Source organism: Anas platyrhynchos, chromosome 16, assembly GCF_047663525.1.
Source record: "Anas platyrhynchos isolate ZD024472 breed Pekin duck chromosome 16, IASCAAS_PekinDuck_T2T, whole genome shotgun sequence".
In the NCBI taxonomy this organism is placed as follows: Eukaryota; Metazoa; Chordata; class Aves; order Anseriformes; family Anatidae; genus Anas; species Anas platyrhynchos.
The window spans coordinates 15,931,392-16,000,681 of record NC_092602.1 but is presented as its reverse complement, the minus strand read 5'-3'; positions in this window follow the sequence as shown (position 1 = coordinate 16,000,681).

Sequence of the window (69,290 nt, the reverse complement as noted above, 5' to 3'; positions counted from 1 at the left end):
ATGGTACAAGGGGAATCGCAATGCGTTTTCTGAGGCCCGCTTTTTCAGTCTTCTCCAATTGCGCCGAGGGCTATATTTAGGCTTGCGGTGAAAGAGTGAACCTGGAGGGTCCAGTTGCATGTGGGGCTGCATAAAGGCTCCCCTGGGGAGTTCACTTGTACCCAAAGCCTTCCTTTGGGGGCACTTCTGGATGGGTGAATGGGGCTTGAAACGCTTTTTCTGTGCCCGGAGTTTTCAGTTTTCTGCCATGCTGGCTAGGGGTATATTTAGGGTTGCTTGTAAACAGCGAACACGGGCGGTCCAGTTGCGTATGGGCCTGCATAAAGGCTCCCCTGGGGAGTTCACTTGTACCCAAAGCCTTCCTCTGGGGGCACTTTTGGAAGGTCGAATGAGGCTTGTAGCACGTTTTCTGTAGCCCGAGTTTTCAGTCTTCTGCCATGCTGGCTAGGGGTATATTTAGGGTTGCTGTAAAGAGCGAACACGGAGGGTCCAGTTGCATGTGGGGCTGCGTAAAGGCTCCCCTGGGGAGTTCAGATGTACCCAAAGCCTTCCTTTGGGGGCACTTTTGGATGGGTGAATGGGGCTTGAAACGCATTTTCTGGAGCCCGAGTTTTCAGTCTTCTGCCATGGTGGCTAGGGGTATATTTAATGTTGCTCTTAAACAGTGAACAAGGAGGGTCCAGTTGCATGTGGGGCTGCATAAAGGCTCCCCTGGGGAGTTCAGTTGTACCCAAAGCCTTCCTTTGGGGGCACTTCTGGATGGGTGAATGGGGCTTGAAACGCATTTTCTGGAGCCCGAGTTTTCAGTCTTCTGCCATGGTGGCTAGGGGTATATTTAGGGTTGCTCGTAAACAGTGAACAAGGAGGGTCCAGTTGCATGTGGGGCTGCATAAAGGCTCCCCTGGGGAGTTCAGTTGTACCCAAAGCCTTCCTTTGGGAGCACTTCTGGATGGGTGAATGGGGCTTGAAACGCATTTTATGGAGCCCGAGTTTTCAGTCTTCTGCCATGGTTGCTAGGGCTATATTCAGGGTTGCTCGTAAACAGTGAACAAGGAGGGTCCAGTTGCATGTGGGGCTGCGTAAAGGCTCCCCTGGGGAGTTCACTTGTACCCAAAGCCTTCCTCTGGGGGCACTTTTGGATGGGCGAATTAGGCTTTTAATGCATTTTCTGGGGCCCGAGTTTTCAGTCGACTGCCAGGCGGGCCAGGGCTATATTTAGGGTTGCTGTGAAAGAGCGAATACGGAGGGTCCAGTTGCATGTGGGGCTGCGTTAAGGCTCCCCTGGGGAGTCCAGTTGTACCCAAAGCCTTCCTTTGGGGGCACTTTTGCATGGTCCAAGGGGAATCGCAATGCGTTTTCTGAGGCCCGCTTTTTCAGTCTTCTCCAATTGCGCCGAGGGCTATATTTAGGCTTGCGGTGAAAGACTGAACCCGGAGGGTCCAGTTGCATGTGGGGCTGCATAAAGGCTCCCCTGGGGAGTTCACTTGTACCCAAAGCCTTCCTCTGGGGGCACCTTTGGATGGTCGAATGGGGCTTGTAGCACGTTTTCTGGGGCCCGATTTTTCAGTCGTCTGCCATGCGGGCCAGGGTTATATTTAGGGTTGCTGTAAAAGAGCGAATACGGAGGGTCCAGTTGCATGTGGGGCTGCATAAAGGCTCCCCTGGGGAGTTCACTTGTACCCAAAGCCTTCCTTTGGGGGCACTTCTGGATGGGCGAAAGGGGCTTGAAACACTTTTTCCGTGGCCCGAGTTTTCAGTCTTCTGCCATGCTGGATAGGGTTATATTTGAGGTTGCTGTAAAGAGGGAACACGGCGGGTCCAGTTGCATGTGGGGCTGCGTAAAGGCTCCCCTGGGGAGTTCACTTGTACCCAAAGCCTTCCTCTGGGGGCACTTTTGGATGGGCGAATTAGGCTTTTAATGCATTTTCTGGGGCCCGAGTTTTCAGTCGACTGCCAGGCGGGCCAGGGCTATATTTAGGGTTGCTGTGAAAGAGCGAATATGGAGGGTCAATTTGCATGTGGGGCTGCGTTAAGGCTCCCCTGGGGAGTCCAGTTGTACCCAAAGCCTTCCTTTGGGGGCACTTTTGCATGGTCCAAGGGGAATCGCAATGCGTTTTCTGAGGCCCGCTTTTTCAGTCTTCTCCCATTGTGCCGAGGGCTATATTTAGGCTTGCGGTGAAAGAGTGAACCCGGAGGGTCCAGTTGCATGTGGGGCTGCATAAAGGCTCCCCTGGGGAGTTCAGTTGTACCCAAAGCCTTCCTTTGGGGGCACTTCTGGATGGGTGAATGGGGCTTGAAACGCATTTTCTGGGGCCCGAGTTTTCAGTCTTCTGCCATGGTGGCTAGGGGTATATTTAGGGTTGCTCGTAAACAGTGAACAAGGAGGGTCCAGTTGCATGTGGGGCTGCGTAAAGGCTCCCCTGGGGAGTTCACTTGTACCCAAAGCCTTCCTCTGGGGGCTCTTTTGGATGGGCGAATTAGGCTTTTAACGCATTTTCTGTGGCCCGAGTTTTCAGTCGACTGCCAGGCGGGCCAGGGCTATATTTAGGGTTGCTGTGAAAGAGCAAATACGGAGGGTCCAGTTGCATGTGGGGCAGCGTTAAGGCTCCCCTGGGGAGTTCAGTTGTACCCAAAGCCTTCCTCTGGGGGCACTTTTGGATAGGCGAATTAGGCTTTTAACGCATTTTCTGGGGCCCGAGTTTTCATTCGACTGCCAGGCGGGCCAGGGCTATATTTAGGGTTGCTGTGAAAGAGTGAACCCGGAGGGTCCAGTTGCATGTGGGGCTGCATAAAGGGTCCCCTGGGGAGTTCAGATGTACCCAAAGCCTTCCTTTGGGGGCACCTCTGGATGGGTGAAAGGGGCTTGAAACGCTTTTTCTGTGGCCCGAGTTTTCAGTTTTCTGCCATGCTGGCTAGTGTTATATTTAGGGTTGCTTGTAAACAGCGAACACGGGGGGTCCAGTTGCGTATGGGCCTGCATAAAGGCTCCCCTGGGGAGTTCACTTGTACCCAAAGCCTTCCTTTGGGGGCACTTTTGGATGGTCGAATGGAGCTTGTAGCACGTTTTCTGGGGCCCCATTTTTCAGTCGACTTCCAGGCGGGCCAGGGCTATATTTAGGGTTGCTGTGAAAGAGTGAACCCGGAGAGTCCAGTTGCATGTGGGGCTGCATAAAGGCTCCCCTGGGGAGTTCACTTGTACCCAAAGCCTTCCTCTGGGGGCACTTTTGGATGGGCGAATTAGGCTTTTAACGCATTTTCTGGGGCCTGAGTTTTCATTCGACTGCCAGGCGGGCCAGGGCTATATTTAGGGTTGCTGTGAAAGAGTGAACCCGGAGGGTCCAGTTGCATGTGGGGCTGCATAAAGGCTCCCCTGGGGAGTTCACTTGTACCCAAAGCCTTCCTTTGGGGGCACTTCTGGATGGGTGAAAGGGGCTTGAAACGCTTTTTCTGTGGCCCGAGTTTTCAGTTTTCTGCCCTGCTGGCTAGTGTTATATTTAGGGTTGCTTGAAAACAACGAACACGGGGGGTCCAGTTGCGTATGGGCCTGCATAAAGGCTCCCCTGGGGAGTTCAGTTCTACGCAAAGCCTTCCTTTGGGGGCACTTCTGGATGGGCGAAAGGGGCTTGAAACGCATTTTCTGTGGCCCGAGTTTTCAGTCTTCTGCCATGCTGGCTAGGGTTATATTTAAGGTTGCTGTAAAGAGCGAACACGGAGGGTCCAGTTGCATGTGGGGCTGCGTTAAGGCTCCCTTGGGGAGTCCAGTTGTACCCAAAGCCTTCCTTTGGGGGCACTTTTGCATGGTCCAAGGGGAATCGCAATGCGTTTTCTGAGGCCCGCTTTTTCAGTCTTCTCCCATTGTGCCGAGGGCTATATTTAGGCTTGCGGTGAAAGAGTGAACCCGGAGGGTCCAGTTGCATGTGGGGCTGCATAAAGGCTCCCCTGGGGAGTTCACTTGTACCCAAAGCCTTCCTTTGGGGGCACTTCTGGATGGGTGAATGGGGCTTGAAACGCATTTTATGGAGCCCGAGTTTTCAGTCTTCTGCCATGGTGGCTAGGGGTATATTTAGGGTTGCTCGTAAACAGTGAACAAGGAGGGTCCAGTTGCATGTGGGGCTGCGTAAAGGCTCCCCTGGGGAGTTCACTTGTACCCAAAGCCTTCCTCTGGGGGCTCTTTTGGATGGGCGAATTAGGATTTTAACGCATTTTCTGGGGCCCGAGTTTTCAGTCGACTGCCAGGCGGGCCAGGGCTATATTTAGGGTTGCTGTGAAAGAGCAAATACGGAGGGTCCAGTTGCATGTGGGGCTGCGTTAAGGCTCCCCTGGGGAGTTCACTTGTACCCAAAGCCTTCCTTTGGGGGCACCTCTGGATGGGTGAAAGGGGCTTGAAACGCTTTTTCTGGAGCCCGAGTTTTCAGTTTTCTGCCATGCTGGCTAGTGTTATATTTAGGGTTGCTTGTAAACAGCGAACACGGGGGGTCCAGTTGCGTATGGGCCTGCATAAAGGCTCCCCTGGGGAGTTCAGTTCTACGCAAAGCCTTCCTTTGGGGGCACTTCTGGATGGGTGAAAGGGGCTTGAAACACTTTTTCTGTGGCCCGAGTTTTCAGTCTTCTGCCATGCTGGCTAGGGTTATATTTAGGGTTCCTGTAAAGAGCGAACACGGAGGGTCCAGTTGCATGTGGGGCTGCATAAAGGCTCCCCTGGGGAGTTCACTTGTACCCAAAGCCTTCCTTTGGGGGCACTTTTGAATGGTCGAATGGAGCTTGTAGCACGTTTTCTGGGGCCCGATTTTTCAGTCGTCTGCCATGCGGGCCAGGGTTATATTAAGGGTTTCTGTGAAAGAGCGAATACGGAGGGTCCAGTTGCATGTGGGGCTGCATAAAGGCTCCCCTGGGGAGTTCACTTGTACCCAAAGCCTTCCTTTGGGGGCACTTCTGGATGGGTGAAAGGGGCTTGAAACTCTTTTTCTGTGGCCCGAGTTTTCAGTCTTCTGCCATGCTGGATAGGGTTATATTTAAGGTTGCTGTAAAGAGGGAACCCGGAGGGTCCAGTTGCATGTGGGGCTGCGTAAAGGCTCCCCTGGGGAGTTCACTTGTACCCAAAGCCTTCCTCTGGGGGCACTTTTGGATGGGCGAATGGAGCTTGTAACACGTTTTCTGGGGCCCGATTTTTCAGTCGTCTGCCATGCGGGCCAGTGTTATATTAAGGGTTGCTGTGAAAGAGCGAATACGGAGGGTCCAGTTGCATGTGGGGCTGCATAAAGGCTCCCCTGGGGAGTTCACTTGTACCCAAAGCCTTCCTTTTGGGGCACTTCTGGATGGGTGAAAGGGGCTTGAAACTCTTTTTCTGTGGCCCGAGTTTTCAGTCTTCTGCCATGCTGGATAGGGTTATATTTAAGGTTGCTGTAAAGAGGGAACACGGAGGGTCCAGTTGCATGTGGGGCTGCGTAAAGGCTCCCCTGGGGAGTTCACTTGTACCCAAAGCCTTCCTCTGGGAGCACTTTTGGATGGGCGAATTAGGCTTTTAATGCATTTTCTGTGGCCCGAGTTTTCAGTCGACTGCCAGGCGGGCCAGGGCTATATTTAGGGTTGCTGTGAAAGAGCGAATATGGAGGGTCAATTTGCATGTGGGGCTGCGTTAAGGATCCCCTGGGGAGTCCAGTTGTACCCAAAGCCTTCCTTTGGGGGCACTTTTGCATGGTCCAAGGGGAATCGCAATGCGTTTTCTGAGGCCCGTTTTTCAGTCTTCTCCCATTGTGCCGAGGGCTATATTTAGGCTTGCGGTGAAAGAGTGAACCCGGAGGGTCCAGTTGCATGTGGGGCTGCATAAAGGCTCCCCTGGGGAGTTCAGTTGTACCCAAAGCCTTCCTCTGGGGGCACTTCTGGATGGGTGAATGGGGCTTGAAACGCATTTTCAGGAGCCCGAGTTTTCAGTCTTCTGCCATGGTGGCTAGGGGTATATTTAGGGTTGCTCGTAAACACTGAACAAGGAGGGTCCAGTTGCATGTGGGGCAGCGTTAAGGCTCCCCTGGGGAGTTCAGTTGTACCCAAAGCCTTCCTCTGGGGGCAATTTTGGATGGGCGAATTAGGCTTTTAACGCATTTTCTGGGGCCCGAGTTTTCAGTCGACTGCCAGGCGGGCGAGGGTTATATTTAGGGTTGCTGTGAAAGAGTGAACCCGGAGGGTCCAGTTGCATGTGGGGCTGCATAAAGGCTCCCCTGGGGAGTTCAGTTGTACCCAAAGCCTTCCTTTGGGGGCACATCTGGATGGGCGAAAGGGGCTTGAAACACTTTTTCTGTGGCCCGAGTTTTCAGTCGACTGCCATGCTGGCTAGGGTTATATTTAGGGTTGCTGTAAAGAGCGAACACGGAGGGTCCAGTTGCATGTGGGGCTGCATAAAGGCTCCCCTGGGGAGTTCACTTGTACCCAAAGCCTTCCTTTGGGAGCACTTCTGGATGGGCGAAAGGGGCTTGAAACGCTTTTTCTGTGGCCCGAGTTTTCAGTCTTCTGCCATGCTGGCTAGGGTTATATTTAAGGTTGCTGTAAAGAGCGAACACGGAGGGTCCAGTTGCATGTGGGGCTGCGTAAAGGCTCCCCTGGGGAGTTCACTTGTACCCAAAGCCTTCCTCTGGGGGCACTTTTGGATGGGCGAATTAGGCTTTTAATGCATTTTCTGGGGCCCGAGTTTTCAGTCGACTGCCAGGCGGGCCAGGGCTATATTTAGGGTTGCTGTGAAAGAGCGAATATGGAGGGTCAATTTGCATGTGGGGCTGCGTTAAGGCTCCCCTTGGGAGTCCAGTTGTACCCAAAGCCTTCCTTTGGGGGCACTTTTGCATGGTCCAAGGGGAATCGCAATGCGTTTTCTGACGCCCGCATTTTCAGTCTTCTCCCATTGTGCCGAGGCCTATAATTAGGCTTGCGGTGAAAGAGTGAACCCGGAGGGTCCAGTTGCATGTGGGGCTGCATAAAGGCTCCCCTGGGGAGTTCACTTGTACCCAAAGCCTTCCTTTGGGGGCACTTCTGGATGGGTGAATGGGGCTTGAAACGCATTTTATGGAGCCCGAGTTTTCAGTCTTCTGCCATGGTGGCTAGGGGTATATTTAGGGTTGCTCGTAAACAGTGAACAAGGAGGGTCCAGTTGCATGTGGGGCTGCATAAAGGCTCCCCTGGGGAGTTCAGTTGTACCCAAAGCCTTCCTCTGGGGGCACTTTTGGATGGGCGAATCACGCTTTTACCTTATTTTCTGGGGCCCGAGTTTTCAGTCGACTGCCAGGCGGTCCAGGGCTATATTTAGGGTTGCTGTGAAAGAGCAAATACGGAGGGTCCAGTTGCATGTGGGGCTGCGTTAAGGCTCCCCTGGGGAGTTCACTTGTACCCAAAGCCTTCCTCTGGGGGCACTTTTGGATGGGCGAATTAGGCTTTTAACGCATTTTCTGGGGCCCGAGTTTTCATTCGACTGCCAGGCGGGCCAGGGCTATATTTAGGGTTGCTGTGAAAGAGTGAATACGGAGGGTCCAGTTGCATGTGGGGCTGCATAAAGGCTCCCCTGGGGAGTTCACTTGTACCCAAAGCCTTCCTTTGGGGGCACTTCTGGATGGGCGAAAGGGGCTTGAAACGCTTTTTCTGTGGCCCGAGTTTTCAGTCTTCTGCCATGCAGGCTAGGGTTATATTTAGGGTTGCTGTAAAGAGCGAACACGGAGGGTCCAGTTGCATGTGGGGCTGCGTAAAGGCTCCCCTGGGGAGTTCACTTGTACCCAAAGCCTTCCTCTGGGGGCACTTTTGGATGGGCGAATTAGGCTTTTAATGCATTTTCTGGGGCCCGAGTTTTCAGTCGACTGCCAGGCGGGCCAGGGCTATATATAGGGTTGCTGAGAAAGAGCGAATACGGAGGGTCCAGTTGCATGTGGGGCTGCGTTAAGGCTCCCCTGGGGAGTCCAGTTGTACCCAAAGCCTTCCTTTGGGGTCACTTTTGCATGGTCCAAGGGGAATCGCAATGCGTTTTCTGAGGCCCGAGGTTTCAGTCGACTGCCAGGCGTGCTAGGGTTATATTTAGGCTTGCGGTGAAAGAGTGAACCCGGAGGGTCCAGTTGCATGTGGGGCTGCATAAAGGCTCCCCTGGGGAGTTCAGTTGTACCCATAGCCTTCCTTTGGGGGCACTTCTGGATGGGTGAATGGGGCTTGAAACGCATTTTCTGGAGCCCGAGTTTTCAGTCTTCTGCCATGGTGGCTAGGGGTATATTTAGGGTTGCTCGTAAACAGTGAACAAGGAGGGTCCAGTTGCATGTGGGGCTGCGTAAAGGCTCCCCTGGGGAGTTCACTTGTACCCAAAGCCTTCCTCTGGGGGCTCTTTTGGATGGGCGAATTAGGATTTTAACGCATTTTCTGTGGCCCGAGTTTTCAGTCGACTGCGAGGCGGGCCAGGGCTATATTTAGGGTTGCTGTGAAAGAGCAAATACGGAGGGTCCAGTTGCATGTGGGGCTGCGTTAAGGCTCCCCTGGGGAGTTCAGTTGTACCCAAAGCCTTCCTCTGGGGGCACTTTTGGATGGGCGAATTAGGCTTTTAACGCATTTTCTGGGGCCCGAGTTTTCAGTCGACTGCCAGGCGGGCCAGGGTTATATTTAGGGTTGCTGTGAAAGAGTGAACCCGGAGGGTCCAGTTGCATGTGGGGCTGCATAAAGGCTCCCCTGGGGAGTTCACTTGTACCCAAAGCCTTCCTTTGGGGGCACCTCTGGATGGGTGAAAGGGCTTTAAACGCTTTTTCTGTGGCCCGAGTTTTCAGTTTTCTGCCATGCTGGCTAGTGTTATATTTAGGGTTGCTTGTAAACAGCGAACACGGGGGGTCCAGTTGCGTATGGGCCTGCATAAAGGCTCCCCTGGGGAGTTCACTTGTACCCAAAGCCTTCCTTTGGGGGCACTTTTGAATGGTCGAATGGAGCTTGTAGCACGTTTTCTGGGGCCCGATTTTTCAGTCGTCTGCCATGCGGGCCAGGGTTATATTTAGGGTTGCTGTGAAAGAGTGAATACGGAGGGTCCAGTTGCATGTGGGGCTGCATAAAGGCTCCCCTGGGGAGTTCACTTGTACCCAAAGCCTTCCTTTGGGGGCACTTCTGGATGGGCGAAAGGGGCTTGAAACGCTTTTTCTGTGGCCCGAATTTTCAGTCTTCTGCCATGCAGGCTAGGGTTATATTTAGGGTTGCTGTAAAGAGCGAACACGGAGGGTCCAGTTGCATGTGGGGCTGCGTAAAGGCTCCCCTGGGGAGTTCACTTGTACCCAAAGCCTTCCTCTGGGGGCACTTTTGGATGGGCGAATTAGGCTTTTAATGCATTTTCTGGGGCCCGAGTTTTCAGTCGACTGCCAGGCGGGCCAGGGCTATATATAGGGTTGCTGAGAAAGAGCGAATACGGAGGGTCCAGTTGCATGTGGGGCTGCGTTAAGGCTCCCCTGGGGAGTCCAGTTGTACCCAAAGCCTTCCTTTGGGGTCACTTTTGCATGGTCCAAGGGGAATCGCAATGCGTTTTCTGAGGCCCGAGGTTTCAGTCGACTGCCAGGCGTGCTAGGGTTATATTTAGGCTTGCGGTGAAAGAGTGAACCCGGAGGGTCCAGTTGCATGTGGGGCTGCATAAAGGCTCCCCTGGGGAGTTCAGTTGTACCCATAGCCTTCCTTTGGGGGCACTTCTGGATGGGTGAATGGGGCTTGAAACGCATTTTCTGGAGCCCGAGTTTTCAGTCTTCTGCCATGGTGGCTAGGGATATATTTAGGGTTGCTCGTCAACAGTGAACAAGGAGGGTCCAGTTGCATGTGGGGCTGCGTAAAGGCTCCCCTGGGGAGTTCAGTTGTACCCAAAGCCTTCCTCTGGGGGCACTTTTGGATGGTCGAATTAGGCTTTTAATGCCTTTTTTTGGTGCCTGAGTTTTCAGTAGACTGCCAGGCGGGCCAGGGCTATATTTAGGGTTGCAGTGAAAGAGCGAATACGGAGGGTCCAGTTGCATGTGGGGCTGCGTTAAGGCTCCCCTGGGGAGTCCAGTTGTACCCAAAGCCTTCCTTTGGGGTCACTTTTGCATGGTCCAAGGGGAATCGCAATGCGTTTTCTGAGGCCCGAGGTTTCAGTCGACTGCCAGGCGTGCTAGGGTTATATTTAGGCTTGCGGTGAAAGAGTGAACCCGGAGGGTCCAGTTGCATGTGGGGCTGCATAAAGGCTCCCCTGGGGAGTTCAGTTGTACCCATAGCCTTCCTTTGGGGGCACTTCTGGATGGGTGAATGGGGCTTGAAACGCATTTTCTGGAGCCCGAGTTTTCAGTCTTCTGCCATGGTGGCTAGGGGTATATTTAGGGTTGCTCGTAAACAGTGAACAAGGAGGGTCCAGTTGCATGTGGGGCTGCGTAAAGGCTCCCCTGGGGAGTTCACTTGTACCCAAAGCCTTCCTCTGGGGGCTCTTTTGGATGGGCGAATTAGGATTTTAACGCATTTTCTGTGGCCCGAGTTTTCAGTCGACTGCGAGGCGGGCCAGGGCTATATTTAGGGTTGCTGTGAAAGAGCAAATACGGAGGGTCCAGTTGCATGTGGGGCTGCGTTAAGGCTCCCCTGGGGAGTTCAGTTGTACCCAAAGCCTTCCTCTGGGGGCACTTTTGGATGGGCGAATTAGGCTTTTAACGCATTTTCTGGGGCCCGAGTTTTCAGTCGACTGCCAGGCGGGCCAGGGTTATATTTAGGGTTGCTGTGAAAGGGTGAACCCGGAGGGTCCAGTTGCATGTGGGGCTGCATAAAGGCTCCCCTGGGGAGTTCACTTGTACCCAAAGCCTTCCTTTGGGGGCACCTCTGGATGGGTGAAAGGAGCTTGAAACGCTTTTTCTGTGGCCCGAGTTTTCAGTTTTCTGCCATGCTGGCTAGTGTTATATTTAGGGTTGCTTGTAAACAGCGAACACGGGGGGTCCAGTTGCGTATGGGCCTGCATAAAGGCTCCCCTGGGGAGTTCAGTTGTACCCAAAGCCTTCCTTTGGGGGCACATCTGGATGGGCGAAAGGGGCTTGAAACACTTTTTCTGTGGCCCGAGTTTTCAGTCTTCTGCCATGCTGGCTAGGGTTATATTTAGGGTTGCTGTAAAGAGCGAACACGGAGGGTCCAGTTGCATGTGGGGCTGCATAAAGGCTCCCCTGGGGAGTTCAGTTGTACCCAAAGCCTTCCTTTGGGAGCACTTCTGGATGGGCGAAAGGGGCTTGAAACGCTTTTTCTGTGGCCCGAGTTTTCAGTCTTCTGCCATGGTGGCTAGGGGTATATTTAAGGTTGCTGTAAAGAGCGAACACGGAGGGTCCAGTTGCATGTGGGGCTGCGTAAAGGCTCCCCTGGGGAGTTCACTTGTACCCATAGCCTTCCTCTGGGGGCACTTTTGGATGGGCGAATTAGGCTTTTAATGCATTTTCTGGGGCCCGAGTTTTCAGTCGACTGCCAGGCGGGCCAGGGCTATATTTAGGGTTGCTGTGAAAGAGCGAATATGGAGTGTCAATTTGCATGTGGGGCTGCGTTAAGGCTCCCCTGGGGAGTCCAGTTGTACCCAAAGCCTTCCTTTGGGGTCACTTTTGCATGGTCCAAGGGGAATCGCAATGCGTTTTCTGACGCCCGCTTTTTCAGTCTTCTCCCATTGTGCCGAGGCCTATAATTAGGCTTGCGGTGAAAGAGTGAACCCGGAGGGTCCAGTTGCATGTGGGGCTGCATAAAGGCTCCCCTGGGGAGTTCACTTGTACCCAAAGCCTTCCTTTGGGGGCACTTCTGGATGGGTGAATGGGGCTTGAAACGCATTTTATGGAGCCCGAGTTTTCAGTCTTCTGCCATGGTGGCTAGGGGTATATTTAGGGTTGCTCGTAAACAGTGAACAAGGAGGGTCCAGTTGCATGTGGGGCTGCGTAAAGGCTCCCCTGGGGAGTTCAGTTGTACCCAAAGCCTTCCTCTAGGGGCACTTTTGGATGGGCGAATCACGCTTTTACCTTATTTTCTGGGGCCCGAGTTTTCAGTCGACTGCCAGGCGGTCCAGGGCTATATTTAGGGTTGCTGTGAAAGAGCAAATACGGAGGGTCCAGTTGCATGTGGGGCTGCGTTAAGGCTCCCCTGGGGAGTTCACTTGTACCCAAAGCCTTCCTCTGGGGGCACTTTTGGATGGGCGAATTAGGCTTTTAACGCATTTTCTGGGGCCCGAGTTTTCATTCGACTGCCAGGCGGGCCAGGGCTATATTTAGGGTTGCTGTGAAAGAGTGAATACGGAGGGTCCAGTTGCATGTGGGGCTGCATAAAGGCTCCCCTGGGGAGTTCACTTGTACCCAAAGCCTTCCTTTGGGGGCACTTCTGGATGGGCGAAAGGGGCTTGAAACGCTTTTTCTGTGGCCCGAGTTTTCAGTCTTCTGCCATGCAGGCTAGGGTTATATTTAGGGTTGCTGTAAAGAGCGAACACGGAGGGTCCAGTTGCATGTGGGGCTGCGTAAAGGCTCCCCTGGGGAGTTCACTTGTACCCAAAGCCTTCCTCTGGGGGCACTTTTGGATGGGCGAATTAGGCTTTTAATGCATTTTCTGGGGCCCGAGTTTTCAGTCGACTGCCAGGCGGGCCAGGGCTATATATAGGGTTGCTGAGAAAGAGCGAATACGGAGGGTCCAGTTGCATGTGGGGCTGCGTTAAGGCTCCCCTGGGGAGTCCAGTTGTACCCAAAGCCTTCCTTTGGGGTCACTTTTGCATGGTCCAAGGGGAATCGCAATGCGTTTTCTGAGGCCCGAGGTTTCAGTCGACTGCCAGGCGTGCTAGGGTTATATTTAGGCTTGCGGTGAAAGAGTGAACCCGGAGGGTCCAGTTGCATGTGGGGCTGCATAAAGGCTCCCCTGGGGAGTTCAGTTGTACCCATAGCCTTCCTTTGGGGGCACTTCTGGATGGGTGAATGGGGCTTGAAACGCATTTTCTGGAGCCCGAGTTTTCAGTCTTCTGCCATGGTGGCTAGGGGTATATTTAGGGTTGCTCGTAAACAGTGAACAAGGAGGGTCCAGTTGCATGTGGGGCTGCGTAAAGGCTCCCCTGGGGAGTTCACTTGTACCCAAAGCCTTCCTCTGGGGGCTCTTTTGGATGGGCGAATTAGGATTTTAACGCATTTTCTGTGGCCCGAGTTTTCAGTCGACTGCGAGGCGGGCCAGGGCTATATTTAGGGTTGCTGTGAAAGAGCAAATACGGAGGGTCCAGTTGCATGTGGGGCTGCGTTAAGGCTCCCCTGGGGAGTTCAGTTGTACCCAAAGCCTTCCTCTGGGGGCACTTTTGGATGGGCGAATTAGGCTTTTAACGCATTTTCTGGGGCCCGAGTTTTCAGTCGACTGCCAGGCGGGCCAGGGTTATATTTAGGGTTGCTGTGAAAGAGTGAACCCGGAGGGTCCAGTTGCATGTGGGGCTGCATAAAGGCTCCCCTGGGGAGTTCACTTGTACCCAAAGCCTTCCTTTGGGGGCACCTCTGGATGGGTGAAAGGGCTTTAAACGCTTTTTCTGTGGCCCGAGTTTTCAGTTTTCTGCCATGCTGGCTAGTGTTATATTTAGGGTTGCTTGTAAACAGCGAACACGGGGGGTCCAGTTGCGTATGGGCCTGCATAAAGGCTCCCCTGGGGAGTTCACTTGTACCCAAAGCCTTCCTTTGGGGGCACTTTTGAATGGTCGAATGGAGCTTGTAGCACGTTTTCTGGGGCCCGATTTTTCAGTCGTCTGCCATTCGGGCCAGGGTTATATTTAGGGTTGCTGTGAAAGAGTGAATACGGAGGGTCCAGTTGCATGTGGGGCTGCATAAAGGCTCCTCTGGGGAGTTCACTTGTACCCAAAGCCTTCCTTTGGGGGCACTTCTGGATGGGCGAAAGGGGCTTGAAACGCTTTTTCTGTGGCCCGAATTTTCAGTCTTCTGCCATGCAGGCTAGGGTTATATTTAGGGTTGCTGTAAAGAGCGAACACGGAGGGTCCAGTTGCATGTGGGGCTGCGTAAAGGCTCCCCTGGGGAGTTCGCTTGTACCCAAAGCCTTCCTCTGGGGGCACTTTTGGATGGGCGAATTAGGCTTTTAATGCTTTTTCTGGGGCCCGAGTTTTCAGTCGACTGCCAGGCGGGCCAGGGCTATATATAGGGTTGCTGAGAAAGAGCGAATACGGAGGGTCCAGTTGCATGTGGGGCTGCGTTAAGGCTCCCCTGGGGAGTCCAGTTGTACCCAAAGCCTTCCTTTGGGGTCACTTTTCAATGGTCCAAGGGGAATCGCAATGCGTTTTCTGAGGCCCGAGGTTTCAGACGACTGCCAGGCGTGCTAGGGTTATATTTAGGCTTGCGGTGAAAGAGTGAACCCGGAGGGTCCAGTTGCATGTGGGGCTGCATAAAGGCTCCCCTGGGGAGTTCAGTTGTACCCATAGCCTTCCTTTGGGGGCACTTCTGGATGGGTGAATGGGGCTTGAAACGCATTTTCTGGAGCCCGAGTTTTCAGTCTTCTGCCATGGTGGCTAGGGATATATTTAGGGTTGCTCGTCAACAGTGAACAAGGAGGGTCCAGTTGCATGTGGGGCTGCGTAAAGGCTCCCCTGGGGAGTTCAGTTGTACCCAAAGCCTTCCTCTGGGGGCACTTTTGGATGGTCGAATTAGGCTTTTAATGCCTTTTTTTGGTGCCTGAGTTTTCAGTAGACTGCCAGGCGGGCCAGGGCTATATTTAGGGTTGCAGTGAAAGAGCGAATACGGAGGGTCCAGTTGCATGTGGGGCTGCGTTAAGGCTCCCCTGGGGAGTCCAGTTGTACCCAAAGCCTTCCTTTGGGGGCACTTGTGTTCTGTCTTGGGCGAATCGGGGAAGGAGATCCAAAGACACAGTGCTCCGGCCACGAGCTGCATGCTTAGCAACCGTGTCGTGAAACAAGAGGCTGTCATCCTCTGGCTCGGGGGATGGTTGTCCCCGAGACCAAAGCTTCTGTCCTGTCCGGAGCGGCGGCCGTCCTTCCCGAACAGCCACGCTCCGGTCCCGGGCGATGTGTGTGCTAGCCGCACTAGGACCCGGTCGAACCTCTGTCGGCTCCGCTATTTCGATCGCAGGAAACGTGTATCCCTCAACGGGCTGCGTGGGTCCGGCTTCCCGAACCCCTAGGCTCCGGTCCTGCGCGACGTGTGTTCTAGCCGCGCCGGGGTCCGGGTCCCGCCTTGGGCGGCTCGACGAAAGTGATCGCAAGACACGGGTGACCGGCCACAAGCGCTCTGGCTGCCAGCCGTGTCGACAAGAGGAGGCTGTCGTTCAGCGGCTCGGAGTTACGCAGTGCCGGGGACCGGGGATTCAGACAGTCCAGAGCAGCAGGCGTCCGGATGTGGTCCCTGGGCTTCGGTCCTGGGTGACGTGTGTGCTAGCCGCACCGGGGTCCGCGTCCCGCCTTGGGCGGCTGGAAGAAAGTGAACGCAAGACACGGTTGTCCGGCCACAAGCGCTCTGGCTGCCAGCCTTGCCGCGAAGCAGGAGGCTGTCCTCCGCCGGCTCGGGGGCTGGCAGTCGCGGGGACATGGGGATCTCTCCGCTCCGGAGCAGCAGCCTCCGTCCCGAACACCCACGCTCCTATCCTGGGCGACGTGTGTGCTAGCCGCACTGGGGTCCGGGTGGGACCTCGGTCGGCTCCGCTATTTTGATCGCAGGACACCAGTGTCCCTCCACGGGCTGCGTGGGTCCGGCTTCCCGAGCCCTTTGGCTCCATCCTGGGTGTCGTGTTTCCTCGCCGCACCGGGGTCCGGATCCCATTTCGGGCGCCTCGGGGAAGGAGATCCTACGACACGGTTGTCCGGCCACAAGCGCGGTGGCTGCCAGCCGTGTCGACAAGAGGAGGCTGTCGTTCAGCGGCTCGGAGTTACGCAGTGCCGGGGACCGGGGATTCAGACAGTCCAGAGCGGCAGGCGTCCGGATGTGGACCCTGGGCTCCGGTCCTGGGCGACGTGTGTGCTAGCTGCACGGGGGTCCGGCTTCTGTCTTGGGCGGCTCGGGGAACGAGATCCCACGACACAGAGGTCCGGCCACGAGCTGCATGCGTAGCAGCCGTGTCTTGAAACAGGAGGCTGTCATCCGCTGGCTCGGGGGCTGGCTGTCCCCGAGAAGAAAGCTTCTGTCCTGTCCGGAGCGGCGGCCGTCCTTCCCGAACAGCCACGCTCCGGTCCTGGGCGACGTGTGTGCTAGCCGCACCGGGGTCCGGGTCCCGCCTTGGGCGGCTGGACGAAAGTGATCCCAAGACACGGGTGACCGGCCACAAGCGGTGTGGGTGCCAGCCCTGCCGCGAAGCAGGAGGCTTTCCTCCGCCAGCTCGGGGGCTGGCAGTCGCGGGGATATGGGGTTCTCTCCTCTCCTGAGCAGCCATCCGTCCCGAACACCCACGCTCCGGTCCTGGGCGATGTGTGTGCTAGCCGCACTAGGACCCGGTCGAACCTCTGTCGGCTACGCTATTTCGATCGCAGGAATCGTGTGTCCCTCTACGGGCTGCGTGGGTCCGGCTTCCAGAGCCCCTAGGCTCCGGTACTGCGCGACGTGTGTGCTAGCCGCACTGGGATCCGGGTGGGACCTCGGTCGGCTCCGCTATTTTGATCGCAGGACACCAGTGTCCCTCCACGGGCAGCGTGGGTCCGGCTTCCCGAGCCCTTTGGCTCCATCCTGGGTGTCGTGTTTCCTCGCCGCACCGGGGTCCGGATCCCGTTTCGGGCGCCTGGGGGAAGGAGATCCTACGACACGGTTGTCCGGCCACTAGCGCTGTGGCTGCCAGCCGTGTCGACAAGTGGAGGCTGTCGTTCAGCGGCTCGGAGTTACGCAGTGCCGGGGACCGGGGATTCAGACAGTACAGAGCAGCAGGCGTCCGGATGTGGACCCTGGGTTTCGGTCCTGGGCGACGTGTGTGCTAGCTGCCCGGGGGTCCGGGTCCCGCCTTGGGCAGCTCGACGAAAGTGATCGCAAGACACGGGTGACCGGCCACAAGCGGTAGGGGGGCCAGCCCTGCCGCGAAGCAGGAGGCTTTCCTCCGCCGGCTCGGTGGCTGGCAATCACGGGGATATGGGGTTCTCTCCTCTCCGGAGCAGCAGCCGTCCGTCCCGAACACCCACGTTCCTATCCTGGGCGACCTGTGTGCTAGCCGCACTGGGGTCCGGGTGGGACCTCGGTCGGCTCCGCTATTTTGATCGCAGGACACCAGTGTCCCTCCACGGGCTGCGTGGGTCCGGCTTCCCGAGCCCTTTGGCTCCATCCTGGGTGTCGTGTTTCCTCGCCGCACCGGGGTCCGGATCCCATTTCGGGCGCCTCGGGGAAGGAGATCCTACGACACGGTTGTCCGGCCACAAGCGCGGTGGCTGCCAGCCGTGTCGACAAGAGGAGGCTGTCGTTCAGCGGCTCGGAGTTACGCAGTGCCGGGGACCGGGGTTTCAGACAGTCCAGAGCGGCAGCGTCCGGATGTGGTCCCTGGGGTACGGTCCTGGGCGACGTGTGTGCTAGCTGCACGGGGGTCCGGCTTCTGTCTTGGGCGGCTCAGGAACGAGATCCCACGACACAGAGGTCCGGCCACGAGCTGCATGCGTAGCAGCCGTGTCGTGAAACAGGAGGCTGTCATCCGCTGGCTCGGGGGCTGGCTGTCCCTGAGAAGAAAGCTTCTGTCCTGTCCGGAGCGGCGGCCGTCCTTCCCGAACAGCCACGCTCCGGTCCTGGGCGATGTGTGTGCTAGCCGCACTAGGACCCGGTCGAACCTCTGTCGGCTCCGCTATTTCGATCGCAGGAAACGTGTGTCCCTCTACGGGCTGCGTGGGTCCGGCTTCCCGAGCCCCTAGGCTCCGGACCTGCGCGACGTGTGTGCTAGCCGCACCGGGGTCCGGGTCCCGCCTTGGGCAGCTCGACGAAAGTGAACGCAAGACACGGTTGTCCGGCCACAAGCGCTCTGGCTGCCAGCCGTGTCGACAAGAGCAGGCTGTCGTTCAGCGGCTCGGAGTTACGCCGTCCCGGGGACCGGGGATTCAGACAGTCCAGAGCGGCAGGCGTCCGGATGTGGTCCCTGGGCTCCGATCCTGGGTGACGTGTGTGCTAGCCGCGCCGGGGTCCGCGTCCCGCCTTGGGCGGCTGGACGAAAGAGATCGCAAGACACGGTTGTCCGGCCACAAACGGTCTGTCTGCCAGCCTTGCCGCGAAGCAGGAGGCTTTCCTCCGCCGGCTCGGGGGCTGGCAATCACGGGGATATGGGGTTCTCTCCTCTCCTGAGCAGCAGCCGTCCGTCCCGAACACCCACGCTCCGGTTCTGGGCGATGTGTGTGCTAGCCGCACCGGGGTCCGGGTCCCGCCTTGGGCGGCTGGACGAAAGAGATCGCAAGACACGGGTGACCGGCCACAAGCGGTGTGGGTGCCAGCCCTGCCGCGAAGCAGGAGGCTGTCCTCCGCCGGCTCGGGGGCTGACAGTCGCGGGGACATGGGGTTCTCTCCTCTCCTGAGCAGCAGCCATCCGTCCCGAACAGCCACGCTCCGGTCCTGGGCGACGTGTGTGCTAGCCGCACTAGGACCCGGTCGAACCTCTGTCGGCTCCGCTATTTCGATCGCAGGAAACGTGTGTCCCTCTACGTGCTGCGTGGGTCCGGCTTCCCGAGCCCCTAGGCTCCGGACCTGCGCGACGTGTGAGCTAGCCGCACTGGGGTCCGGGTGGGACCTCGGTCGGCTCCGCTATTTTGATCGCAGGACACCAGTGTCCCTCCACGGGCTGCGTGGGTCCGGCTTCCCGAGCCCTTTGGCTCCATCCTGGGTGTCGTGTTTCCTCGCCGCACCGGGGTCCGGATCCCATTTCGGGCGCCTCGGGGAAGGAGATCCTACGACACGGTTGTCCGGCCACAAGCGCTGTGGCTGCCAGCCGTGTCGACAAGAGGAGGCTGTCGTTCAGCGGCTCGGAGTTACGCAGTGCCGGGGACCGGGGATTCAGACAGTCCAGAGCGGCAGGCGTCCGGATGTGGTCCCTGGGCTCCGGTCCTGGGTGACGTGTGTGCTAGCTGCACGGGGGTCCGGCTTCTGTCTTGGGTGGCACGGGGAACGAGATCCCACGACACAGAGGTCCGGCCACGAGCTGCATGCGTAGCAGCCGTGTCGTGAAACAGAAGGCTGTCATCCGCTGGTTCGGGGGCTGGCTGTCCCCGAGAAGAAGGCTTCTGTCCTGTCCGGAGCGGCGGCCGTCCTTCCCGAACAGCCACGCTCCGGTCCTGGGCGATGTGTGTTCTAGCCGCACCGGGGTCCGGGTCCCGCCTTGGGCGGCTGGACGAAAGAGATCGCAAGACACGGGTGACCGGCCACAAGCGGTGTGGGTGCCAGCCCTGCCGCGAAGCAGGAGGCTGTCCTCCGCCGGCTCGGGGGATTGCAGTCGCGGGGACATGGGGATCGCTCCTCTCCTGAGCAGCAGCCGTCCGTCCCGAACACCCACGCTCCGGTCCTGGGCGACGTGTGTGCTAGCCGCACTAGGACCCGGTCGAACCTCTGTCGGCTCCGCTATTTCGATCGCAGGAAACGTGTGTCCCTCTACGGGCTGCGTGGGTCCGGCTTCCCGAGCCCCTAGGCTCCGGACCTGCGCGACGTGTGTGCTAGCCGCACCGGGGTCCGGGTCCCGCCTTGGGCAGCTCGACGAAAGTGAACGCAAGACACGGTTGTCCGGCCACAAGCGCTGTGGCTGCCAGCCTTGCCGCGAAGCAGGAGGCTGTCCTCCGCCGGCTCGGGGGCTGGCAGTCGCGGGGACATGGGGTTCTCTCCTCTCCGGAGCAGCAGCCGTCCGTCCCGAACACCCACGCTCCTATCCTGGGCGACCTGTGTGCTAGCCGCACTGGGGTCCGGGTGGGACCTCTGTCGGCTCCGCTATTTTGATCGCAGGACACCAGTGTCCCACCACGGGCTGCGTGGGTCCGGCTTCCCGAGCCCTTTGGCTCCATCCTGGGTGTCGTGTTTCCTCGCCGCACCGGGGTCCGGATCCCATTTCGGGCGCCTCGGGGAAGGAGATCCTACGACACGGTTGTCCGGCCACAAGCGCGGTGGCTGCCAGCCGTGTCGACAAGTGGAGGCTGTCGTTCAGCGGCTCGGAGTTACGCAGTGCCGGGGACCGGGGATTCAGAAGTCCAGAGCGGCAGGCGTCCGGATGTGGTCCCTGGGCTCCGGTCCTGGGCGACGTGTGTGCTAGCTGCACGGGGGTCCGGCTTCTGTCTTGGGCGGCTCGGGGAACGAGATCCCACGACACAGAGGTCCGGCCACGAGCTGCATGCGTAGCAGCCGTGTCGTGAAACAGGAGGCTGTCATCCGCTGGCTCGGGGGCTGGCTCTCCCTGAGAAGAAAGCTTCTGACCTGTCCGGAGCGGCGGCCGTCCTTCCCGAACAGCCACGCTCCGGTCCTGGGCGATGTGTGTGCTAGCCGCACCGGGGTCCGGGTCCCGCCTTGGGCGGCTGGACGAAAGAGATCGCAAGACACGGGTGACCGGCCACAAGCGGTGTGGGTGCCAGCCCTGCCGCGAAGCAGGAGGCTGTCCTCCGCCGGCTCGGGGGATTACAGTCGCGGGAACATGGGGAACGCTCCTCTCCTGAGCAGCAGCCGTCCGTCCCGAACAGCCACGCTCCGGTCCTGGGCGACGTGTGTGCTAGCCGCACTAGGACCCGGTCGAACCTCTGTCGGCTCCGCTATTTCGATCGCAGGAAACGTGTGTCCCTCTACGGGCTGCGTGGGTCCGGCTTCCCGAGCCCCTAGGCTCCGGACCTGCGCGACGTGTGTGCTAGCCGCACCGGGCTCCGGGTCCCGCCTTGGGCAGCTCGACGAAAGTGAACGCAAGACACGGTTGTCCGGCCACAAGCGCTGTGGCTGCCAGCCTTGCCGCGAAGCAGGAGGCTGTCCTCCGCCGGCTCGGGGGCTGGCAGTCGCGGGGACATGGGGTTCTCTCCTCTCCGGAGCAGCAGCCGTCCGTCCCGAACACCCACGCTCCTATCCTGGGCGACCTGTGTGCTAGCCGCACTGGGGTCCGGGTGGGACCTCGGTCGGCTCCGCTATTTTGATCGCAGGACACCAGTGTCCCTCCACGGGCTGCGTGGGTCCGGCTTCCCGAGCCCTTTGGCTCCATCCTGGGTGTCGTGTTTCCTCGCCGCACCGGGGTCCGGATCCCATTTCGGGCGCCTCGGGGAAGGAGATCCTACGACACGGTTGTCCGGCCACAAGCGCTGTGGCTGCCAGCCGTGTCGACAAGAGGAGGCTGTCGTTCAGCGGCTCGGAGTTACGCAGTGCCGGGGACCGGGGATTCAGACAGTCCAGAGCGGCAGGCGTCCGGATGTGGTCCCTGGGCTCCGGTCCTGGGTGACGTGTGTGCTAGCCGCGCCGGGGTCCGCGTCCCGCCTTGGGCGGCTGGACGAAAGTGAACGCAAGACACGGTTGTCCGGCCACAAGCGCGGTGGCTGCCAGCCGTGTCGACAAGAGCAGGCTGTCGTTCAGCGGCTCGGAGTTACGCCGTCCCGGGGACCGGGGATTCAGACAGTCCAGAGCGGCAGGCGTCCGGATGTGGTCCCTGGGCTCCGATCCTGGGTGACGTGTGTGCTAGCCGCGCCGGGGTCCGCGTCCCGCCTTGGGCGGCTGGACGAAAGAGATCGCAAGACACGGTTGTCCGGCCACAAACGGTCTGTCTGCCAGCCTTGCCGCGAAGCAGGAGGCTTTCCTCCGCCGGCTCGGGGGCTGGCAATCACGGGGATTTGGGGTTCTCTCCTCTCCTGAGCAGCAGCCGTCCGTCCCGAACACCCACGCTCCGGTTCTGGGCGATGTGTGTGCTAGCCGCACCGGGGTCCGGGTCCCGCCTTGGGCGGCTGGACGAAAGAGATCGCAAGACACGGGTGACCGGCCACAAGCGGTGGGGGGGCCAGCCCTGCCGCGAAGCAGGAGGCTTTCCTCCGCAGGCTCGGGGGCTGGCAATCACGGGGATATGGGGTTCTCTCCTCTCCTGAGCAGCAGCCGTCCGTCCCGAACAGCCACGCTCCGGTCCTGGGCGATGTGTGTGCTAGCCGCACTAGGACCCGGTCGAACCTCTGTCGGCTCCGCTATTTCGATCGCAGGAAACGTGTGTCCCTCTACGGGCTGCGTGGGTCCGGCTTCCCGAGCCCCTAGGCTCCGGACCTGCGCGACGTGTGTGCTAGCCGCACCGGGGTCCGGGTCCCGCCTTGGGCAGCTCGACGAAAGTGAACGCAAGACACGGTTGTCCGGCCACAAGCGCTGTGGCTGCCAGCCTTGCCGCGAAGCAGGAGGCTGTCCTCCGCCGGCTCGGGGGCTGGCAGTCGCGGGGACATGGGGTTCTCTCCTCTCCGGAGCAGCAGCCGTCCGTCCCGAACACCCACGCTCCTATCCTGGGCGATCTGTGTGCTAGCCGCACTGGGGTCCGGGTGGGACCTCGGTCGGCTCCGCTATTTTGATCGCAGGACACCAGTGTCCCACCACGGGCTGCGTGGGTCCGGCTTCCCGAGCCCTTTGGCTCCATCCTGGGTGTCGTGTTTCCTCGCCGCACCGGGGTCCGGATCCCATTTCGGGCGCCTCGGGGAAGGAGATCCTACGACACGGTTGTCCGGCCACAAGCGCTGTGGCTGCCAGCCGTGTCGAGAAGTGGAGGCTGTCGTTCAGCGGCTCGGAGTTACGCAGTGCCGGGGACCGGGGATTCAGAAGTCCAGAGCGGCAGGCGTCCGGATGTGGTCCCTGGGCTCCGGTCCTGGGCGACGTGTGTGCTAGCTGCACGGGGGTCCGGCTTCTGTCTTGGGCGGCTCGGGGAACGAGATCCCACGACACAGAGGTCCGGCCACGAGCTGCATGCGTAGCAGCCGTGTCGTGAAACAGGAGGCTGTCATCCGCTGGCTCGGGGGCAGGCTGTCCCCGAGAAGAAAGCTTCTGTCCTGTCCGGAGCGGCGGCCGTCCTTCCCGAACAGCCACGCTCCGGTCCTGGGCGATGTGTGTGCTAGCCGCACCGGGGTCCGGGTCCCGCCTTGGGCGGCTGGACGAAAGAGATCGCAAGACACGGGTGACCGGCCACAAGCGGTAGGGGGGCCAGCACTGCCGCGAAGCAGGAGGCTTTCCTCCGCCGGCTCGGTGGCTGGCAATCATGGGGATATGGGGTTCTCTCCTCTCCTGAGCAGCAGCCGTCCGTCCCGAACACCCACGCTCCGGTCCTGGGCGACGTGTGTGCTAGCCGCACTAGGACCCGGTCGAACCTCTGTCGGCTCCGCTATTTCGATCGCAGGAAACGTGTGTCCCTCTACGGGCTGCGTGGGTCCGGCTTCCCGAGCCCATAGGCTCCGGACCTGCGCGACGTGTGTGCTAGCCGCACCGGGGTCCGGGTCCCGCCTTGGGCAGCTCGACGAAAGTGAACGCAAGACACGGTTGTCCGGCCACAAGCGCTGTGGCTGCCAGCCTTGCCGCGAAGCAGGAGGCTGTCCTCCGCCGGCTCGGGGGCTGGCAGTCGCGGGGACATGGGGTTCTCTCCTCTCCGGAGCAGCAGCCGTCCGTCCCGAACACCCACGCTCCTATCCTGGGCGATCTGTGTGCTAGCCGCACTGGGGTCCGGGTGGGACCTCGGTCGGCTTCGCTATTTCGATCGCAGGAAACGTGTGTCCCTCTACGGGCTGCGTGGGTCCGGCTTCCCGAGCCCTTTGGCTCCATCCTGGGTGTCGTGTTTCCTCGCCGCACCGGGGTCCGGATCCCATTTCGGGCGCCTCGGGGAAGGAGATCCTACGACACGGTTGTCCGGCCACAAGCGCTGTGGCTGCCAGCCGTGTCGACAAGAGGAGGCTGTCGTTCAGCGGCTCGGAGTTACGCAGTGCCGGGGACCGGGGATTCAGAAGTCCAGAGCGGCAGGCGTCCGGATGTGGTCCCTGGGCTCCGGTCCTGGGCGACGTGTGTGCTAGCTGCACGGGGTCCGGCTTCTGTCTTGGGCGGCTCGGGGAACGAGATCCCACGACACAGAGGTCCGGCCACGAGCTGCATGCGTAGCAGCCGTGTCGTGAAACAGGAGGCTGTCATCCGCTGGCTCGGGGGCTGGCTGTCCCCGAGAAGAAAGCTTCTGTCCTGTCCGGAGCGGCGGCCGTCCTTCCCGAACAGCCACGCTCCGGTCCTGGGCGATGTGTGTGCTAGCCGCACTAGGACCCGGTCGAACCTCTGTCGGCTCCGCTATTTCGATCGCAGGAAACGTGTGTCCCTCTACGGGCTGCGTGGGTCCAGCTTCCCGAGCCCCTAGGCTTCGGACCTGCTCGACGTGTGTGCTAGCCGCACCGGGGTCCGGGTCCCGCCTTGGGCAGCTCGACGAAAGTGAACGCAAGACACGGTTGTCCGGCCACAAGCGCTGTGGCTGCCAGCCTTGCCGCGAAGCAGGAGGCTGTCCTCCGCCGGCTCGGGGGCTGGCAGTCGCAGGGCCATGGGGTTCTCTCCTCTCCGGAGCAGCAGCCGTCCGTCCCGAACACCCACGCTCCTATCCTGGGCGACGTGTGTGCTAGCCGCACTGGGGTCCGGGTGGGACCTCGGTCGGCTCCGCTATTTTGATCGCAGGACACCAGTGTCCCACCACGGGCTGCGTGGGTCCGGCTTCCCGAGCCCTTTGGCTCCATCCTGGGTGTCGTGTTTCCTCGCCGCACCGGGGTCCGGATCCCATTTCGGGCGCCTCGGGGAAGGAGATCCTACGACACGGTTGTCCGGCCACAAGCGCTGTGGCTGCCAGCCGTGTCGAGAAGTGGAGGCTGTCGTTCAGCGGCTCGGAGTTACGCAGTGCCGGGGACCGGGGATTCAGACAGTCCAGAGCGGCAGGCGTCCGGATGTGGTCCCTGGGCTCCGGTCCTGGGCGACGTGTGTGCTAGCTGCACGGGGGTCCGGCTTCTGTCTTGGGCGGCTCGGGGAACGAGATCCCACGACACAGAGGTCCGGCCACGAGCTGCATGCGTAGCAGCCGTGTCGTGAAACAGGAGGCTGTCATCCGCTGGCTCGGGGGCTGGCTGTCCCCGAGAAGAAAGCTTCTGTCCTGTCCGGAGCGGCGGCCGTCCTTCCCGAACAGCCACGCTCCGGTCCTGGGCGATGTGTGTGCTAGCCGCACTAGGACCCGGTCGAACCTCTGTCGGCTCCGCTATTTCGATCGCAGGAAACGTGTGTCCCTCTACGGGCTGCGTGGGTCCAGCTTCCCGAGCCCCTAGGCTTCGGACCTGCTCGACGTGTGTGCTAGCCGCACCGGGGTCCGGGTCCCGCCTTGGGCAGCTCGACGAAAGTGAACGCAAGACACGGTTGTCCGGCCACAAGCGCTGTGGCTGCCAGCCTTGCCGCGAAGCAGGAGGCTGTCCTCCGCCGGCTCGGGGGCTGGCAGTCGCAGGGCCATGGGGTTCTCTCCTCTCCGGAGCAGCAGCCGTCCGTCCCGAACACCCACGCTCCTATCCTGGGCGACGTGTGTGCTAGCCGCACTGGGGTCCGGGTGGGACCTCGGTCGGCTCCGCTATTTTGATCGCAGGACACCAGTGTCCCACCACGGGCTGCGTGGGTCCGGCTTCCCGAGCCCTTTGGCTCCATCCTGGGTGTCGTGTTTCCTCGCCGCACCGGGGTCCGGATCCCATTTCGGGCGCCTCGGGGAAGGAGATCCTACGACACGGTTGTCCGGCCACAAGCGCTGTGGCTGCCAGCCGTGTCGAGAAGTGGAGGCTGTCGTTCAGCGGCTCGGAGTTACGCAGTGCCGGGGACCGGGGATTCAGACAGTCCAGAGCGGCAGGCGTCCGGATGTGGTCCCTGGGCTCCGGTCCTGGGCGACGTGTGTGCTAGCTGCACGGGGGTCCGGCTTCTGTCTTGGGCGGCTCGGGGAACGAGATCCCACGACACAGAGGTCCGGCCACGAGCTGCATGCGTAGCAGCCGTGTCGTGAAACAGGAGGCTGTCATCCGCTGGCTCGGGGGCAGGCTGTCCCCGAGAAGAAAGCTTCTGTCCTGTCCGGAGCGGCGGCCGTCCTTCCCGAACAGCCACGCTCCGGTCCTGGGCGATGTGTGTGCTAGCCGCACCGGGGTCCGGGTCCCGCCTTGGGCGGCTGGACGAAAGAGATCGCAAGACACGGGTGACCGGCCACAAGCGGTAGGGGGGCCAGCACTGCCGCGAAGCAGGAGGCTTTCCTCCGCCGGCTCGGTGGCTGGCAATCATGGGGATATGGGGTTCTCTCCTCTCCTGAGCAGCAGCCGTCCGTCCCGAACACCCACGCTCCGGTCCTGGGCGACGTGTGTGCTAGCCGCACTAGGACCCGGTCGAACCTCTGTCGGCTCCGCTATTTCGATCGCAGGAAACGTGTGTCCCTCTACGGGCTGCGTGGGTCCGGCTTCCCGAGCCCATAGGCTCCGGACCTGCGCGACGTGTGTGCTAGCCGCACCGGGGTCCGGGTCCCGCCTTGGGCAGCTCGACGAAAGTGAACGCAAGACACGGTTGTCCGGCCACAAGCGCTGTGGCTGCCAGCCTTGCCGCGAAGCAGGAGGCTGTCCTCCGCCGGCTCGGGGGCTGGCAGTCGCGGGGACATGGGGTTCTCTCCTATCCTGAGCAGCAGCCGTCCGTCCCGAACAGCCACCCTCCGGTCCTGGGCGACGTGTGTGCTAGCCGCACTAGGACCCGGTCGAACCTCTGTCGGCTCCGCTATTTCGATCGCAGGAAACGTGTGTCCCTCTACGGGCTGCGTGGGTCCGGCTTCCCGAGCCCCTAGGCTTCGGACCTGCACGACGTGTGTGCTAGCCGCACCGGGGTCCGGGTCCCGCCTTGGGCAGCTCGACGAAAGTGAACGCAAGACACGGTTGTCCGGCCACAAGCGCAGTGGCTCCCAGCCGTGTCGACAAGAGCAGGCTGTCGTTCAGCGGCTCGGAGTTACGCCGTCCCGGGGACCGGGGATTCAGACAGTCCAGAGCGGCAGGCGTCCGAATGTGGTCCCTGGGCTCCGGTCCTGGGTGACGTGTGTGCTAGCCGCACCGGGGTCCGGCTTCTGTCTTGGGCGGCTCGGGGAACGAGATCCCACGACACAGAGGTCCGGCCACGAGCTGCATGCGTAGCAGCCGTGTCGTGAAACAGGAGGCTGTCATCCGCTGGCTCGGGGGCTGGCTGTCCCCGAGAAGAAAGCTTCTGTGCTGTCCGGAGCGGCGGCCGTCCTTCCCGAACAGCCACGCTCCGGTCCTGGGCGATGTGTGTGCTAGCCGCACTAGGACCCGGTCGAACCTCTGTCGGCTCCGCTATTTCGATCGCAGGAAACGTGTGTCCCTCTACGGGCTGCGTGGGTCCGGCTTCCCGAGCCCCTAGGCTTCGGACCTGCTCGACGTGTGTGCTAGCCGCACCGGGGTCCGGGTCCCGCCTTGGGCAGCTCGACGAAAGTGAACGCAAGACACGGTTGTCCGGCCACAAGCGCGGTGGCTGCCAGCCGTGTCGACAAGAGCAGGCTGTCGTTCAGCGGCTCGGAGTTACGCCGTCCCGGGGACCGGGGATTCAGACAGTCCAGAGCGGCAGGCGTCCGGATGTGGTCCCTGGGCTCCGATCCTGGGTGACGTGTGTGCTAGCCGCGCCGGGGTCCGCGTCCCGCCTTGGGCGGCTGGACGAAAGAGATCGCAAGACACGGGTGACCGGCCACAAACGGTCTGTCTGCCAGCCTTGCCGCGAAGCAGGAGGCTTTCCTCCGCCGGCTCGGGGGCTGGCAATCACGGGGATTTGGGGTTCTCTCCTCTCCTGAGCAGCAGCCGTCCGTCCCGAACACCCACGCTCCGGTTCTGGGCGATGTGTGTGCTAGCCGCACCGGGGTCCGGGTCCCGCCTTGGGCGGCTGGACGAAAGAGATCGCAAGACACGGGTGACCGGCCACAAGCGGTGTGGGTGCCAGCCCTGCCGCGAAGCAGGAGGCTGTCCTCCGCCGGCTCGGGGGATTGCAGTCGCGGGGACATGGGGATCGCTCCTCTCCTGAGCAGCAGCCGTCCGTCCCGAACACCCACGCTCCGGTCCTGGGCGACGTGTGTGCTAGCCGCACTAGGACCCGGTCGAACCTCTGTCGGCTCCGCTATTTCGATCGCAGGAAACGTGTGTCCCTCTACGGGCTGCGTGGGTCCGGCTTCCCGAGCCCCTAGGCTCCGGACCTGCGCGACGTGTGTGCTAGCCGCACCGGGGTCCGGGTCCCGCCTTGGGCAGCTCGACGAAAGTGAACGCAAGACACGGTTGTCCGGCCACAAGCGCTGTGGCTGCCAGCCTTGCCGCGAAGCAGGAGGCTGTCCTCCGCCGGCTCGGGGGCTGGCAGTCGCAGGGCCATGGGGTTCTCTCCTCTCCGGAGCAGCAGCCGTCCGTCCCGAACACCCACGCTCCTATCCTGGGCGACGTGTGTGCTAGCCGCACTGGGGTCCGGGTGGGACCTCGGTCGGCTCCGCTATTTTGATCGCAGGACACCAGTGTCCCACCACGGGCTGCGTGGGTCCGGCTTCCCGAGCCCTTTGGCTCCATCCTGGGTGTCGTGTTTCCTCGCCGCACCGGGGTCCGGATCCCATTTCGGGCGCCTCGGGGAAGGAGATCCTACGACACGGTTGTCCGGCCACAAGCGCTGTGGCTGCCAGCCGTGTCGAGAAGTGGAGGCTGTCGTTCAGCGGCTCGGAGTTACGCAGTGCCGGGGACCGGGGATTCAGACAGTCCAGAGCGGCAGGCGTCCGGATGTGGTCCCTGGGCTCCGGTCCTGGGCGACGTGTGTGCTAGCTGCACGGGGGTCCGGCTTCTGTCTTGGGCGGCTCGGGGAACGAGATCCCACGACACAGAGGTCCGGCCACGAGCTGCATGCGTAGCAGCCGTGTCGTGAAACAGGAGGCTGTCATCCGCTGGCTCGGGGGCTGGCTGTCCCCGAGAAGAAAGCTTCTGTCCTGTCCGGAGCGGCGGCCGTCCTTCCCGAACAGCCACGCTCCGGTCCTGGGCGATGTGTGTGCTAGCCGCACTAGGACCCGGTCGAACCTCTGTCGGCTCCGCTATTTCGATCGCAGGAAACGTGTGTCCCTCTACGGGCTGCGTGGGTCCAGCTTCCCGAGCCCCTAGGCTTCGGACCTGCTCGACGTGTGTGCTAGCCGCACCGGGGTCCGGGTCCCGCCTTGGGCAGCTCGACGAAAGTGAACGCAAGACACGGTTGTCCGGCCACAAGCGCTGTGGCTGCCAGCCTTGCCGCGAAGCAGGAGGCTGTCCTCCGCCGGCTCGGGGGCTGGCAGTCGCAGGGCCATGGGGTTCTCTCCTCTCCGGAGCAGCAGCCGTCCGTCCCGAACACCCACGCTCCTATCCTGGGCGACGTGTGTGCTAGCCGCACTGGGGTCCGGGTGGGACCTCGGTCGGCTCCGCTATTTTGATCGCAGGACACCAGTGTCCCACCACGGGCTGCGTGGGTCCGGCTTCCCGAGCCCTTTGGCTCCATCCTGGGTGTCGTGTTTCCTCGCCGCACCGGGGTCCGGATCCCATTTCGGGCGCCTCGGGGAAGGAGATCCTACGACACGGTTGTCCGGCCACAAGCGCTGTGGCTGCCAGCCGTGTCGAGAAGTGGAGGCTGTCGTTCAGCGGCTCGGAGTTACGCAGTGCCGGGGACCGGGGATTCAGACAGTCCAGAGCGGCAGGCGTCCGGATGTGGTCCCTGGGCTCCGGTCCTGGGCGACGTGTGTGCTAGCTGCACGGGGGTCCGGCTTCTGTCTTGGGCGGCTCGGGGAACGAGATCCCACGACACAGAGGTCCGGCCACGAGCTGCATGCGTAGCAGCCGTGTCGTGAAACAGGAGGCTGTCATCCGCTGGCTCGGGGGCAGGCTGTCCCCGAGAAGAAAGCTTCTGTCCTGTCCGGAGCGGCGGCCGTCCTTCCCGAACAGCCACGCTCCGGTCCTGGGCGATGTGTGTGCTAGCCGCACCGGGGTCCGGGTCCCGCCTTGGGCGGCTGGACGAAAGAGATCGCAAGACACGGGTGACCGGCCACAAGCGGTAGGGGGGCCAGCACTGCCGCGAAGCAGGAGGCTTTCCTCCGCCGGCTCGGTGGCTGGCAATCATGGGGATATGGGGTTCTCTCCTCTCCTGAGCAGCAGCCGTCCGTCCCGAACACCCACGCTCCGGTCCTGGGCGACGTGTGTGCTAGCCGCACTAGGACCCGGTCGAACCTCTGTCGGCTCCGCTATTTCGATCGCAGGAAACGTGTGTCCCTCTACGGGCTGCGTGGGTCCGGCTTCCCGAGCCCATAGGCTCCGGACCTGCGCGACGTGTGTGCTAGCCGCACCGGGGTCCGGGTCCCGCCTTGGGCAGCTCGACGAAAGTGAACGCAAGACACGGTTGTCCGGCCACAAGCGCTGTGGCTGCCAGCCTTGCCGCGAAGCAGGAGGCTGTCCTCCGCCGGCTCGGGGGCTGGCAGTCGCGGGGACATGGGGTTCTCTCCTATCCTGAGCAGCAGCCGTCCGTCCCGAACAGCCACCCTCCGGTCCTGGGCGACGTGTGTGCTAGCCGCACTAGGACCCGGTCGAACCTCTGTCGGCTCCGCTATTTCGATCGCAGGAAACGTGTGTCCCTCTACGGGCTGCGTGGGTCCGGCTTCCCGAGCCCCTAGGCTTCGGACCTGCACGACGTGTGTGCTAGCCGCACCGGGGTCCGGGTCCCGCCTTGGGCAGCTCGACGAAAGTGAACGCAAGACACGGTTGTCCGGCCACAAGCGCAGTGGCTCCCAGCCGTGTCGACAAGAGCAGGCTGTCGTTCAGCGGCTCGGAGTTACGCCGTCCCGGGGACCGGGGATTCAGACAGTCCAGAGCGGCAGGCGTCCGAATGTGGTCCCTGGGCTCCGGTCCTGGGTGACGTGTGTGCTAGCCGCACCGGGGTCCGGCTTCTGTCTTGGGCGGCTCGGGGAACGAGATCCCACGACACAGAGGTCCGGCCACGAGCTGCATGCGTAGCAGCCGTGTCGTGAAACAGGAGGCTGTCATCCGCTGGCTCGGGGGCTGGCTGTCCCCGAGAAGAAAGCTTCTGTGCTGTCCGGAGCGGCGGCCGTCCTTCCCGAACAGCCACGCTCCGGTCCTGGGCGATGTGTGTGCTAGCCGCACTAGGACCCGGTCGAACCTCTGTCGGCTCCGCTATTTCGATCGCAGGAAACGTGTGTCCCTCTACGGGCTGCGTGGGTCCGGCTTCCCGAGCCCCTAGGCTTCGGACCTGCTCGACGTGTGTGCTAGCCGCACCGGGGTCCGGGTCCCGCCTTGGGCAGCTCGACGAAAGTGAACGCAAGACACGGTTGTCCGGCCACAAGCGCGGTGGCTGCCAGCCGTGTCGACAAGAGCAGGCTGTCGTTCAGCGGCTCGGAGTTACGCCGTCCCGGGGACCGGGGATTCAGACAGTCCAGAGCGGCAGGCGTCCGGATGTGGTCCCTGGGCTCCGATCCTGGGTGACGTGTGTGCTAGCCGCGCCGGGGTCCGCGTCCCGCCTTGGGCGGCTGGACGAAAGAGATCGCAAGACACGGGTGACCGGCCACAAACGGTCTGTCTGCCAGCCTTGCCGCGAAGCAGGAGGCTTTCCTCCGCCGGCTCGGGGGCTGGCAATCACGGGGATTTGGGGTTCTCTCCTCTCCTGAGCAGCAGCCGTCCGTCCCGAACACCCACGCTCCGGTTCTGGGCGATGTGTGTGCTAGCCGCACCGGGGTCCGGGTCCCGCCTTGGGCGGCTGGACGAAAGAGATCGCAAGACACGGGTGACCGGCCACAAGCGGTGTGGGTGCCAGCCCTGCCGCGAAGCAGGAGGCTGTCCTCCGCCGGCTCGGGGGATTGCAGTCGCGGGGACATGGGGATCGCTCCTCTCCTGAGCAGCAGCCGTCCGTCCCGAACACCCACGCTCCGGTCCTGGGCGACGTGTGTGCTAGCCGCACTAGGACCCGGTCGAACCTCTGTCGGCTCCGCTATTTCGATCGCAGGAAACGTGTGTCCCTCTACGGGCTGCGTGGGTCCGGCTTCCCGAGCCCCTAGGCTCCGGACCTGCGCGACGTGTGTGCTAGCCGCACCGGGGTCCGGGTCCCGCCTTGGGCAGCTCGACGAAAGTGAACGCAAGACACGGTTGTCCGGCCACAAGCGCTGTGGCTGCCAGCCTTGCCGCGAAGCAGGAGGCTGTCCTCCGCCGGCTCGGGGGCTGGCAGTCGCGGGGACATGGGGTTCTCTCCTCTCCGGAGCAGCAGCCGTCCGTCCCGAACACCCACGCTCCTATCCTGGGCGACCTGTGTGCTAGCCGCACTGGGGTCCGGGTGGGACCTCTGTCGGCTCCGCTATTTTGATCGCAGGACACCAGTGTCCCACCACGGGCTGCGTGGGTCCGGCTTCCCGAGCCCTTTGGCTCCATCCTGGGTGTCGTGTTTCCTCGCCGCACCGGGGTCCGGATCCCATTTCGGGCGCCTCGGGGAAGGAGATCCTACGACACGGTTGTCCGGCCACAAGCGCTGTGGCTGCCAGCCGTGTCGACAAGTGGAGGCTGTCGTTCAGCGGCTCGGAGTTACGCAGTGCCGGGGACCGGGGATTCAGAAGTCCAGAGCGGCAGGCGTCCGGATGTGGTCCCTGGGCTCCGGTCCTGGGCGACGTGTGTGCTAGCTGCACGGGGGTCCGGCTTCTGTCTTGGGCGGCTCGGGGAACGAGATCCCACGACACAGAGGTCCGGCCACGAGCTGCATGCGTAGCAGCCGTGTCGTGAAACAGGAGGCTGTCATCCGCTGGCTCGGGGGCTGGCTCTCCCTGAGAAGAAAGCTTCTGACCTGTCCGGAGCGGCGGCCGTCCTTCCCGAACAGCCACGCTCCGGTCCTGGGCGATGTGTGTGCTAGCCGCACCGGGGTCCGGGTCCCGCCTTGGGCGGCTGGACGAAAGAGATCGCAAGACACGGGTGACCGGCCACAAGCGGTGTGGGTGCCAGCCCTGCCGCGAAGCAGGAGGCTGTCCTCCGCCGGCTCGGGGGATTACAGTCGCGGGAACATGGGGAACGCTCCTCTCCTGAGCAGCAGCCGTCCGTCCCGAACAGCCACGCTCCGGTCCTGGGCGACGTGTGTGCTAGCCGCACTAGGACCCGGTCGAACCTCTGTCGGCTCCGCTATTTCGATCGCAGGAAACGTGTGTCCCTCTACGGGCTGCGTGGGTCCGGCTTCCCGAGCCCCTAGGCTCCGGACCTGCGCGACGTGTGTGCTAGCCGCACCGGGCTCCGGGTCCCGCCTTGGGCAGCTCGACGAAAGTGAACGCAAGACACGGTTGTCCGGCCACAAGCGCTGTGGCTGCCAGCCTTGCCGCGAAGCAGGAGGCTGTCCTCCGCCGGCTCGGGGGCTGGCAGTCGCGGGGACATGGGGTTCTCTCCTCTCCGGAGCAGCAGCCGTCCGTCCCGAACACCCACGCTCCTATCCTGGGCGACCTGTGTGCTAGCCGCACTGGGGTCCGGGTGGGACCTCGGTCGGCTCCGCTATTTTGATCGCAGGACACCAGTGTCCCTCCACGGGCTGCGTGGGTCCGGCTTCCCGAGCCCTTTGGCTCCATCCTGGGTGTCGTGTTTCCTCGCCGCACCGGGGTCCGGATCCCATTTCGGGCGCCTCGGGGAAGGAGATCCTACGACACGGTTGTCCGGCCACAAGCGCTGTGGCTGCCAGCCGTGTCGACAAGAGGAGGCTGTCGTTCAGCGGCTCGGAGTTACGCAGTGCCGGGGACCGGGGATTCAGACAGTCCAGAGCGGCAGGCGTCCGGATGTGGTCCCTGGGCTCCGGTCCTGGGTGACGTGTGTGCTAGCTGCACGGGGGTCCGGCTTCTGTCTTGGGCGGCTCGGGGAACGAGATCCCACGACACAGAGGTCCGGCCACGAGCTGCATGCGTAGCAGCCGTGTCGTGAAACAGGAGGCTGTCATCCGCTGGCTCGGGGGCTGGCTGTCCCCGAGACGAAAGCTTCTGTCCTGTCCGGAGCGGCGGCCGTCCTTCCCGAACAGCCACGCTCCGGTCCTGGGCGATGTGTGTGCTAGCCGCACCGGGGTCCGGGTCCCGCCTTGGGCGGCTGGACGAAAGAGATCGCAAGACACGGGTGACCGGCCACAAGCGGTGTGGGTGCCAGCCCTGCCGCGAAGCAGGAGGCTGTCCTCCGCCGGCTCGGGGGCTGACAGTCGCGGGGACATGGGGATCGCTCCTCTCCTGAGCAGCAGCCGTCCGTCCCGAACACCCACGCTCCGGTCCTGGGCGACGTGTGTGCTAGCCGCACTAGGACCCGGTCGAACCTCTGTCGGCTCCGCTATTTCGATCGCAGGAAACGTGTGTCCCTCTACGGGCTGCGTGGCTCCGGCTTCCCGAGCCCTTTGGCTCCATCCTGGGCGTCGTGTTTCCTCGCCGCACCGGGGTCCGGATCCCATTTCGGGCGCCTCGGGGCAGGAGATCGTACGACACGGTTGTCCGGCCACAAGCGCGGTGGCTGCCAGACGTGTCGACAAGAGGAGGCTGTCGTTCAGCGGCTCGGAGTTACGCAGTGCCGGGGACCGGGGATTCAGGCAGTCCAGAGCGGCAGGCGTCCGGATGTGGTCCCTGGGCTCCGGTCCTGGGCGACGTGTGTGCTAGCTGCACGGGTGTCCGGCTTCTGTCTTGGGCGGCTCGGGGAACGAGATCCCACGACACAGAGGTCCGGCCACGAGCTGCATGCGTAGCAGCCGTGTCGTGAAACAGAAGGCTGTCATCCGCTGGCTCGGGGGCTGGCTGTCCCCGAGAAGAAAGCTTCTGTGCTGTCCGGAGCGGCGGCCGTCCTTCCCGAACAGCCGCGCTCCGGTCCTGGGCGATGTGTGTGCTAGCCGCACCGGGGTCCGGGTCCCGCCTTGGGCAGCTCGACGAAAGTGAACGCAAGACACGGTTGTCCGGCCACAAGCGCGGTGGCTGCCAGCCGTGTCGACAAGAGCAGGCTGTCGTTCAGCGGCTCGGAGTTACGCCGTCCCGGGGACCGGGGATTCAGACAGTCCAGAGCGGCAGGCGTCCGGATGTGGTCCCTGGGCTCCGATCCTGGGTGACGTGTGTGCTAGCCGCGCCGGGGTCCGGGTCCCGCCTTGGGCGGCTGGACGAAAGAGATCGCAAGACACGGTTGTCCGGCCACAAACGGTCTGTCTGCCAGCCTTGCCGCGAAGCAGGAGGCTTTCCTCCGCCGGCTCGGGGGCTGGCAATCACGGGGATATGGGGTTCTCTCCTCTCCTGAGCAGCAGCCGTCCGTCCCGAACACCCACGCTCCGGTTCTGGGCGATGTGTGTGCTAGCCGCACCGGGGTCCGGGTCCCGCCTTGGGCGGCTGGACGAAAGAGATCGCAAGACACGGGTGACCGGCCACAAGCGGTGGGGGGGCCAGCCCTGCCGCGAAGCAGGAGGCTTTCCTCCGCAGGCTCGGGGGCTGGCAATCACGGGGATATGGGGTTCTCTCCTCTCCTGAGCAGCAGCCGTCCGTCCCGAACAGCCACGCTCCGGTCCTGGGCGATGTGTGTGCTAGCCGCACTAGGACCCGGTCGAACCTCTGTCGGCTCCGCTATTTCGATCGCAGGAAACGTGTGTCCCTCTATGGGCTGCGTGGGTCCGGCTTCCCGAGCCCCTAGGCTCCGGACCTGCGCGACGTGTGTGCTAGCCGCACCGGGGTCCGGGTCCCGCCTTGGGCAGCTCGACGAAAGTGAACGCAAGACACGGTTGTCCGGCCACAAGCGCTGTGGCTGCCAGCCTTGCCGCGAAGCAGGAGGCTGTCCTCCGCCGGCTCGGGGGCTGGCAGTCGCGGGGACATGGGGTTCTCTCCTCTCCGGAGCAGCAGCCGTCCGTCCCGAACACCCACGCTCCTATCCTGGGCGATCTGTGTGCTAGCCGCACTGGGGTCCGGGTGGGACCTCGGTCGGCTCCGCTATTTTGATCGCAGGACACCAGTGTCCCACCACGGGCTGCGTGAGTCCGGCTTCCCGAGCCCTTTGGCTCCATCCTGGGTGTCGTGTTTCCTCGCCGCACCGGGGTCCGGATCCCATTTCGGGCGCCTCGGGGAAGGAGATCCTACGACACGGTTGTCCGGCCACAAGCGCTGTGGCTGCCAGCCGTGTCGAGAAGTGGAGGCTGTCGTTCAGCGGCTCGGAGTTACGCAGTGCCGGGGACCGGGGATTCAGAAGTCCAGAGCGGCAGGCGTCCGGATGTGGTCCCTGGGCTCCGGTCCTGGGCGACGTGTGTGCTAGCTGCACGGGGGTCCGGCTTCTGTCTTGGGCGGCTCGGGGAACGAGATCCCACGACACAGAGGTCCGGCCACGAGCTGCATGCGTAGCAGCCGTGTCGTGAAACAGGAGGCTGTCATCCGCTGGCTCGGGGGCAGGCTGTCCCCGAGAAGAAAGCTTCTGTCCTGTCCGGAGCGGCGGCCGTCCTTCCCGAACAGCCACGCTCCGGTCCTGGGCGATGTGTGTGCTAGCCGCACCGGGGTCCGGGTCCCGCCTTGGGCGGCTGGACGAAAGAGATCGCAAGACACGGGTGACCGGCCACAAGCGGTAGGGGGGCCAGCACTGCCGCGAAGCAGGAGGCTTTCCTCCGCCGGCTCGGTGGCTGGCAATCATGGGGATATGGGGTTCTCTCCTCTCCTGAGCAGCAGCCGTCCGTCCCGAACACCCACGCTCCGGTCCTGGGCGACGTGTGTGCTAGCCGCACTAGGACCCGGTCGAACCTCTGTCGGCTCCGCTATTTCGATCGCAGGAAACGTGTGTCCCTCTACGGGCTGCGTGGGTCCGGCTTCCCGAGCCCCTAGGCTTCGGACCTGCTCGACGTGTGTGCTAGCCGCACCGGGGTCCGGGTCCCGCCTTGGGCAGCTCGACGAAAGTGAACGCAAGACACGGTTGTCCGGCCACAAGCGCGGTGGCTGCCAGCCGTGTCGACAAGAGCAGGCTGTCGTTCAGCGGCTCGGAGTTACGCCGTCCCGGGGACCGGGGATTCAGACAGTCCAGAGCGGCAGGCGTCCGGATGTGGTCCCTGGGCTCCGATCCTGGGTGACGTGTGTGCTAGCCGCGCCGGGGTCCGCGTCCCGCCTTGGGCGGCTGGACGAAAGAGATCGCAAGACACGGTTGTCCGGCCACAAACGGTCTGTCTGCCAGCCTTGCCGCGAAGCAGGAGGCTTTCCTCCGCCGGCTCGGGGGCTGGCAATCACGGGGATATGGGGTTCTCTCCTCTCCTGAGCAGCAGCCGTCCGTCCCGAACACCCACGCTCCGGTTCTGGGCGATGTGTGTGCTAGCCGCACCGGGGTCCGGGTCCCGCCTTGGGCGGCTGGACGAAAGAGATCGCAAGACACGGGTGACCGGCCACAAGCGGTGGGGGGGCCAGCCCTGCCGCGAAGCAGGAGGCTTTCCTCCGCAGGCTCGGGGGCTGGCAATCACGGGGATATGGGGTTCTCTCCTCTCCTGAGCAGCAGCCGTCCGTCCCGAACAGCCACGCTCCGGTCCTGGGCGATGTGTGTGCTAGCCGCACTAGGACCCGGTCGAACCTCTGTCGGCTCCGCTATTTCGATCGCAGGAAACGTGTGTCCCTCTACGGGCTGCGTGGGTCCGGCTTCCCGAGCCCCTAGGCTCCGGACCTGCGCGACGTGTGTGCTAGCCGCACCGGGGTCCGGGTCCCGCCTTGGGCAGCTCGACGAAAGTGAACGCAAGACACGGTTGTCCGGCCACAAGCGCTGTGGCTGCCAGCCTTGCCGCGAAGCAGGAGGCTGTCCTCCGCCGGCTCGGGGGCTGGCAGTCGCGGGGACATGGGGTTCTCTCCTCTCCGGAGCAGCAGCCGTCCGTCCCGAACACCCACGCTCCTATCCTGGGCGATCTGTGTGCTAGCCGCACTGGGGTCCGGGTGGGACCTCGGTCGGCTCCGCTATTTTGATCGCAGGACACCAGTGTCCCACCACGGGCTGCGTGGGTCCGGCTTCCCGAGCCCTTTGGCTCCATCCTGGGTGTCGTGTTTCCTCGCCGCACCGGGGTCCGGATCCCATTTCGGGCGCCTCGGGGAAGGAGATCCTACGACACGGTTGTCCGGCCACAAGCGCTGTGGCTGCCAGCCGTGTCGAGAAGTGGAGGCTGTCGTTCAGCGGCTCGGAGTTACGCAGTGCCGGGGACCGGGGATTCAGAAGTCCAGAGCGGCAGGCGTCCGGATGTGGTCCCTGGGCTCCGGTCCTGGGCGACGTGTGTGCTAGCTGCACGGGGGTCCGGCTTCTGTCTTGGGCGGCTCGGGGAACGAGATCCCACGACACAGAGGTCCGGCCACGAGCTGCATGCGTAGCAGCCGTGTCGTGAAACAGGAGGCTGTCATCCGCTGGCTCGGGGGCTGGCTGTCCCCGAGAAGAAAGCTTCTGTCCTGTCCGGAGCGGCGGCCGTCCTTCCCGAACAGCCACGCTCCGGTCCTGGGCGATGTGTGTGCTAGCCGCACCGGGGTCCGGGTCCCGCCTTGGGCGGCTGGACGAAAGAGATCGCAAGACACGGGTGACCGGCCACAAGCGGTAGGGGGGCCAGCACTGCCGCGAAGCAGGAGGCTTTCCTCCGCCGGCTCGGTGGCTGGCAATCATGGGGATATGGGGTTCTCTCCTCTCCTGAGCAGCAGCCGTCCGTCCCGAACACCCACGCTCCGGTCCTGGGCGACGTGTGTGCTAGCCGCACTAGGACCCGGTCGAACCTCTGTCGGCTCCGCTATTTCGATCGCAGGAAACGTGTGTCCCTCTACGGGCTGCGTGGGTCCGGCTTCCCGAGCCCATAGGCTCCGGACCTGCGCGACGTGTGTGCTAGCCGCACCGGGGTCCGGGTCCCGCCTTGGGCAGCTCGACGAAAGTGAACGCAAGACACGGTTGTCCGGCCACAAGCGCTGTGGCTGCCAGCCTTGCCGCGAAGCAGGAGGCTGTCCTCCGCCGGCTCGGGGGCTGGCAGTCGCGGGGACATGGGGTTCTCTCCTCTCCGGAGCAGCAGCCGTCCGTCCCGAACACCCACGCTCCTATCCTGGGCGATCTGTGTGCTAGCCGCACTGGGGTCCGGGTGGGACCTCGGTCGGCTTCGCTATTTCGATCGCAGGAAACGTGTGTCCCTCTACGGGCTGCGTGGGTCCGGCTTCCCGAGCCCTTTGGCTCCATCCTGGGTGTCGTGTTTCCTCGCCGCACCGGGGTCCGGATCCCATTTCGGGCGCCTCGGGGAAGGAGATCCTACGACACGGTTGTCCGGCCACAAGCGCTGTGGCTGCCAGCCGTGTCGACAAGAGGAGGCTGTCGTTCAGCGGCTCGGAGTTACGCAGTGCCGGGGACCGGGGATTCAGAAGTCCAGAGCGGCAGGCGTCCGGATGTGGTCCCTGGGCTCCGGTCCTGGGCGACGTGTGTGCTAGCTGCACGGGGTCCGGCTTCTGTCTTGGGCGGCTCGGGGAACGAGATCCCACGACACAGAGGTCCGGCCACGAGCTGCATGCGTAGCAGCCGTGTCGTGAAACAGGAGGCTGTCATCCGCTGGCTCGGGGGCTGGCTGTCCCCGAGAAGAAAGCTTCTGTCCTGTCCGGAGCGGCGGCCGTCCTTCCCGAACAGCCACGCTCCGGTCCTGGGCGATGTGTGTGCTAGCCGCACTAGGACCCGGTCGAACCTCTGTCGGCTCCGCTATTTCGATCGCAGGAAACGTGTGTCCCTCTACGGGCTGCGTGGGTCCAGCTTCCCGAGCCCCTAGGCTTCGGACCTGCTCGACGTGTGTGCTAGCCGCACCGGGGTCCGGGTCCCGCCTTGGGCAGCTCGACGAAAGTGAACGCAAGACACGGTTGTCCGGCCACAAGCGCTGTGGCTGCCAGCCTTGCCGCGAAGCAGGAGGCTGTCCTCCGCCGGCTCGGGGGCTGGCAGTCGCAGGGCCATGGGGTTCTCTCCTCTCCGGAGCAGCAGCCGTCCGTCCCGAACACCCACGCTCCTATCCTGGGCGACGTGTGTGCTAGCCGCACTGGGGTCCGGGTGGGACCTCGGTCGGCTCCGCTATTTTGATCGCAGGACACCAGTGTCCCACCACGGGCTGCGTGGGTCCGGCTTCCCGAGCCCTTTGGCTCCATCCTGGGTGTCGTGTTTCCTCGCCGCACCGGGGTCCGGATCCCATTTCGGGCGCCTCGGGGAAGGAGATCCTACGACACGGTTGTCCGGCCACAAGCGCTGTGGCTGCCAGCCGTGTCGAGAAGTGGAGGCTGTCGTTCAGCGGCTCGGAGTTACGCAGTGCCGGGGACCGGGGATTCAGACAGTCCAGAGCGGCAGGCGTCCGGATGTGGTCCCTGGGCTCCGGTCCTGGGCGACGTGTGTGCTAGCTGCACGGGGGTCCGGCTTCTGTCTTGGGCGGCTCGGGGAACGAGATCCCACGACACAGAGGTCCGGCCACGAGCTGCATGCGTAGCAGCCGTGTCGTGAAACAGGAGGCTGTCATCCGCTGGCTCGGGGGCTGGCTGTCCCCGAGAAGAAAGCTTCTGTCCTGTCCGGAGCGGCGGCCGTCCTTCCCGAACAGCCACGCTCCGGTCCTGGGCGATGTGTGTGCTAGCCGCACTAGGACCCGGTCGAACCTCTGTCGGCTCCGCTATTTCGATCGCAGGAAACGTGTGTCCCTCTACGGGCTGCGTGGGTCCAGCTTCCCGAGCCCCTAGGCTTCGGACCTGCTCGACGTGTGTGCTAGCCGCACCGGGGTCCGGGTCCCGCCTTGGGCAGCTCGACGAAAGTGAACGCAAGACACGGTTGTCCGGCCACAAGCGCTGTGGCTGCCAGCCTTGCCGCGAAGCAGGAGGCTGTCCTCCGCCGGCTCGGGGGCTGGCAGTCGCAGGGCCATGGGGTTCTCTCCTCTCCGGAGCAGCAGCCGTCCGTCCCGAACACCCACGCTCCTATCCTGGGCGACCTGTGTGCTAGCCGCACTGGGGTCCGGGTGGGACCTCGGTCGGCTCCGCTATTTTGATCGCAGGACACCAGTGTCCCACCACGGGCTGCGTGGGTCCGGCTTCCCGAGCCCTTTGGCTCCATCCTGGGTGTCGTGTTTCCTCGCCGCACCGGGGTCCGGATCCCATTTCGGGCGCCTCGGGGAAGGAGATCCTACGACACGGTTGTCCGGCCACAAGCGCTGTGGCTGCCAGCCGTGTCGAGAAGTGGAGGCTGTCGTTCAGCGGCTCGGAGTTACGCAGTGCCGGGGACCGGGGATTCAGACAGTCCAGAGCGGCAGGCGTCCGGATGTGGTCCCTGGGCTCCGGTCCTGGGCGACGTGTGTGCTAGCTGCACGGGGGTCCGGCTTCTGTCTTGGGCGGCTCGGGGAACGAGATCCCACGACACAGAGGTCCGGCCACGAGCTGCATGCGTAGCAGCCGTGTCGTGAAACAGGAGGCTGTCATCCGCTGGCTCGGGGGCTGGCTGTCCCCGAGAAGAAAGCTTCTGTCCTGTCCGGAGCGGCGGCCGTCCTTCCCGAACAGCCACGCTCCGGTCCTGGGCGATGTGTGTGCTAGCCGCACCGGGGTCCGGGTCCCGCCTTGGGCGGCTGGACGAAAGAGATCGCAAGACACGGGTGACCGGCCACAAGCGGTAGGGGGGCCAGCACTGCCGCGAAGCAGGAGGCTTTCCTCCGCCGGCTCGGTGGCTGGCAATCATGGGGATATGGGGTTCTCTCCTCTCCTGAGCAGCAGCCGTCCGTCCCGAACACCCACGCTCCGGTCCTGGGCGACGTGTGTGCTAGCCGCACTAGGACCCGGTCGAACCTCTGTCGGCTCCGCTATTTCGATCGCAGGAAACGTGTGTCCCTCTACGGGCTGCGTGGGTCCGGCTTCCCGAGCCCATAGGCTCCGGACCTGCGCGACGTGTGTGCTAGCCGCACCGGGGTCCGGGTCCCGCCTTGGGCAGCTCGACGAAAGTGAACGCAAGACACGGTTGTCCGGCCACAAGCGCTGTGGCTGCCAGCCTTGCCGCGAAGCAGGAGGCTGTCCTCCGCCGGCTCGGGGGCTGGCAGTCGCGGGGACATGGGGTTCTCTCCTATCCTGAGCAGCAGCCGTCCGTCCCGAACAGCCACCCTCCGGTCCTGGGCGACGTGTGTGCTAGCCGCACTAGGACCCGGTCGAACCTCTGTCGGCTCCGCTATTTCGATCGCAGGAAACGTGTGTCCCTCTACGGGCTGCGTGGGTCCGGCTTCCCGAGCCCCTAGGCTTCGGACCTGCACGACGTGTGTGCTAGCCGCACCGGGGTCCGGGTCCCGCCTTGGGCAGCTCGACGAAAGTGAACGCAAGACACGGTTGTCCGGCCACAAGCGCAGTGGCTCCCAGCCGTGTCGACAAGAGCAGGCTGTCGTTCAGCGGCTCGGAGTTACGCCGTCCCGGGGACCGGGGATTCAGACAGTCCAGAGCGGCAGGCGTCCGAATGTGGTCCCTGGGCTCCGGTCCTGGGTGACGTGTGTGCTAGCCGCACCGGGGTCCGGCTTCTGTCTTGGGCGGCTCGGGGAACGAGATCCCACGACACAGAGGTCCGGCCACGAGCTGCATGCGTAGCAGCCGTGTCGTGAAACAGGAGGCTGTCATCCGCTGGCTCGGGGGCTGGCTGTCCCCGAGAAGAAAGCTTCTGTGCTGTCCGGAGCGGCGGCCGTCCTTCCCGAACAGCCACGCTCCGGTCCTGGGCGATGTGTGTGCTAGCCGCACTAGGTGCCGGTCGAACCTCTGTCGGCTCCGCTATTTCGATCGCAGGAAACGTGTGTCCCTCTACGGGCTGCGTGGGTCCGGCTTCCCGAGCCCCTAGGCTTCGGACCTGCTCGACGTGTGTGCTAGCCGCACCGGGGTCCGGGTCCCGCCTTGGGCAGCTCGACGAAAGTGAACGCAAGACACGGTTGTCCGGCCACAAGCGCGGTGGCTGCCAGCCGTGTCGACAAGAGCAGGCTGTCGTTCAGCGGCTCGGAGTTACGCCGTCCCGGGGACCGGGGATTCAGACAGTCCAGAGCGGCAGGCGTCCGGATGTGGTCCCTGGGCTCCGATCCTGGGTGACGTGTGTGCTAGCCGCGCCGGGGTCCGCGTCCCGCCTTGGGCGGCTGGACGAAAGAGATCGCAAGACACGGGTGACCGGCCACAAACGGTCTGTCTGCCAGCCTTGCCGCGAAGCAGGAGGCTTTCCTCCGCCGGCTCGGGGGCTGGCAATCACGGGGATTTGGGGTTCTCTCCTCTCCTGAGCAGCAGCCGTCCGTCCCGAACACCCACGCTCCGGTTCTGGGCGATGTGTGTGCTAGCCGCACCGGGGTCCGGGTCCCGCCTTGGGCGGCTGGACGAAAGAGATCGCAAGACACGGGTGACCGGCCACAAGCGGTGGGGGGGCCAGCCCTGCCGCGAAGCAGGAGGCTTTCCTCCGCAGGCTCGGGGGCTGGCAATCACGGGGATATGGGGTTCTCTCCTCTCCTGAGCAGCAGCCGTCCGTCCCGAACAGCCACGCTCCGGTCCTGGGCGATGTGTGTGCTAGCCGCACTAGGACCCGGTCGAACCTCTGTCGGCTCCGCTATTTCGATCGCAGGAAACGTGTGTCCCTCTACGGGCTGCGTGGGTCCGGCTTCCCGAGCCCCTAGGCTCCGGACCTGCGCGACGTGTGTGCTAGCCGCACCGGGGTCCGGGTCCCGCCTTGGGCAGCTCGACGAAAGTGAACGCAAGACACGGTTGTCCGGCCACAAGCGCTGTGGCTGCCAGCCTTGCCGCGAAGCAGGAGGCTGTCCTCCGCCGGCTCGGGGGCTGGCAGTCGCGGGGACATGGGGTTCTCTCCTCTCCGGAGCAGCAGCCGTCCGTCCCGAACACCCACGCTCCTATCCTGGGCGACCTGTGTGCTAGCCGCACTGGGGTCCGGGTGGGACCTCGGTCGGCTCCGCTATTTTGATCGCAGGACACCAGTGTCCCACCACGGGCTGCGTGGGTCCGGCTTCCCGAGCCCTTTGGCTCCATCCTGGGTGTCGTGTTTCCTCGCCGCACCGGGGTCCGGATCCCATTTCGGGCGCCTCGGGGAAGGAGATCCTACGACACGGTTGTCCGGCCACAAGCGCTGTGGCTGCCAACCGTGTCGAGAAGTGGAGGCTGTCGTTCAGCGGCTCGGAGTTACGCAGTGCCGGGGACCGGGGATTCAGACAGTCCAGAGCGGCAGGCGTCCGGATGTGGTCCCTGGGCTCCGGTCCTGGGCGACGTGTGTGCTAGCTGCACGGGGGTCCGGCTTCTGTCTTGGGCGGCTCGGGGAACGAGATCCCACGACACAGAGGTCCGGCCACGAGCTGCATGCGTAGCAGCCGTGTCGTGAAACAGGAGGCTGTCATCCGCTGGCTCGGGGGCAGGCTGTCCCCGTGAAGAAAGCTTCTGTCCTGTCCGGAGCTGCGGCCGTCCTTCCCGAACAGCCACGCTCCGGTCCTGGGCGATGTGTGTGCTAGCCGCACCGGGGTCCGGGTCCCGCCTTGGGCGGCTGGACGAAAGAGATCGCAAGACACGGGTGACCGGCCACAAGCGGTGTGGGTGCCAGCCCTGCCGCGAAGCAGGATGCTGTCCTCCACCGACTCGGGGGCTGACAGTCGCGGGGATATGGGGTTCTCTCCTCTCCGGAGCAGCAGCCGTCCGTCCCGAACACCCACGCTCCTATCCTGGGCGACGTGTGTGCTAGCCGCACTAGGACCCGGTCGAACCTCTGTCGGCTCCGCTATTTCGATCGCAGGAAACGTGTGTCCCTCTACGGGCTGCGTGGGTCCGGCTTCCCGAGCCCCTAGGCTTCGGACCTGCACGACGTGTGTGCTAGCCGCACCGGGGTCCGGGTCCCGCCTTGGGCAGCTCGACGAAAGTGAACGCAAGACACGGTTGTCCGGCCACAAGCGCAGTGGCTCCCAGCCGTGTCGACAAGAGCAGGCTGTCGTTCAGCGGCTCGGAGTTACGCCGTCCCGGGGACCGGGGATTCAGACAGTCCAGAGCGGCAGGCGTCCGAATGTGGTCCCTGGGCTCCGGTCCTGGGTGACGTGTGTGCTAGCCGCACCGGGGTCCGGCTTCTGTCTTGGGCGGCTCGGGGAACGAGATCCCACGACACAGAGGTCCGGCCACGAGCTGCATGCGTAGCAGCCGTGTCGTGAAACAGGAGGCTGTCATCCGCTGGCTCGGGGGCTGGCTGTCCCCGAGAAGAAAGCTTCTGTGCTGTCCGGAGCGGCGGCCGTCCTTCCCGAACAGCCACGCTCCGGTCCTGGGCGATGTGTGTGCTAGCCGCACTAGGACCCGGTCGAACCTCTGTCGGCTCCGCTATTTCGATCGCAGGAAACGTGTGTCCCTCTACGGGCTGCGTGGGTCCGGCTTCCCGAGCCCCTAGGCTTCGGACCTGCTCGACGTGTGTGCTAGCCGCACCGGGGTCCGGGTCCCGCCTTGGGCAGCTCGACGAAAGTGAACGCAAGACACGGTTGTCCGGCCACAAGCGCGGTGGCTGCCAGCCGTGTCGACAAGAGCAGGCTGTCGTTCAGCGGCTCGGAGTTACGCCGTCCCGGGGACCGGGGATTCAGACAGTCCAGAGCGGCAGGCGTCCGAATGTGGTCCCTGGGCTCCGGTCCTGGGTGACGTGTGTGCTAGCCGCACCGGGGTCCGGGTCCCGCCTTGGGCGGCTGGACGAAAGTGATAGCAAGACACGGGTGACCGGCCACAAGCGGTAGGGGGGCCAGCACTGCCGCGAAGCAGGAGGCTTTCCTCCGCCGGCTCGGTGGCTGGCAATCATGGGGATATGGGGTTCTCTCCTCTCCTGAGCAGCAGCCGTCCGTCCCGAACACCCACGCTCCGGTCCTGGGCGACGTGTGTGCTAGCCGCACTAGGACCCGGTCGAACCTCTGTCGGCTCCGCTATTTCGATCGCAGGAAACGTGTGTCCCTCTATGGGCTGCGTGGGTCCGGCTTCCCGAGCCCATAGGCTCCGGACCTGCGCGACGTGTGTGCTAGCCGCACCGGGGTCCGGGTCCCGCCTTGGGCAGCTCGACGAAAGTGAACGCAAGACACGGTTGTCCGGCCACAAGCGCTGTGGCTGCCAGCCTTGCCGCGAAGCAGGAGGCTGTCCTCCGCCGGCTCGGGGGCTGGCAGTCGCGGGGACATGGGGTTCTCTCCTCTCCGGAGCAGCAGCCGTCCGTCCCGAACACCCACGCTCCTATCCTGGGCGACCTGTGTGCTAGCCGCACTGGGGTCCGGGTGGGACCTCGGTCGGCTCCGCTATTTTGATCGCAGGAGACCAGTGTCCCACCACGGGCTGCGTGGGTCCGCCTTCCCGAGCCCTTTGGCTCCATCCTGCGTGTCGTGTTTCCTCGCCGCACCGGGGTCCGGATCCCATTTCGGGCGCCTCGGGGAAGGAGATCCTACGACACGGTTGTCCGGCCACAAGCGCGGTGGCTGCCAGCCGTGTCGACAAGAGGAGACTGTCGTTCAGCGGCTCGGAGTTACGCAGTGCCGGGGACCGGGGATTCAGACAGTCCAGAGCGGCAGGCGTCCGGATGTGGTCCCTGGGCTCCGGTCCTGGGCGACGTGTGTGCTAGCTGCACGGGGGTCCGGCTTCTGTCTTGGGCGGCTCGGGGAACGAGATCCCACGACACAGAGGTCCGGCCACGAGCTGCATGCGTAGCAGCCGTGTCGTGAAACAGGAGGCTGTCATCCGCAGGCTCGGGGGCAGGCTGTCCCCGAGAAGAAAGCTTCTGTCCTGTCCGGAGCTGCGGCCGTCCTTCCCGAACAGCCACGCTCCGGTCCTGGGCGATGTGTGTGCTAGCCGCACCGGGGTCCGGGTCCCGCCTTGGGCGGCTGGACGAAAGTGATCGCAAGACACGGTTGTCCGGCCACAAGCGGTAGGGGGGCCAGCACTGCCGCGAAGCAGGAGGCTTTCCTCCGCCGGCTCGGTGGCTGGCAATCATGGGGATATGGGGTTCTCTCCTCTCCTGAGCAGCAGCCGTCCGTCCCGAACACCCACGCTCCGGTCCTGGGCGACGTGTGTGCTAGCCGCACTAGGACCCGGTCGAACCTCTGTCGGCTCCGCTATTTCGATCGCAGGAAACGTGTGTCCCTCTACGGGCTGCGTGGGTCCGGCTTCCCGAGCCCCTAGGCTTCGGACCTGCACGACGTGTGTGCTAGCCGCACCGGGGTCCGGGTCCCGCCTTGGGCAGCTCGACGAAAGTGAACGCAAGACACGGTTGTCCGGCCACAAGCGCAGTGGCTCCCAGCCGTGTCGACAAGAGCAGGCTGTCGTTCAGCGGCTCGGAGTTACGCCGTCCCGGGGACCGGGGATTCAGACAGTCCAGAGCGGCAGGCGTCCGAATGTGGTCCCTGGGCTCCGGTCCTGGGTGACGTGTGTGCTAGCCGCACCGGGGTCCGGCTTCTGTCTTGGGCGGCTCGGGGAACGAGATCCCACGACACAGAGGTCCGGCCACGAGCTGCATGCGTAGCAGCCGTGTCGTGAAACAGGAGGCTGTCATCCGCTGGCTCGGGGGCTGGCTGTCCCCGAGAAGAAAGCTTCTGTGCTGTCCGGAGCGGCGGCCGTCCTTCCCGAACAGCCACGCTCCGGTCCTGGGCGATGTGTGTGCTAGCCGCACTAGGACCCGGTCGAACCTCTGTCGGCTCCGCTATTTCGATCGCAGGAAACGTGTGTCCCTCTACGGGCTGCGTGGGTCCGGCTTCCCGAGCCCCTAGGCTTCGGACCTGCTCGACGTGTGTGCTAGCCGCACCGGGGTCCGGGTCCCGCCTTGGGCAGCTCGACGAAAGTGAACGCAAGACACGGTTGTCCGGCCACAAGCGCGGTGGCTGCCAGCCGTGTCGACAAGAGCAGGCTGTCGTTCAGCGGCTCGGAGTTACGCCGTCCCGGGGACCGGGGATTCAGACAGTCCAGAGCGGCAGGCGTCCGAATGTGGTCCCTGGGCTCCGGTCCTGGGTGACGTGTGTGCTAGCCGCACCGGGGTCCGGGTCCCGCCTTGGGCGGCTGGACGAAAGTGATAGCAAGACACGGGTGACCGGCCACAAGCGGTAGGGGGGCCAGCACTGCCGCGAAGCAGGAGGCTTTCCTCCGCCGGCTCGGTGGCTGGCAATCATGGGGATATGGGGTTCTCTCCTCTCCTGAGCAGCAGCCGTCCGTCCCGAACACCCACGCTCCGGTCCTGGGCGACGTGTGTGCTAGCCGCACTAGGACCCGGTCGAACCTCTGTCGGCTCCGCTATTTCGATCGCAGGAAACGTGTGTCCCTCTATGGGCTGCGTGGGTCCGGCTTCCCGAGCCCATAGGCTCCGGACCTGCGCGACGTGTGTGCTAGCCGCACCGGGGTCCGGGTCCCGCCTTGGGCAGCTCGACGAAAGTGAACGCAAGACACGGTTGTCCGGCCACAAGCGCTGTGGCTGCCAGCCTTGCCGCGAAGCAGGAGGCTGTCCTCCGCCGGCTCGGGGGCTGGCAGTCGCGGGGACATGGGGTTCTCTCCTCTCCGGAGCAGCAGCCGTCCGTCCCGAACACCCACGCTCCTATCCTGGGCGACCTGTGTGCTAGCCGCACTGGGGTCCGGGTGGGACCTCGGTCGGCTCCGCTATTTTGATCGCAGGAGACCAGTGTCCCACCACGGGCTGCGTGGGTCCGCCTTCCCGAGCCCTTTGGCTCCATCCTGCGTGTCGTGTTTCCTCGCCGCACCGGGGTCCGGATCCCATTTCGGGCGCCTCGGGGAAGGAGATCCTACGACACGGTTGTCCGGCCACAAGCGCGGTGGCTGCCAGCCGTGTCGACAAGAGGAGACTGTCGTTCAGCGGCTCGGAGTTACGCAGTGCCGGGGACCGGGGATTCAGACAGTCCAGAGCGGCAGGCGTCCGGATGTGGTCCCTGGGCTCCGGTCCTGGGCGACGTGTGTGCTAGCTGCACGGGGGTCCGGCTTCTGTCTTGGGCGGCTCGGGGAACGAGATCCCACGACACAGAGGTCCGGCCACGAGCTGCATGCGTAGCAGCCGTGTCGTGAAACAGGAGGCTGTCATCCGCAGGCTCGGGGGCAGGCTGTCCCCGAGAAGAAAGCTTCTGTCCTGTCCGGAGCTGCGGCCGTCCTTCCCGAACAGCCACGCTCCGGTCCTGGGCGATGTGTGTGCTAGCCGCACCGGGGTCCGGGTCCCGCCTTGGGCGGCTGGACGAAAGTGATCGCAAGACACGGTTGTCCGGCCACAAGCGGTAGGGGGGCCAGCACTGCCGCGAAGCAGGAGGCTTTCCTCCGCCGGCTCGGTGGCTGGCAATCATGGGGATATGGGGTTCTCTCCTCTCCTGAGCAGCAGCCGTCCGTCCCGAACACCCACGCTCCGGTCCTGGGCGACGTGTGTGCTAGCCGCACTAGGACCCGGTCGAACCTCTGTCGGCTCCGCTATTTCGATCGCAGGAAACGTGTGTCCCTCTACGGGCTGCGTGGGTCCGGCTTCCCGAGCCCCTAGGCTTCGGACCTGCACGACGTGTGTGCTAGCCGCACCGGGGTCCGGGTCCCGCCTTGGGCAGCTCGACGAAAGTGAACGCAAGACACGGTTGTCCGGCCACAAGCGCAGTGGCTCCCAGCCGTGTCGACAAGAGCAGGCTGTCGTTCAGCGGCTCGGAGTTACGCCGTCCCGGGGACCGGGGATTCAGACAGTCCAGAGCGGCAGGCGTCCGAATGTGGTCCCTGGGCTCCGGTCCTGGGTGACGTGTGTGCTAGCCGCACCGGGGTCCGGCTTCTGTCTTGGGCGGCTCGGGGAACGAGATCCCACGACACAGAGGTCCGGCCACGAGCTGCATGCGTAGCAGCCGTGTCGTGAAACAGGAGGCTGTCATCCGCTGGCTCGGGGGCTGGCTGTCCCCGAGAAGAAAGCTTCTGTGCTGTCCGGAGCGGCGGCCGTCCTTCCCGAACAGCCACGCTCCGGTCCTGGGCGATGTGTGTGCTAGCCGCACTAGGACCCGGTCGAACCTCTGTCGGCTCCGCTATTTCGATCGCAGGAAACGTGTGTCCCTCTACGGGCTGCGTGGGTCCGGCTTCCCGAGCCCCTAGGCTTCGGACCTGCTCGACGTGTGTGCTAGCCGCACCGGGGTCCGGGTCCCGCCTTGGGCAGCTCGACGAAAGTGAACGCAAGACACGGTTGTCCGGCCACAAGCGCGGTGGCTGCCAGCCGTGTCGACAAGAGCAGGCTGTCGTTCAGCGGCTCGGAGTTACGCCGTCCCGGGGACCGGGGATTCAGACAGTTCAGAGCGGCAGGCGTCCGAATGTGGTCCCTGGGCTCCGGTCCTGGGTGACGTGTGTGCTAGCCGCACCGGGGTCCGGGTCCCGCCTTGGGCGGCTGGACGAAAGTGATAGCAAGACACGGGTGACCGGCCACAAGCGGTAGGGGGGCCAGCACTGCCGCGAAGCAGGAGGCTTTCCTCCGCCGGCTCGGTGGCTGGCAATCATGGGGATATGGGGTTCTCTCCTCTCCTGAGCAGCAGCCGTCCGTCCCGAACACCCACGCTCCGGTCCTGGGCGACGTGTGTGCTAGCCGCACTAGGACCCGGTCGAACCTCTGTCGGCTCCGCTATTTCGATCGCAGGAAACGTGTGTCCCTCTATGGGCTGCGTGGGTCCGGCTTCCCGAGCCCATAGGCTCCGGACCTGCGCGACGTGTGTGCTAGCCGCACCGGGGTCCGGGTCCCGCCTTGGGCAGCTCGACGAAAGTGAACGCAAGACACGGTTGTCCGGCCACAAGCGCTGTGGCTGCCAGCCTTGCCGCGAAGCAGGAGGCTGTCCTCCGCCGGCTCGGGGGCTGGCAGTCGCGGGGACATGGGGTTCTCTCCTCTCCGGAGCAGCAGCCGTCCGTCCCGAACACCCACGCTCCTATCCTGGGCGACCTGTGTGCTAGCCGCACTGGGGTCCGGGGGGGACCTCGGTCGGCTCCGCTATTTTGATCGCAGGACACCAGTGTCCCACCACGGGCTGCGTGGGTCCGCCTTCCCGAGCCCTTTGGCTCCATCCTGCGTGTCGTGTTTCCTCGCCGCACCGGGGTCCGGATCCCATTTCGGGCGCCTCGGGGAAGGAGATCCTACGACACGGTTGTCCGGCCACAAGCGCGGTGGCTGCCAGCCGTGTCGACAAGAGGAGACTGTCGTTCAGCGGCTCGGAGTTACGCAGTGCCGGGGACCGGGGATTCAGACAGTCCAGAGCGGCAGGCGTCCGGATGTGGTCCCTGGGCTCCGGTCCTGGGCGACGTGTGTGCTAGCTGCACGGGGGTCCGGCTTCTGTCTTGGGCGGCTCGGGGAACGAGATCCCACGACACAGAGGTCCGGCCACGAGCTGCATGCGTAGCAGCCGTGTCGTGAAACAGGAGGCTGTCATCCGCAGGCTCGGGGGCAGGCTGTCCCCGAGAAGAAAGCTTCTGTCCTGTCCGGAGCTGCGGCCGTCCTTCCCGAACAGCCACGCTCCGGTCCTGGGCGATGTGTGTGCTAGCCGCACCGGGGTCCGGGTCCCGCCTTGGGCGGCTGGACGAAAGAGATCGCAAGACACGGGTGACCGGCCACAAGCGGTGTGGGTGCCAGCCCTGCCGCGAAGCAGGAGGCTGTCCTCCACCGGCTCGGGGGCTGACAGTCGCGGGGATATGGGGTTCTCTCCTATCCTGAGCAGCAGCCGTCCGTCCCGAACAGCCACGCTCCGTTCCTGGGCGACGTGTGTGCTAGCCGCACTAGGACCCGGTCTAACCTCTGTCGGCTCCGCTATTTCGATCGCAGGAAACGTGTGTCCCTCTACGGGCTGCGTGGGTCCGGCTTCCCGAGCCCCTAGGCTTCGGACCTGCTCGACGTGTGTGCTAGCCGCACCGGGGTCCGGGTCCCGCCTTGGGCAGCTCGACGAAAGTGAACGCAAGACACGGTTGTCCGGCCACAAGCGCGGTGGCTGCCAGCCGTGTCGACAAGAGCAGGCTGTCGTTCGGCGGCTCGGAGTTACGCCGTCCCGGGGACCGGGGATTCAGACAGTCCAGAGCGGCAGGCGTCCGAATGTGGTCCCTGGGCTCCGGTCCTGGGTGACGTGTGTGCTAGCCGCACCGGGGTCCGGGTCCCGCCTTGGGCGGCTGGACGAAAGTGATCGCAAGACACGGTTGTCCGGCCACAAGCGGTAGGGGGGCCAGCACTGCCGCGAAGCAGGAGGCTTTCCTCCGCCGGCTCGGTGGCTGGCAATCATGGGGATATGGGGTTCTCTCCTCTCCTGAGCAGCAGCCGTCCGTCCCGAACACCCACGCTCCGGTCCTGGGCGACGTGTGTGCTAGCCGCACTAGGACCCGGTCGAACCTCTGTCGGCTCCGCTATTTCGATCGCAGGAAACGTGTGTCCCTCTACGGGCTGCGTGGGTCCGGCTTCCCGAGCCCCTAGGCTTCGGACCTGCACGACGTGTGTGCTAGCCGCACCGGGGTCCGGGTCCCGCCTTGGGCAGCTCGACGAAAGTGAACGCAAGACACGTTTGTCCGGCCACAAGCGCTGTGGCTGCCAGCCTTGCCGCGAAGCAGGAGGCTGTCCTCCGCCGGCTCGGGGGCTGGCAGTCGCAGGGACATGGGGTTCTCTCCTCTCCGGAGCTGCAGCCGTCCGTCCCGAACACCCACGCTCCTATCCTGGGCGACCTGTGTGCTAGCCGCACTGGGGTCCGGGTGGGACCTCGGTCGGCTCCGCTATTTTGATCGCAGGACACCAGTGTCCCACCACGGGCTGCGTGGGTCCGGGGTCCCGAGCCCTTTGGCTCCATCCTGGGTGTCGTGTTTCCTCGCCGCACCGGGGTCCGGATCCCATTTCGGGCGCCTCGGGGAAGGAGATCCTACGACACGGTTGTCCGGCCACAAGCGCGGTGGCTGCCAGCCGTGTCGACAAGTGGAGGCTGTCGTTCAGCGGCTCGGAGTTACGCAGTGCCGGGGACCGGGGATTCAGACAGTCCAGAGCGGCAGGCGTCCGGATGTGGTCCCTGGGCTCCGGTCCTGCGCGACGTGTGTGCTAGCTGCACGGGGGTCCGGCTTCTGTCTTGGGCGGCTCGGGGAGCGAGATCCCACGACACAGAGGTCCGGCCACGAGCTGCATGCGTAGCAGCCGTGTCGTGAAACAGAAGGCTGTCATCCGCTGGCTCGGGGGCTGGCTGTCCCCGAGAAGAAGGCTTCTGTCCTGTCCGGAGCGGCGGCCGTCCTTCCCGAACAGCCACGCTCCGGTCCCGGGCGATGTGTGTTCTAGCCGCACCGGGGTCCGGGTCCCGCCTTGGGCGGCTGGACGAAAGAGATCGCAAGACACGGGTGACCGGCCACAAGCGGTGTGGGTGCCAGCCCTGCCGCGAAGCAGGAGGCTGTCCTCCGCCGGCTCGGGGGATTGCAGTCGCGGGGACATGGGGATCGCACCTCTCCTGAGCAGCAGCCGTCCGTCCCGAACACCCACGCTCCGGTCCTGGGCGACGTGTGTGCTAGCCGCACTAGGACCCGGTCGAACCTCTGTCGGCTCCGCTATTTCGATCGCAGGAAACGTGTGTCCGTCTACGGGCTGCGTGGGTCCGGCTTCCCGAGCCCGTAGGCTCCGGACCTGCGCGACGTGTGTGCTAGCCGCACCGGGGTCCGGGTCCCGCCTTGGGCAGCTCGACGAAAGTGAACGCAAGACACGGTTGTCCGGCCACAAGCGCTGTGGCTGCCAGCCGTGTCGACAAGAGCAGGCTGTCGTTCAGCGGCTCGGAGTTACGCCGTCCCGGGGACCGGGGATTCAGACAGTCCAGAGGGGCAGGCGTCCGGATGTGGTCCCTGGGCTCCGGTCCTGGGTGACGTGTGTGCTAGCCGCACCGTGGTCCGGGTCCCGCCTTGGGCGGCTGGACGAAAGTGATCGCAAGACACGGGTGACCGGCCACAAGCGGTAGGGGGGCCAGCCCTGCCGCGAAGCAGGAGGCTTTCCTCCGCCGGCTCGGTGGCTGGCAATCATGGGGATATGGGGTTCTCTCCTCTCCTGAGCAGCAGCCGTCCTTCCCGAACAGCCACGCTCCGGTCCTGGGCGATGTGTGTGCTAGCCGCACCGGGGTCCGGGTCCCGCCTTGGGCGGCTGGACGAAAGTGAACGCAAGACACGGGTGACCGGCCACAAGCGGTGTGGGTGCCAGCCCTGCCGCGAAGCAGGAGGATGTCCTCCGCCGGCTCGGGGGCTGACAGTCGCGGGGACATGGGGATCGCTCCTCTCCTGAGCAGCAGCCGTCCGTCCCGAACACCCACGCTCCGGTCCTGGGCGACGTGTGTGCTAGCCGCACTAGGACCCGGTCGAACCTCTGTCGGCTCCGCTATTTCGATCGCAGGAAACGTGTGTCCCTCTACGTGCTGCGTGGGTCCGGCTTCCCGAGCCCCTAGGCTCCGGACCTGCGCGACGTGTGTGCTAGCCGCACTGGGGTCCGGGTGGGACCTCGGTCGGCTCCGCTATTTTGATCGCAGGACACCAGTGTCCCTCCACGGGCTGCGTGGGTCCGGCTTCCCGAGCCCTTTGGCTCCATCCTGGGTGTCGTGTTTCCTCGCCGCACCGGGGTCCGGATCCCATTTCGGGCGCCTCGGGGAAGGAGATCCTACGACACGGTTGTCGGGCCACAAGCGCGGTGGCTGCCAGCCGTGTCGACAAGAGGAGGCTGTCGTTCAGCGGCTCGGAGTTACGCAGTGCCGGGGACCGGGGATTCAGACAGTCCAGAGCGGCAGGCGTCCGGATGTGGTCCCTGGGCTCCGGTCCTGGGCGACGTGTGTGCTAGCTGCACGGGGGTCCGGCTTCTGTCTTGGGCGGCTCGGGGAACGAGATCCCACGACACAGAGGTCCGGCCACGAGCTGCATGCGTAGCAGCCGTGTCGTGAAACAGAAGGCTGTCATCCGCTGGTTCGGGGGCTGGCTGTCCCCGAGAAGAAAGCTTCTGTCCTGTCCGGAGCGGCGGCCGTCCTTCCCGAACAGCCACGCTCCGGTCCTGGGCGATGTGTGTGCTAGCCGCACCGGGGTCCGGGTCCCGCCTTGGGCGGCTGGACGAAAGAGATCGCAAGACACGGGTGACCGGCCACAAGCGGTGTGGGTGCCAGCCCTGCCGCGAAGCAGGAGGCTGTCCTCCGCCGGCTCGGGGGCTGACAGTCGCGGGGACATGGGGATCGCTCCTCTCCTGAGCAGCAGCCGTCCTTCCCGAACAGCCACGCTCCGTTCCTGGGCGACGTGTGTGCTAGCCGCACTAGGACCCGGTCTAACCTCTGTCGGCTCCGCTATTTCGATCGCAGGAAACGTGTGTCCCTCTTCGTGCTGCGTGGGTCCGGCTTCCCGAGCACCTAGGCTCCGGACCTGCGCGACGTGTGTGCTAGCCGCACCGGGGTCCGGGTCCCGCCTTGGGCAGCTCGACGAAAGTGAATGCAAGACACGGTTGTCCGGCCACAAGCGCTGTGGCTGCCAGCCTTGCCGCGAAGCAGGAGGCTGTCCTCCGCCGGCTCGGGGGCTGGCAGTCGCGGGGACATGGGGTTCTCTCCTCTCCGGAGCAGCAGCCGTCCGTCCCGAACACCCACGCTCCTATCCTGGGCGACGTGTGTGCTAGCCGCACTGGGGTCCGGGTGGGACCTCGGTCGGCTCCGCTATTTTGATCGCAGGACACCAGTGTCCCTCCACGGGCTTCTTGGGTCCGGCTTCCCGAGCCCTTTGGCTCCATCCTGGGTGTCGTGTTTCCTCGCCGCACCGGGGTCCGGATCCCATTTCGGGCGCCTCGGGGAAGGAGATCCTACGACACGGTTGTCGGGCCACAAGCGCGGTGGCTGCCAGCCGTGTCGACAAGAGGAGGCTGTCGTTCAGCGGCTCGGAGTTACGCAGTGCCGGGGACCGGGGATTCAGACAGTCCAGAGCGGCAGGCGTCCGGATGTGGTCCCTGGGCTCCGGTCCTGGGCGACGTGTGTGCTAGCTGCACGGGGGTCCGGCTTCTGTCTTGGGCGGCTCGGGGAACGAGATCCCACGACACAGAGGTCCGGCCACGAGCTGCATGCGTAGCAGCCGTGTCGTGAAACAGAAGGCTGTCATCCGCTGGCTCGGGGGCTGGCTGTCCCCGAGAAGAAAGCTTCTGTCCTGTCCGGAGCGGCGGCCGTCCTTCCCGAACACCCACGCTCCGGTCCTGGGCGATGTGTGTGCTAGCCGCACCGGGGTCCGGGTCCCGCCTTGGGCGGCTGGACGAAAGAGATCGCAAGACACGGGTGACCGGCCACAAGCGGTGTGGGTGCCAGCCCTGCCGCGAAGCAGGAGGCTTTCCTCCGCCGGCTCGGGGGATGGCAGTCGCGGGGACATGGGATTCTCTCCTCTCCTGAGCAGCAGCCGTCCGTCCCGAACACCCACGCTCCTATCCTGGGCGACGTGTGTTCTAGCCGCACTGGGGTCCGGGTGGGACCTCTGTCGGCTCCGCTAGTTTGATCGCAGGACACCAGTGTCCCACCACGGGCTGCGTGGGTCCGGCTTCCCGAGCCCTTTGGCTCCATCCTGGGTGTCGTGTTTCCTCGTCGCACCGGGGTCCGGATTCCATTTCGGGCGCCTCGGGGAAGGAGATCCTACGACACGGTTGTCCGGCCACAAGCGCTGTGGCAGCCAGCCGTGTCGACAAGTGGAGGCTGTCGTTCAGCGGCTCGAAGTTACGCAGTGCCGGGGACCGGGGGACGCAGTGTCCTAGCCCGCATGTTAGACCACTGAAAAATCGGGCCCCAGAAAACGCTATCCGAGCCCCTTTCGCCCATCCAAAAGTGCCCCCAGAGGAAGGGTTTGAGTACAAGTGAACTCCCCAGGGGAGCCTTTATGCCGCCCCACATGCAACTGGACCCTCCTTATTCGCTCTTTCACAGCAAGCCTAATATAGCCCCAGCCGCAAATGTAGAAGGCTGAAAAATCGGGCCCCAGAAAACGCTTTCCGAGCCCATTTCGACCATCCAAAAGTGCCCCCAGAGGAAGGCTTTGAGTACAAGTGAACTCCCCAGGGGAGCCTTTATGCAGCCGCACATGCAACTGGACCCTCCGGGTTCACTCTTTCTCAGCAAGGCTAAATATAGCCCTAGCCGCAATGGGAGAAGACTGAAAACTCTGGCACCAGAAAATGCGTTACAAGCCCCATTCGCCCATCCAAAAGTGCCCCCAAAGGAAGGCTTTGGGTACAAATGAACTCCCCAGGAGTGCGTTTACGCAGGCCCACATGCAACTGGACCCTCCGGGTTCGCTGTTTCCGAGCAACATAAATATAGCCCGAGCTGGCATTAGAGAGAACTGAAAACTCGGGCCTCAGAAATCGCATTCCCAGCCCTATTCGCCCATCAAGAAGTGCCCCCAAAGGAAGGCTTTGGGTACAACTGAACTCCCCAGGGGAGCCTTTAGGCAGCCCCACATGCAACTGGACCCTCCGGGTTCACTCTGTCACAGCAAGCCTAAATATAGCCATAGCCACAATGGGAGAAGACTGAAAACTCGGGCCCCAGAAAATGCGTTACAAGACCCATTCGCCCATCCAAAAGTGCCCCGAAAGGAAGGCTTTGTGTACAAGTGAACTCCCCAGGGGAGCCTTTAGGCATCCCCACATGCAACTGGACCCTCCGGGTTCGCTCTTTCCGAGCAACACTATGAATAGCCCTAGCCGGCATGGGAGACGACTGAAAACTCGGGCCCCAGAAAACGCTTTCCGAGCCCCTTTCGCCCATCCAGAAGTGCCCCCAAAGGAAGGCTTTGGGTACAAGTGAACTCCCCAGGGGAACCTTTAGGCAGCCCCACATGCAACTGGACCCTCCGGGTTCGCTGTTTCCGAGCAACATAAATATAGCCCTAGCTGGCATTGGAGAGAACTGAATACTCGGGCCTCAGAAATCGCATTCCCAGCCCTATTCGCCCATCAAACAGTGCCCCCATAGGAAGGCTTTGCGTACAAGTAAACTCCCCAGGGGAGCCTTTAGGCAGCCCCACATGTAACTGGACCCTCCGGGTTCGCTGTTTCCGAGCAACACTAAATATATCGCTAGGTGGCATTGGAAAGAACTGAAAACTCGGACCTCAGAAATCGCATTCCGAGCCCCTTTTGCCCATCCAGAAGTGCCCCCAAAGGAAGGCTTTGGGTACAAGTGAACTCCCCAGGAGAGCCTTTATGCAGCCCCACATGCAACTGGACCCTCCGTATTCGCTGTTTCACAGCAACCCGATATATAGCCCTGGCCCGCCTGGCACTCGACTGAAAACTCGGGCCCCAGAAAATGTGTTACAAGCCCCATTCGCTCATCCAGAAGTTCCCCCAAAGGAAGGCTTTGGGTACAACTGAACTCCCCAGGGGAGCCTTTACGCAGCCCCACATGCAACTGGACCCTCCGCGTTCACTCTTTCTACGCAAGCCTAAATATAGCTCTCGGCGCAATGGGAGAAGACTGAAAAGCGGGCCTCAGAAAACGCAATGCGATTCCCCTTGGACCATCCAAAAGTGCCCCCAAAGGAAGGCTTTGGGTACAACTGAACTCCCCAGGGGAGCCTTTATGCAGCCCCACATGCAACTGGACCTTCCAGGTTCGCTCTTTCCGAGCAACACTAAATATAGTCCTAGCCAGCATTGGAGACGACTGAAAACTCGGGCCCCAGAAAAAGCATTCCGAGCCCCTTTCGCCCATCCAATTGTGCACCCAGAGGAAGACTTGGAGTACAAGTGAACTCCCCAGGGGAGCCTTTATGCAGCGCCACATGCAACTGGACCGTCCTTATTCGCTTTTCCACCTCACGTCTATATATACCCCTCGGCGCAAAGGGGGAAGACTGAAAAACGGGCCTCAGAAAACGCATTACGAGTCTCTTTGGACCATCCAAAAGTGCCCCCAAAGGAAGGCTTTGGGTACAAGTGAACTTCCCACGAGAGCCTTTATGCATCCCCACATGCAACTGGACCCTCCGGGTTCACTCTTTTACCGCAAGACTAAATACAGCCCTAGGCGCAATGGGAGGAAGTTGAAAAAGCGGGCCTGAGAAAACGCATTGCAATTCCCCTTGGACCATCCAAAAGTGCCCCCAAAGGAAGGCTTTGGGTACAAGTGAACTCCCCAGGGGAGCCATTGCGCAGCCCCACATACAACTGGACCCTCCGTATTCGCTCTTTCACAGCAAGCCTAAATATAACCCTAGCCAGCATGGCATTAGACTGAAAATTCGAGCCCCAGAAAAAGCGTTTCAAGCCCCATTCGCCCATCCAAAAGTGCCCCCAAAGGAAGGCTTTGGGTACAAGTGAACTCCCCAGGGGAGCCTTAAGCAGCCCTACATGCAACTGGACCCTCCGGGTTCGCTGTTTCCGAGCAACACTAAATATAGCCCTAGCTGGCATTGGAGAGAACTGAAAACTCGGACCTCAGAAATCGCATTCCGAGCCCTATTCGCCCATCCAAAAGTGCCCCCAAAGGAAGGCTTTGGGTACAAGTGAACTCCCCAGGGGAGCCTTTAGGCAGCCCCACATGCAACTGGACCCTCCGGGTTCGCTGTTTACGAGCAACCCTAAATATAACCCAAGCCAGCATGGCAGAAGACTGAAAACTCGGGCCACAGAAATCGCGTTACAAGCTCCATTCGCCCATCCAGAAGTGCCCCCAAAGGAAGGCTTTGGGTACAACTGAACTCCCCAGGAGAGCCTTTACGCAGCCCCACATGCAACTGGACCCTCCGTAGTCACTCTTTCACAGCAACCCTAAATATAACCCTGGCCCGCTTGGCAGGCGACTGAAAAATCGGACCCCAGAAATCGCGTTACAAGCCCCATTCGCCCATCCAGAAGTGCCCCCAAAGGAAGGCTTTGGGTACATCTGAACCCCCCAGGGGAGCCTTTATGCCGCCCCACATGCAACTGGACCCTCCAGGTTCACTCTTTCACAGCAACCCTAAATATAGCCCTAGACACAAAGGGAGAAGACTGAAAAAGTGGGCCTCCTAAAACGCGTTACAAGCCCTATTCGCCCATCCAGAAGTGCCCCGAAAGGAAGGCTTTGGGTACATCTGAACTCCCCAGGGGAGCCTTTATGCAGCCCCACATGAAACTGGACCCTCCGGGTTCAATCTTTCACCACAAGCCTAAATATATCTCTCGGCGCAAAGGGGGAAGACCGAAACAGCGGGCCTCAGAAAACGCATTGTGAATCTCTTTCGACCATGCAAAAGTGCCCCCAAAGGAAGGCTTTGGGTACAAGTGAAGTCCCCAGGGGAGCCTTTATGCAGCCCCACATGCAACTGGACCCTCCGGGTTCGCTCTTTCCCAGCAACACTAAGCATAGCCCTAGCCGGCTTGGGAGACGACTGAAAAATCGGGCCCCAGAAAACGCCTTACAAGACACTTTCGCCCATCCAAAAGTGCCCCCAAAGGAAGCCTTGGGTACAACTGAACTCCCCAGGGTAGCCTTTATGCAGCCCCACATGCAACTGGCCCCTCATTATTCGCTCTTTCACAGCAACCATAAATATAACCCTGGCCCGCATGGCAGACGACTGAAAAATCGGGCCCCCGAAAACGCGTTACAAGCCCCATTCGCCCATCCAGAAGTGCCCCCAAAGGAAGGCTTTGGGTACAAGTGAAGTCCCCAGGGGAGCCTTTATGCAGCCCCATATGCAACTGGACCCTCCGGGTTCACTCTTTCACCGCAAGCCTATATATTTCCCTAGCCGCAAAGGGAGAAGACTGAAAAATCGGGCCTAAGAAATCGCATTCCGAGCCCTATTCGCCCATCCAGAAGTGCCCCCAAAGGAAGGCTTTGGGTAGAACTGAACTCCCCAGGGGAGCCTTTAGGGAGCCCTACATGCAACTGGACCCTCCGGGTTTGCTGTTTCCGAGCAACTTAAATATAGCCCTAGCAGGCTTTGGAGAGAACTGAAAACTCGGGCCTCAGAAATTGCATTCCGAGCCCTATTCGCCCATCCAAAAGTGCCCCCAAAGGAAGGCTTTGGGTACAAGTGAACTCCCCAGGGGAGCCTTTAGGCAGCCCCACATGCAACTGGACCCTCCGGGTTTGCTGTTTCCGAGCAACTTAAATATAGCCCTAGCAGGCATTGGAGAGAACTGAAAACTCGGGCCTCAGAAATTGCATTCCGAGCCCTATTCGCCCATCCAAAAGTGCCCCCAAAGGAAGGCTTTGGGTACAAGTGAACTCCCCAGGGGAGCCTTTAGGCAGCCCCACATGCAACTGGACCCTCCGGGTTCACTCTTTCACAGCAAGCCTAAATATAGTCCTAGCTGCAATGGGAGAAGACTGAAAACTTGGGCCCCAGAAAACGCATTCCGAGTCCCATTCGCCCATCCAGAAGTGCCCCCAGAGAAAGCCTTTGGGTACAACTGAACTCCCCAGGAGAGCGTTTACGCAGCCCCACATGCAACTGGACCCTCTGGGTTCGCTGTTTCCGAGCAACATAAATATAGCACTAGCTGGCATAGGAGAAAACTGAAAACTCAGGCCTCAGAAATCGCATTCCGAGCCCAATTCGCCCATCCAAAAGTGCCCCCAAAGGAAGGCTTTGGGTACAAGTGAACTCCCCAGGGGAGCCTTTAGGCATCCCCACATGCAACTGGGCCCTCCGGGTTCGCTGTTTCCGAGCAAAGCTAAGTATACGCCTAGCCCGCTTGGGAGACGACTGAAAAGTCGGGCCCCAGAAAACGCTGTCCGAGCCCCTTTTGCCCATCCAGAAGTGCCCCCAAAGGAAGGCTTTGGGTACTAATGAACTCCCCAGGAGAGCCTTTAGGCAGCCCCACATGCAACTGGACCCTCCGCGTTCACTCTTTCACCGCAAGACTAAATATAGCCCTCGGCGCAATGTGAGAAGCCTGAAAAAGCGGGCCTCAGAAAACGCATTGCGATTCCCCTTGGACCATCCAAAAGTGCCCCCAAAGGAAGGCTTTGGGTACAAGTGAACTGCTCAGGGGAGCCTTTATGCAGCCCCACATGCAACTGGACCTTCCAGGTTCGCTCTTTCCGAGCAACACTAAATATAGTCCTAGCCAGCATAGGAGATGACTGAAAACTCGGTCCCCAGAAAACTCATTCCAAGCCCCTTTCGCCCATCCAAAAGTGACCAAAAAGGAAGGCTTTGAGTACAAATGAACTCCTCAGGGGAGCCTTTATGCAGCCCCACATGCAACTGGACCCTCCGTATTCTCTGTTTCCGAGCAACCCTAAATATATCGCTAACCAGCATTTCAGAAACTGAAAACTCGGACCCCAGAAAATGCCATAGAAGACCCTTTCGCCCATCCAAAAGTGCCCCCAAAGGAAGGCTTTGGGTACAACTGAACTCCCCAGGAGAGCCTTTAGGCAGCCCCACATGCAACTGGACCGTTCGGGTTCACTCTTTCACCGCAAGACTAAATATAGCCCTAGCCGAAAAGGGGGAAGACTGAAAACTCGGGACCCAGAAAATGCGTTACAAGCACCATTCGCCCATCCAAAAGTGCCCCCAAAGGAAGACTTTGGGTACAAGTGAACTCCCCAGGAGAGCCTTTAGGCAGCCCCACATGCTACTGGACCCTCCGCGTTCACTCTTTCACCGCAAGACTAAATATAGCCCTCGGCGCAATGTGAGAAGCCTGAAAAAGCGGGCCTCAGAAAACGCATTGCGATTCCCCTTGGACCATCCAAAAGTGCCCCCAAAGGAAGGCTTTGGGTACAAGTGAACTGCTCAGGGGAGCCTTTATGCAGCCCCACATGCAACTGGACCTTCCAGGTTCGCTCTTTCCGAGCAACACTAAATATAGTCCTAGCCAGCATAGGAGATGACTGAAAACTCGGTCCCCAGAAAACTCATTCCAAGCCCCTTTCGCCCATCCAAAAGTGACCAAAAAGGAAGGCTTTGAGTACAAATGAACTCCTCAGGGGAGCCTTTATGCAGCCCCACATGCAACTGGACCCTCCGTATTCTCTGTTTCCGAGCAACCCTAAATATATCGCTAACCAGCATTTCAGAAACTGAAAACTCGGACCCCAGAAAATGCCATAGAAGACCCTTTCGCCCATCCAAAAGTGCCCCCAAAGGAAGGCTTTGGGTACAACTGAACTCCCCAGGAGAGCCTTTAGGCAGCCCCACATGCAACTGGACCGTTCGGGTTCACTCTTTCACCGCAAGACTAAATATAGCCCTAGCCGAAAAGGGGGAAGACTGAAAACTCGGGACCCAGAAAATGCGTTACAAGCACCATTCGCCCATCCAAAAGTGCCCCCAAAGGAAGACTTTGGGTACAAGTGAACTCCCCAGGGGAGCCTTTAGGCAGCCCCACATGCTACTGGACCCTCCGCGTTCATTCTTTCTCCGCAAGCCTAAATATATCACTCGGCGCAATGGGAGAAGACTGAAAAAGGGGGCCTCAGAAAACGCATTGCGAGTCTCTTTCGCCCATCCAAAAGTGCCCCCAAAGGAAGGCTTTGGGTACAAATGAACTCCCCAGGGGAGCCTTTACGCAGCCCCACATGTAACTGGACCTTCCGGGTTCGCTCTTTCCGAGCAACACTAAATATAACCCTAGCCGGCATGGGAGACCACTGAAAAATCGGGCCTCAGAAAACGCCTTACAAGTCACATTCGCACATCCAAAAGTGCCCCCAAAGGAAGCCTTGGGTACAACTGAACTCCCCAATAGAGCCTTTAGGCAGCCCCACATGCAACTGGACTCTCATTATTCGCTCTTTCACAGCAACCCTAAATATAACCCTGGCCCGCATGGCAGACGACTGAAAATCGGGCCCCCGAAAATGTGTTACAAGCCTCATTTGCCCATCCAGAAGTGCCCCCAAAGGAAGGCTTTGGGTACAAGTGAACTCCCCAGGGGAGCCTTTAGGCAGCCCCACATGCAACTGGACCCTCCAGGTTCACTCTTTCACCGCAAGCCTAAATATTTCCGTAGCCGCAAAGGGAGAAGACTGAAAAATCGGGCCTCAGAAATCGCATTCCGAGCCCTATTCGCCCATCCAGAAGTGCCCCCAAAGGAAGGCTTTGGGTAGAACTGAACTCCCCAGGAGAGCGTTTACGCAGCCCCACATGCAACTGGACCCTCCGGGTTCGCTGTTTCCGAGCAACTTAAATATAGCCCTAGCAGGCATTGGAGAGAACTGAAAACTCGGGCCTCAGAAATCGCATTCCGAGCCCTATTCGCCCATCCAGTAGTGCCCCCAAAGGAAGGCTTTGGGTACAACTGAACTCCCCAGGGGAGCCTTTAGGCATCCCCACATGCAACTGGACCCTCCAGGTTCACTCTTTCCGAGCAACACTAAGTATATCCCTAGCCGGCATGGGAGACGACTGAAAACTAGGGCCCCAGAAAACGCTATCCGAACCCCTTTCGCCCATCCAGAAGTGCCCCCAAAGGAAGGCTTTGAGTACAACTGAACTCCCCAGGGGAGCCTTTAGGCAGCCCCACATGCTACTGGACCCTCCGCGTTCACTCTTTCACCGCAAGCCTAAATATATCCCTCGGCGCAATGGGAGAAGACTGAAAAAGGGGGCCTCAGAAAACGCATTGGGAGTCTCTTTCGACCATCCAAAAGTGCCCCCAAAGGAAGGCTTTGGGTACAACTGAACTCCCCAGGGGAGCCTTTACGCAGCCCCACATGTAACTGGACCTTCCGGGTTCGCTCTTTCCGAGCAACACTAAATATATCCCTAGCCGGCATGGGAGACCACTGAAAAATCGGGCCTCAGAAAACGCCTTACAAGTCACATTCGCACATCCAAAAGTGCCCCCAAAGGAAGCCTTGGGTACAACTGAACTCCCCAGTAGAGCCTTTATGCAGCCCCACATACAACTGGACCCTCCGTATTCGCTCTTTCACAGCAAGCCTAAATATAACCCTAGCCAGCATGGCATTAGACTGAAAATTCGAGCCCCAGAAAAAGCGTTTCAAGCCCCATTCGCCCATCCAGAAGTGCCCCCAAAGGAAGGCTTTGGGTACAAGTGAACTCCCCAGGGGAGCCTTTATGCAGCCCCACATGCAACTGGACCCTCCGGGTTCACTCTTTCACCGCAAGCCTAAATATTTCCCTAGCCGCAAAGGGAAAAGACTGAAAACTCGGGCCTCAGAAATCGCATTCCGAGCCAAATTCGCCCATCCAAAAGTGCCCCCAAAGGAAGGCTTTGGGTACAAGTGAACTCCCCAAGGGAGCCTTTAGGCAGCCCCAGATGACACTGGACCCTCCGGGTTCGCTCTTTCCCAGCAACACTAAGTATACGCCTAGCCGGCTTGGGAGACGACTGAAAACTCGGTCCCCAGAAAACGCATTCCGAGCCCCATTCGCCCATCCAAAAGTGCCCCCAGAGGAAGGCTTTGGGTACAACTGGACTCCCCAGGAGAGCCTTTATGCAGCCCCACATGCAACTGGACCCTCTGGGTTTCTCTCTTTCCGAGTAACATAAATATAGCCCTAGCTGGCATTGGAGAGAACTGAAAACTCGGGCCTCAGAAATCGCATTCCGAGCCCTATTCGCCCATCCAAAAGTGCCCCCAAAGGAAGGCTTTGGGTACAAGTGAACTCCCCAGGGGAGCCTTTAGGCAGCCCCACATGCAACTGGACCCTCCGGATTCACTCTTTCACAGCAAGCCTAAATATATCCCTAGCTGCAATGGGAGAAGACTGAAAACTCGGACCCCAGAAAACGCATTCCGAGCCCCATTCGCCCATCCAGAAGTGCCCCCAAAGGAAGGCTTTGGGTACAAGTGAACTCCCCAGGAGAGCCTTTAGGCAGCCCCACATGCAACTGGACCGTTCGGGTTCGCTCTTTCACCCCAAGACTAAATATAACCCTAGCCGAAAAGGGGGAAGACTGAAAACTCGGGACCCAGAAAATGCGTTACAAGCCCCATTCGCCCATCCAAAAGTGCCCCCAGAGGAAGGCTTTGGGTACAACTGGACTCCCCAGGGGAGCCTTTATGCAGCCCCACATGCAACTGGACCCTCTGGGTTCGCTCTTTCCGAGTAACATAAATATAGCCCTAGCTGGCATTGGAGAGAACTGAAAACTCGGGCCTCAGAAATCGCATTCCGAGCCCTATTCGCCCATCCAAAAGTGCCCCCAAAGGAAGGCTTTGGGTACAACTGAACTCCCCAGGGGAGCCTTTACGCAGCCCCACATGCAACTGGACCCTCCGCGTTCACTCTTTCTACGCAAGCCTAAATATAGCTCTCGGCGCAATGGGAGAAGACTGAAAAGCGGGCCTCAGAAAACGCAATGCGATTCCCCTTGGACCATCCAAAAGTGCCCCCAAAGGAAGGCTTTGGGTACAACTGAACTCCCCAGGGGAGCCTTTATGCAGCCCCACATGCAACTGGACCTTCCAGGTTCGCTCTTTCCGAGCAACACTAAATATAGTCCTAGCCAGCATTGGAGACGACTGAAAACTCGGGCCCCAGAAAAAGCATTCCGAGCCCCTTTCGCCCATCCAATTGTGCACCCAGAGGAAGACTTGGAGTACAAGTGAACTCCCCAGGGGAGCCTTTATGCAGCGCCACATGCAACTGGACCGTCCTTATTCGCTTTTTCACCTCACGTCTATATATACCCCTCGGCGCAAAGGGGGAAGACTGAAAAACGGGCCTCAGAAAACGTATTATGAGTCTCTTTGGACCATCCAAAAGTGCCCCCAAAGGAAGGCTTTGGGTACAAGTGAACTTCCCACGAGAGCCTTTATGCATCCCCACATGCAACTGGACCCTCCGGGTTCACTCTTTTACCGCAAGACTAAATACAGCTCTAGGCGCAATGGGAGGAAGTTGAAAAAGCGGGCCTCAGAAAACGCATTGCAATTCCCCTTGGACCATCCAAAAGTGCCCCCAGAGGAAGGCTTTGGGTACAAGTGAACTCCCCAGGGGAGCCATTGCGCAGCCCCACATACAACTGGACCCTCCGTATTCGCTCTTTCACAGCAAGCCTAAATATAACCCTAGCCAGCATGGCATTAGACTGAAAATTCGAGCCCCAGAAAAAGCGTTTCAAGCCCCATTCGCCCATCCAAAAGTGCCCCCAAAGGAAGGCTTTGGGTACAAGTGAACTCCCCAGGGGAGCCTTAAGCAGCCCTACATGCAACTGGACCCTCCGGGTTCGCTGTTTCCGAGCAACACTAAATATAGCCCTAGCTGGCATTGGAGAGAACTGAAAACTCGGACCTCAGAAATCGCATTCCGAGCCCTATTCGCCCATCCAAAAGTGCCCCCAAAGGAAGGCTTTGGGTACAAGTGAACTCCCCAGGGGAGCCTTTAGGCAGCCCCACATGCAACTGGACCCTCCGGGTTCGCTGTTTACGAGCAACCCTAAATATAACCCAAGCCAGCATGGCAGAAGACTGAAAACTCGGGCCACAGAAATCGCGTTACAAGCTCCATTCGCCCATCCAGAAGTGCCCCCAAAGGAAGGCTTTGGGTACAACTGAACTCCCCAGGAGAGCCTTTACGCAGCCCCACATGCAACTGGACCCTCCGTAGTCACTCTTTCACAGCAACCCTAAATATAACCCTGGCCCGCTTGGCAGGCGACTGAAAAATCGGACCCCAGAAATCGCGTTACAAGCCCCATTCGCCCATCCAGAAGTGCCCCCAAAGGAAGGCTTTGGGTACATCTGAACCCCCCAGGGGAGCCTTTATGCAGCCCCACATGCAACTGGACCCTCCAGGTTCACTCTTTCACAGCAACCCTAAATATAGCCCTAGACACAAAGGGAGAAGACTGAAAAAGTGGGCCTCCTAAAACGCGTTACAAGCCCTATTCGCCCATCCAGAAGTGCCCCGAAAGGAAGGCTTTGGGTACATCTGAACTCCCCAGGGGAGCCTTTATGCAGCCCCACATGAAACTGGATCCTCCGGGTTCAATCTTTCACCACAAGCCTAAATATATCCCTCGGCGCAAAGGGGGAAGACCGAAACAGCGGGCCTCAGAAAACGCATTGTGAATCTCTTTCGACCATGCAAAAGTGCCCCCAAAGGAAGGCTTTGGGTACAAGTGAAGTCCCCAGGGGAGCCTTTATGCAGCCCCACATGCAACTGGACCCTCCGGGTTCGCTCTTTCCCAGCAACACTAAGCATAGCCCTAGCCGGCTTGGGAGACGACTGAAAAATCGGGCCCCAGAAAACGCCTTACAAGACACTTTTGCCCATCCAAAAGTGCCCCCAAAGGAAGCCTTGGGTACAACTGAACTCCCCAGGGTAGCCTTTACGCAGCCCCACATGCAACTGGCCCCTCATTATTCGCTCTTTCACAGCAACCATAAATATAATCCTGGCCCGCATGGCAGACGACTGAAAAATCGGGCCCCCGAAAACGCGTTACAAGCCCCATTTGCCCATCCAGAAGTGCCCCCAAAGGAAGGCTTTGGGTACAAGTGAAGTCCCCAGGGGAGCCTTTATGCAGCCCCACATGCAACTGGACCCTCCGGGTTCACTCTTTCACCGCAAGCCTAAATATTTCCCTAGCCGCAAAGGGAGAAGACTGAAAAATCGGGCCTAAGAAATCGCATTCCGAGCCCTATTCGCCCATCCAGAAGTGCCCCCAAAGGAAGGCTTTGGGTAGAACTGAACTCCCCAGGGGAGCCTTTAGGCAGCCCCACATGCAACTGGACCCTCCGGGTTTGCTGTTTCCGAGCAACTTAAATATAGCCCTAGCAGGCATTGGAGAGAACTGAAAACTCGGGCCTCAGAAATTGCATTCCGAGCCCTATTCGCCCATCCAAAAGTGCCCCCAAAGGAAGGCTTTGGGTACAAGTGAACTCCCCAGGGGAGCCTTTATGCAGCCCCACATGCAACTGGACCCTCCGGGTTCACTCTTTCACAGCAAGCCTAAATATAGCCCTAGCTGCAATGGGAGAAACTGAAAACTCGGACCCCAGAAAACGCATTCCGAGCCCCATTCGCCCATCCAGAAGTGCCCCCAGAGAAAGGCTTTGGGTACAAATGAACTCCCCAGGAGAGCGTTTACGCAGCCCCACATGCAACTGGACCCTCTGGGTTCGCTGTTTCCGAGCAACATAAATATAGCACTAGCTGGCATAGGAGAAAACTGAAAACTCGGGCCTCAGAAATCGCATTCCGAGCCCAATTCGCCCATCCAGAAGTGCCCCCAAAGGAAGGCTTTGGGTACAACTGAACTCCCCAGGAGAGCCTTTAGGCATCCCCACATGCAACTGGACCCTCCGCGTTCACTCTTTCACCGCAAGACTAAATATAGCCCTCGGCGCAATGGGAGAATGCTGAAAAAGCGGGCCTCAGAAAACGCATTGCGATTCCCCTTGGACCATCCAAAAGTGCCCCCAAAGGAAGGCTTTGGGTACAACTGAACTCCCCAGGGGAGCCTTTAGGCATCCCCACATGCAACTGGGCCCTCCGGGTTCGCTGTTTCCGAGCAAATCTAAGTATACGCCTAG